This window comes from Theobroma cacao, chromosome 2 (genome assembly GCF_053813885.1).
Source record: "Theobroma cacao isolate CCN51 chromosome 2, ASM5381388v1, whole genome shotgun sequence".
Taxonomy (NCBI): Eukaryota; Viridiplantae; Streptophyta; class Magnoliopsida; order Malvales; family Malvaceae; genus Theobroma; species Theobroma cacao.
The window spans coordinates 40,116,436-40,177,383 of NC_142640.1; the positions used below are offsets into that span (position 1 = coordinate 40,116,436).

Below are 60,948 nucleotides of genomic sequence, written 5' to 3' on the forward strand. Positions count from 1 at the left end.
AACTTCGAATGCAGTTTACTCTTAAGATTTTTCAAGAATAAAAAGGAAGGAAGAAAGAATAGATTTAGTCTAATGGTTAAATTACAAAATTAAAAAAAAAGTAATTATTTGTACTATTAATTAAAAAATTTTCCAGATTTTAAAAAATAAATAAATAATTTTTCATCATTCCTTCTTTATTTCTTTTTTTTTTTATAATTGGAGGAGGGGAGATTCGAACCCTATTCTTAAAGTAGGGGGATTATACACCAACCACTAAGCTAAATGCTCGAGTGCAATCTTTATTCCTTATTTGTTCAATGAACAATACTAACAACCAAATGATGCTTTATGTGCCAGAGCTATGGAGTTCCAAGTAAGCTATGGCTATCCATTTGGTGATTTGTTAACAGTATTTGTCTAGATATATCAAATTCAGAGCTAACTCGGTAAATATTAACAACACTTCTCCTTTAGCATGTGTTTTTTAATTCAAAATAGCTTTGTGGATGTATAAAAGTGCCAAATATCAAAGACTAAAGTGTTACCTAAACTCTCACTAGATAAATAAACAAAAAAACAAAAAAGGTTGAAATCATTTTATTTGATCAAATTCAATATTTTCGTTTTCATTGAAAACTAAGATATTTTATTTATTTAAAAATTTTCAATAAATTTTTATTTTTATATTACCTTCAATAAAATCTATGCATTTTTATTTTAGATCGAATAGGTTTTTATGAGTAACTGTTGATTAATTTCTATTAATCAAAATATTACTTCTCATTTTATACTTACTAGGATAGTGACCATAGCTACGCTACAAAAAGATTACAAACAATATAGATTATGTTGGAGTAAACTTAAATTTGGTACCTTTAAAAGAGTTTGTAGGGAAAGCTATATTATATTAGTCAACTGCATAAATGTATAGTTTTTGTTGATTGAGGAAAAGATAAACGGATATTAATTGAAAATAGTTATTTGCTTTGGTTTCAATCACTAAAAGTTGCTCCTAAATATATAGTTTTGAAAATAGTACTTAAGTAAAGAAGATAATAATCCTGTTGAACATCTAGTAATTTTTTTCATTAAAAATATATTGTTCAAACAAAATGAATAACATTTATGATTTGGAGGTTTCCATTTTTGTTAGATGATATATATCAACTTTCTAGATGCAAGACTTGTACTTAGCTAAATGTTAAGGGAATATAAACTATTATATATGTCTAACTATGATGACAATTTGCTCTTTCTTTTGCCATATACATTTGTTTTCATTTCCTTTGTTTCTGTTATTGTGATATATTGTATTACTAAACTTCATGAATGTATGATTCTTATTGGTTGAGAAAAGATAAATTGTATTAATTGAAGATAGTTATTTGTTCCAATTTCAATTATCGAAAATCTGCACTTGCATATATGGTTATAAAACAGTACTTATCCAAAGAAACAATAATCCTATCAAAAATTGTTAGGTGTATAATTAAATATTAAGAAATGAAAGAGTATATAACCTATACTATTGGTAGATTAAAATAAACAGTTATAAAATATAGGACAACAGTATGATATAAAGATCCTATCAATATTAAATAGTTATTAATTTTTAGTAGTATTTATCTTTTATATATAAAATGAATGGCTAAAGTTGTCAAATTCAGTTGATTTATTTATTCAATAATGACTGTGTGTTATGTATATTGAGAAATGAGCAGACCTTCTTAACTTTTTTATTTTGTTCAATGAATTGGATAGATATTTATTTGAATTTAAACATTCATGTATAAAAGAGATGTCTAAATACTATGAATTCAAGTTCATGCAAAAAATAATATTAAATTGTAATTGATAAATATTAAATGAATCTATCCTCTAGGTATTAAAAGTTAAAAATTATTATCTTCAAATATTTTTTACTGAAATAAATAAAAGTAAAAAAAACCCTTCAACTGTAAAAAACAACACAATTTGACGTAAAGTGTAAAAAAAATTAATTCAATTGAAAATAACAGATGTCAACCAATTGACCTAACAGTTATCCTATTTAAAATTGTATTTATTTAAAGAAGATAATAATCCTATCAAAAATTGTTAGATGTATAATAAAATGTTAAGAAATGAAAGAGTATATACCTTGTACTATTAGCAGATTAAGATAAACAATTGTATAATATAAGACAACAGTATAATGTAAAGATCCTATCAATGTAAAATAGTTATTAATTTCTAATAGCGTATGTCTTATATATATAAAATGAATGGTTAAAGGTTATCAAATTTAGTTGATTTGTTTATTCAATGATGGTTGTGTGCTATGTATATTGAGAAATGAGTAGACCTTCTTAACTTTTTTATTTTGTTCAATAGATTAAATGGATATTAATTTGAATTTAAACATTCATGTATAATAGAGATGTCTAAATACTATGAATTCAGGTTCATGCAAAAAAAAAAAGATATAGACAAAAAATAGTATTAAATTATAATTGACAAATATTAAATGAATCTATCCTCTAGGCATTAAAAGTTAGTAATTATTGTTTTCAAATATTTTTATTGAAATAAATAAAAGTAAAAAACAAAAAACCCCTTCAAAAGTAAAAAATAACGCAATTTTGACATAATGTGTAAAAAAAATTAATTCAATTGAGAATGACAGGTGTCAATCAATTGACCTAACAGTTATCCTATTTAAAATTGTACTTATTCAAATAATACAATAATCCTATCAAAGATTATTAAATGTACAATAAAATATTAAGAAATGAAAGAGTATATAGCAAGTACTATTGTCAGATTAAAATAAACAGTTATAGAATATAAAACAATAGTATAATGTAAAGATCCTATCAATATAAAATAGTTACTAATTTTTAGTATTATCTGTCTTTTATATATAAAATAAATGGCTAAAGGTTACCAAATTTAGTTGATTTGTTTATTCAATGATGACTGTATATTATGTATATAGAGAAATGAGTAAACTTTTTTTACTTTTTTAATTTATGCAATGAATTGGATGGATATTTGTTAGGATTTCAACATTTATGTATAAAAGAAATGTCTAAATACTATAAATTAAAGTTCATGCAGAATAAGAGGATATAAATAAAAAATAATATTAAATTGTAATTGAAAAATATTAAATGAATCTATCCTCTAAGCATTAAAAGTTAAAAATTATTATTTTCATGTATTTTTTACAGCAATAAAAAAAAGTGAAAAAAAACCTTCAAACGTCAAAAATAACGTAATTTTGACATAAGGTGTACAAAAAAAATTAATTTATTTGAGAATGACAAATGTCAACCAATTGACTTAATTAATTATCTTACTTATATATGTATATATTATAAATATGGTACTGACATGCATTAATGTGAATATTGAAAATACCTAATGATCATGTTATAATGTCATATCATCATCCACTATTACATATTAGTATATCGCATAGTAGTATCATATGATACTATTACAAAATTTATTTCATTCAAAATAAAAATATAAAAATATAATTAAATATTATAAAAAATTAAAAATTTATTTAAACTTTTTTAAGTATTTTGCCCTTATAGTATTAACTAATGATAGCAATTATTTAAATCTCTCATTTTTATCCAAACTTTTTCTACTTTGTGCCATCAAAATCATGCTAAGACCTTTTGCCTTTGGGCGACAAGAGTATAAATAAACTAATTACTAGTACAAAATTTAAGCAATTTGGCCGATTCGTTAATCAGTGAAGAATATATAAAAGGAAGAACCTACGAAGATGGAAAGATGAAAGGACCTAAAAAGTTTAAAATCACGAGCAAAAAGAAAAAGGGAACCAATCCTTGTTCGCCATTCGTTACTCCCAAAATTATCAAGCATTTTCCCCCGATCAAGGCTTTCCATTTTGTGCAGAATTCCAAATTGGGGTAATGAAACAAAAATATTTTCTGATTGCCGCCGTCACATTAAATAATTATTAGGAAGGAAATAAAATTATACTAAATATTTAAATAAGTCTTTGATCTATATCAAAAAAGTTAATTAAGTTTTTATCTTTTTATTACGTTCAATTAAATCCCTCAACTTTTATTTTGAATCAAATAAACTACTTTTACTAACTATTGACTAACTTCTGTTAATCAATGGTACAATTGATACTTTTATATCATGTTATCTGTCACATGATAAGTTGATGTGTCATGCTGATGATGTTATTACTATGTGGCATTAAATGTTACTAATTAGAAATGGTGTGTTTATCATTTTGCCCAACCACATGTTTAAAAATAATTAACTTTAACGTTTTCAACAAAATCTAATTACTTTCCTCCTTAATCTAATAGAATAAATGTTTTGAATTTATACAAACTAATTCATCTGATTTAAGGTTTAGATCAAAACTTACTAAGTTATCTTAAAGATAAAAAGTCAAATAAATCTTTCCAACTGATTGAAGCCATTCTAATCCTTGACAAATGGAATACTTCAAGTAACGCTTAATGGTGAACGCCTTCATGTTAGGCCAATGGAATATGAAGTTACATTTTTTTTTTTTTTGAATATGAAGTTACTTAAATAGTATCTCGAGGGGAAACTTTATCTCCTTCATGTTTGGTTTTCTTTTTGCAAAGAAGAAACTAGAAAATTATTGGAAGAAAAGAAAAGAATTACGTGAGTATCTTGAATGGAGAGTTGAACCCCATTAGGCAACATGGTTTTGAAGATTTAACGTTTTTGTTGCAGGCTAGTTTCCTTGAACAAGAGAGAAAGCATCCTTTTATCAATTCTTTTATCTTCAACAATCTCTCAACTTGGTCGCCAACGCAATTTGGTGCCATTTCGATGGAAAGCGTGCAAGAGTCGCGGAGTTATTTGAAGGATTAGAACGGCTTAACGGATTTTTTGTCTTCAAGGATTTCTAGTCTCTAAGATAATTAAGTTCTGGGTTAAACCATAAATCAAACGTTTATTCTATGAAATTAGGAAAAAAATAATTATTTTTTTTATTTTTTTGTTTTAAATCCTTAAGTTAATTATTTTTGGACATATAGTTGAGCAAAAAAATAAATATAAACTTGCTAATCAACATCATTTAATGTCATATCATCTATCACATGACAGTGATATAATTATCAAAATGACATGTCATCTTACCACATAGAAAATGACGTGACATAAAAATGTCAATTATACTGTTAATTAATGAAAGTTAGTCAACAATTAGTGAAAATAGCTTATTTGATTTAAAATACAAGTTTATTAGTTAACAATTAGTGAAAATAGCTTATTTAATTTAAAATACAAGTTTAAGGAACAGTGATGTGATTATCAAAATAACACGTCCACTTGTCACGTGAAAGATGACGTGGAATAAAAGTGTCAATTGAACTATTAACTAACGAAAGTTAATCAACTGTTAATGAAAATGACTTATTTGATCTAAAATAAAAATTTAAAGAGCAATGATGTGATCATCAAAATAACACTTCAATTTATCATGTGGAAGATGACGTGGCATAAAAATGTAACTAACGAAAGTTAGTCAACAGTTAGTGAAAGAGGCTTATTTGACTCAAAATTAAAATTCAAGAATTTAATTAAATGTAAAAAAAAAAAAGGACTTAATTAACTTTTTTCGTATAATTTTTTTGAGTATTTAACCTAAAACTTATTGTTTGGGATAAAGGATATTACCCTTGCCATTTTGCTCTTTTATTTTAAATTTAATCTCTTTTTAGATTTTCATCTATCAAGAGAAAATGTTTTCAGCATCCACTATGACAAAAATGATGGATTTGTCATTGAATTCGCCAAATCGGTAGAAATACCTGTTATTATAATAGAAAATCTAATCATGCAATATTTTATTATTTGTTAATTAAATTTGGTTAAATAATGTTCAAATTTAGGATTTGTTTTTGTTTATTGAAATTTTTGTAAGAAGTGTTATTTAAATAGAGTGGATTGTAAAAGAACTGTAAAGAAAAATTTAGATAAGTTTTAACAAATTTAATCAAAATTATTGAAAGATGTAAAAAATTATTTTGATAATATTTTGATATATTTTTTTATTAATAAAAAAATTCAATTTTATGAATCAAATCATAAATTTTAAAATAAAAAATAAATAAAATATTTTTTGTTAATTTGAAATAAAAATAAATAAAATAAAGAAAAATAATGGGATCAACTGAAAAAATAAATGTGAAAAAAGCATAATTCGTCACATAATATTATGAATGATTGGAAAATAAAATGAGTATGTAAAATAATTCCATTAAATATTTTGTCATTAAAAATTAGCACTTTGTAAAGAAAATTTGATTTTTAACTTCATGTTAAATCTTAAATAAATTTATCGTATAAATTAAAACTTTTTAAATTTTAAAAGTAAAACATCTTCTTCTTTTATAATTGAAAAGCTGTTTTATAAATCAAAACAAACATCCGCTTAGTTTTTGACCTTCGGAACCCCATTTTCTCCTCATCCCAAAAAAATGAAAATCTAAATGAAAGGCATGTTAAAAGTTGAAGGATGAAACAGTTACTTAAAATCCTTCTGTATTTGCTTCCTACTAATTATTTATGATCATCATGGCAAACGGCAAATATTTTAGTTCCATTATCCCAATTCAGAAGTCCCCCGTCTTTATTTTGTGGTACTTTAATTTATTTCAAACCGCCTTTTACTTTTTTTTAGAAGAAAGAGAAAAGGATTTGATGAATTAATCGGACGTCCCCTATTCTCATCAAAAGAATCGGACGTCTAATATTGATGTAGACCATACAAGATCGATCACACTGTAATATCTCCTGAAACAGCGCCATTCTTCCTCCCAGCGACCTCCGTTTATTTTCTCCATTCCTCTTCGATACCAAAAAAGTAATCTGATTCTCTCTTTCAAAACCCTATAAATTTTTAAAAGCAGATTTCTTTTTTTTAAAACAGTCCCGTTTAAGACTACCTGTTAAGTGAAGTGCAAAATCTCCGAAAAGGGAACGGTTAATTTTTCGCCATTGAGGTGTTTTAGGGTTTTTGTTTTTAAGCGATGTTCTTTTTTCTTTTGGAAGGACGATGATAAGCTTCATTTTTGTCGGTCCTCCAAAAGTTAAAAAAGAAAGAGCCGATTAAGCCAGATTTAACGAGTCTAGGGTTTCTTCATGGCAGAAGATTCGCGGGGCCGTGTCACTATCACTCTCGGTCGTCGCGGCCAGGTATTTGTTTTACTTATTTTCCTCTTAATCATTTTTTTGTTTGTTTTTCCATAGTAATTAGTGATGTTGGTTACGTATTTGTTTCCGTTGCTGATAAAATGTAGGAAATACGTTGGAAATTAGTAGGAAATTTAAGTTCTGCTATAAATTGTATTTACTATTTAACTTCAATTTTGAACAATTTAGTTTACCATGGTTGGGTTTTATTCATTTCTTCTTTAAATTACTTGACTTTTTTTTTAAAATTCAGTCTAGTTTCTTTTTCATTTTTTATTAGTGTTTTTGGCGGCTTGTTTGTAAAGCTGAACTTTAGTCATTTTGTTGCTGTAGGTGGTGAAGAGGGCAGGACCTGCATCAGATGTTGATTTTTCTGATTCTCTGCCTGTTGCTGGAAGTAAGCGGTCTGTAAGAGATAGGTTAGGAAGCAATGTAGATGGCTCCTTGTTGCGTGGAAACCAGCTCAACAACAAAAGGTATGTTTTTAGGATTTTTATTGTTGTTTTCTCAGCATTTTGAATTCTTGCTTTGCAATGTTGGTGCTTGTGCAATGGCTACTTAGGTAAATACTCTGAATTTCCTGGTGGATGATGGTGATGATGCTGTTGTTGTATTCATGTCTCGTGGAGCTTGCAAAATGGACCCATTATTTTAGGGTATTTGTTTCATTGTAAGGGTAGTTTGCTGTTACTACTGATTGCCAGGTCTTGGGAAGTGACGTTGGATGTGTGTGTGTGTGTTTAAATTTTTTCTAAGCTTTTCCTATAGTTTGGAGGTCAGGAAGGCATGCCTGTTTCCACTTTGAGTGTTGGATATGCACTCAACAAGGATACTTTAGGGAAAATAAAGCGTTGGAGAGACATTGACCATGAGAGCTAATACTTTGCCCTAGCTTTGGTGTTTACATTCTATGTGCATAAAATATTACCCTATTAGTTTATTAATGAAGTTTACTTAGGTAAATAGTTACGGTGCTGTTTTTCCTTTTCTGCAGACAAAGAGGGGATGGTCATACACCAAGCTTGAACACTAATGGTTTGAATGGTAACAAGCATACACCTCAAGTTTGCAATATGTTTTATATTTTCTGATTTCTGGACTCATTATGAGATTACTAATATTGCTTCTTTTGAATAAATAAAGATGTTCGCATTGGTAAAGATGACCTTCGCTTGAAACTCATGCAAAAAAATGTGTTTAGACGGGCTCAGAGTGATGATAACCAGAAGGTCATGGACCTCCGTGAAAAGTTGTCAAGAATGGGACAGCCTCCACTTAACAGTTATGAGGCACGGCAGCGAATGCCTGAATCAAGGGAAACCAGTATCTTGGGCAGAATTCCTTCCACAAGAAGTGCAGATGATTTGCCTCGCATGACCTCATCAAGAAGTTCTTTTTCTCCTTGGACCTTAGATCATTTAAGACAACGATCACCAGACAGAGTAATGGGTGTTTCTAGGGGTATATCTCCCCCAACAAATGCTGAAGAGCTACAGAGAAGGCCACTGAACAGGACGTATGACAATGTGAGAGCAGTTCCATACATGGGCAAAGATGTTCTTGATGCTCCAAGGCCTGTGAGTACAGCATCTTTTGTTACAAAGTCCACAGTGCCTACCACTTCGGCAAAGCCTATGCCACCAGGTCGCCCAATTCCTCCTCCAAGCAGCATTGTACAAAAAAGTTCATACTCTGTACGTACTATTTGCTGTCTACTTTGCATTCTACTAGTGAAGGGTGCTATGAACATGTTTTGCATCTATCTTTTTAGCATTATATTTTTTTGTGAACATCAGCTGCTTATGTTCGTCAGTTGAATTTGTTCTTTTACCATATAACTCGTGACATACTTTGTATGATAATTTTATGTCATGTTTGCGGTTAAATCAATAAAAAAAACTGTGTTATGTCATTCTCCTACTACTATGCTTGGAAAGTCGAGACCTATCCTAAAAATTTTCTCTATATAGTAACTTGTCTAGATCTTTCTGTCTATTTATTTTGTTGTCAACCATTTCTAGTTGGTACAGGATAATATGCTGTTCAAAAAGTTTAAGAACCCATTATCTTTCTGTTGGTTTCCAAATTAGGTTTTGAAAACTAAATAAACATTAAACTTTAAGGTATTTGACATGCACATCCTTGACCTTATTCTATGAAGTGTCTGATATTGTGGGTAGCTAATAGTCTGGTTGCATTTGGTTCTGGACAAGTGACAGTGGAGGGCGCTTTGAAGCTGTATGTTAATGTGCCTAAGTGTGTGTTCTTACATCCATGGAATTTCAAGAAGTAGGTGCTACATGTTCTTTAAGAATCCCCCCCAACCCCACCCCTTGTCACTACCTCTCTGTGTCCCACACACACAGAATCTTCTCCTCTATGAAGGCATTATCATTTTTAACTTTTGCAAATCAACTCTGAATCCTAATAATTCCTGCACTTTCTCTTATGCCTCTGTACCATTACTTTTTTCTTTTTTTGCTAACCTTTCCACTTCTTGGTTCTAGCCATATTTTTGCAGAACTTCTTACTCTGTTTTGTATCAAGTGTTATATGCTATTTGTTTTGCAGTCTGTGGATAAATAACTAGTCATGATGTGATCCCAAAGACTTATATTTTAGAAACTTATAAAGTTATATGCATACAGTGATCCATAAGATCCAGTGTTTAAGATGCATTCTTACCTTTTTCCTTTTTGGCTGGCTGCTAAGTAGGGAGATGAACAACAAACTGTTGAAGGCTTGCTACATTCACTGGGGTTGGGAAAATATGTCATCCTTTTCAAGGCAGAGGAAGTAAGTAATAGAGTTCTTTAGTTAAATTCTCCCTGAGTAAGGATTAATTTTTTTCTGAAATAAAAAAAGTGTTCATGAGATGCAGGGGAAGAATAGTCAGTGAAGAAAGAAGATGAATTACATTAATATGTTATTCTTAATAATAGTTTGTCGCTTGCTCTTTGTTTTTTTGTGTTACTTCAGTTCGTTTAAATAGGCCCGGGCTACAAGCTGTGTGTTTCAGAAGTTTGGCACTATTGGTGCAATGCAAGATCTTAGAAATCTTTTTTCAGCTTCACCTAATGCAGATAGTTGTTGAATTTTCTGATTGGAAAAAAATATTATAGCATCAATAGTGATTTAATTAAATACATCACTTTCAGGTTAGGTTGTCTAGCTTGGTTCTGGCCCGTTTGTGGTTAATGTAAAGATATTTTTGCACATATATGTGTAAGTGGTAATAAACATACTACTTTTGCAGAAGTGAAGATTAAAATGTATGTCTGATGTCCCTAAATTGGAACCCCAGTGATTAGATCTAGAGATATTCAACATTGAATTCATATATTTGAACCTTAAAATTGGGTGGGGAGGGGGGGGTTGGAGTTTATGGGATGAAAAAGGGATACCTCATGTTTTGTATCCTTAAGCTCAATAAATTTCCTCTTGTAATAAATAATATTTTAAAAAAAAGACATGGATGTTTCATGAAGAAAGCAACACTTGGGTCTCTCCCCATGCCAAATTGGCGCCCATCTCCCTGGAATGGCAAAAAGGGATGGGGCTATTTTTTTTTTTTTTGAAAAGCAATTTTATTAGCCTTTCAACCGGCATGCCATTTGATGTTCAGTAATAGAAAGATAACGAATGTTTTTATGCAGGTATTGTGTTTGTTGTTGTAGGAAATTTTTATTCAGGATAATTAAATAGGGAATATTACCACTAATATTTTCTTGTAGCTCTAATAGTTTCCAATTGATGCTTGGCTTGTGTTACAAAGCCGCAGGCATGTCCACTATCTTTTGTGATTTTATTTAAAATAAAATATTGACTTGAAAAATGTTGGATATGGTCATTTTGCCTAAAATGACTGACATTAGCGTGTTTCAAATGGTTGCAAATACTGGTAATGTTGTTAAAAAAGTATAATTTCCTAGATGGAGGTGGTTGCTTTAGCTGTTCTATCAGACAAATCTTGAAGATTTACTTTACTCTGTATTTACGTTGTTGAAATCCCATGGATTTATATTATGATGTTCATTGGAGAATTGCTTGTTGGTTTGTTTTATCCGCACTCTCCTTGTTTGGCTGATCTGGAGATTTGATCTTTTACTCAGGTGGATATGACTGCATTGAAACAGATGGGGGAAAATGACCTGAAAGAGCTAGGAATACCTATGGTATTGTACCCTTTTTTTTGTATTTGTATTGTTTATTGTCAAAATTTTCTGTTCTAATTTTCATGATTGATGCGTCCAAACTAATAACTGCTGCTTAACTCAGATCTGATGAGTTAGATTCTCAAAGTTGAATTTTTCAAGCATGTCTATATAGTTCTCATATTTTCTTAATTAGATGTCATCAGTTCTGAAAACATTTTTGTTAAAGTAATCTTTATTCTGTGCATGTAACTGGGACTGATTTGAGTGCCTAAGTACAATATGCTTTATCTGTGTCTGTGGGCCTCTATTTCTTTTACATGGAATTTGGGTTACCTGTTGCCTAAGCCAAATTCACTCTAACTCAAGGCTCTCATGTAGTTCTGTGCCTCTGTTCATTAACTGTTCTGGATAATTGGTGGCTTGAGAATATAAAGCTTGCTATGAAGTTGATTAGATGGATTATAGTTGATAAGTTTCAGTAAGCACTATGTACTAGGAAATCATGGATTTTCCTTGCTGCTAAGTTCTAGTTAAAGTTACGGCTTACTGCTGAGTAACCTGCCAACTAATTGTTTGACTTTGGAGGGACTGCAGTATCCAGCTGCTAATCAAGGTGCGGATGACAACATTTGCAGTATGCCTCTTGCTCACATTGAATTTTATGGGATTTGAAGTAGTAAAATGGGCTGTGATCAGAGTGTTTTCTAGAATCAAATCCTGCCAATAAAAAACAAATCTATGATCATGATCATTATTCATTTGAATGTAGTTTGGTAACGGTTCACTCTCTCTCTGTCTCTGAGTGTGTGCAAAATGTTATCTTAAGGTATAGCTGTTGTAATTTACATAACATGCCAAGTTGTCCCTAATGAAGGTGGTTTGAATTGCAGGGCCCTAGGAAAAAGATTCTTCTTGCTCTTTTGCCCCGTACCAAAAGGCAACCATGATTATTTGTTCATTTCGTACGATGGGGTGCTCATGTTAGTGAATCTTGTCTAAGTAAAACCATTGTATCTCTCTTTTTGGGTTAGAAAGTGACCCATAAATCAGTTGTCACGTTTTTGAATCTAATGCTGATTAATATTCATAGATGGTGGAAAGAAATTTTGAGTTGTTTTGGATTTCATGTTACCTGCTTTTAGTTCTTTCCGGCCAGAAACAAATGGGTGTTTGATCAAATTCAACTGTCTTCACTAGATAGAATATTCTTGCAAATGATTGCAATCTGGAATCTGAAATGTTCTGATTTGCGGAAAACTCTAGTTTAGAAGCCTGTATTCTACCTAATCTAGTTTGCTTGGGGCAGCTAGCTGTCTAGAATCCTTATGCAGGAAATATCCTTGCCCTTTCCCCTACTTGTACTGTTTTAGAAGCTCCGTTTTCTTTGAAAATAGGCATGCATGTCATGTGGTGCAGGTGACTTTGCTTTATGATTTTTATACGCTTGTAATCTTTTTCGAAACCAAGGTTCTCCTTACAAGCAAAAGATCGAGGTTAAGGTACCTGTTCAAACTTGTTCCTGCTGACATGGGACCCCGTCGTCTAAGCGCCAGGCCATGGGGCTGTAAAATTGTGTAAAGGTGGCACTCGGTTTTACTTCTGGAGAAGAAAGATGGGCCCTTTAGCCCTTAAGACGTCTTCTCTAGTGGAAGCAAATGGTATCAAAAAACAATGTGATGGGTAATAACTAATAAGAGAAGAACAAGGGGAGAACATAAAAGTTGCCTCCACCTACCAACATGAATAAAGAAAACTACATGTGGTTTGTGTCAGAAATAAAACCGTATAGGCATAGCCTGACGGCTGGGACTTGGGTTGTCCAGGATTTCAGCACAATGAGGGGGTGGGTCAATCTGCAAACAGAGACGATACACCAGGCTTCTATTTTGTCATAAGCACACACTTTGAGCTCCGCAGCCACCAGGAAGCATCCTGGTTTCCTCGTAAGCTTTACTTTCTACCATCAATACCATGAATTTGGTTAGTTGAGTTTGTCAATAGATTTATTGTATTTGGTCAGTATGTGTTCTTATATTCATTATGGTGACCATTAATGATTCAGTTAGCTTGATTTTCCATTAAGGTGTACTTTCTTTATGTATATGCTGTGTCGTTGAATTGTCTTCATTGCGCAATTATTTCCTTGATTCTTTGGCTATGGACGATTGAGAATGGACTTCCCAAAAATTCAAATTTCCATAAAAAAAAATTAAATTCTCTGCTTCTCCCGAACGAATGAGAACGTTTTGCAACTTGGCATGGATTAGTTGGGAGGAAATACGACTTTACTCTTTTCGACTTTTAGATTGTGAATTTCATATCATGGAAACGGATTTTATACAGTAAGAAAAAAGAAACATTCTTGGTATTTTAGTTGTTTTCGAAAGTTTATTAGTTGCATTTTTCAAAAAATCACTGCATTCAAATATTTTGTTTATTAATTGGTACATGAACTTTCTAGTTAAATAATAAAGTTCGAATCTCTTCTCCTCAAATATAAAAAAAAAGAAAAATCCATCAAAAAGTCACTAATTCCCTGCTGATTTTAATAAAACAAAAAGAGAGAAATGAAAAACAATATAATTGGTTATGTTCATTCCCCAGCTTCTTGTCTTTGCTCGTCTACCCACTAGTATTTTCTGACTTTTAATAATGGAGTTAAGAACATGCCCGCCGCCAGTTTTACCAGATAATTACAGCAGCCAAGATTGCAGCATGCTTTGAGAATGATTATGATATGAGCTTCTTAGCAATGAAGATTGCCTCCACTAATTTTCAAAGTGTATATAAGCCTGAACTATTGGTGTTGCAACCAGGAATCACAGTACGCCATGTCTTGATCATCAATTCATCATCATCAGCTTGAGCATTTTCCTGCCTTAATTTTTCCTTCTGAATTTGAGTTGGTCAAAATTGTGCTACCTTGTCTTTGCCTTTAACAAGTGGTCTATGCTTATGTACTTTGTTTTCTAGATTTTCTTTTGTTTTTTTTTTACCCGCAATAATCCATATGTTTCTTTTCTATAAAAAATAATCAACATGTTTTGAAATTCCTGGACTAACAAAACATGATGAATCTTAAAAATCAAGCCCACCTGATTTTGTTACGTGATTGCTTGCAACTTTTTCATTAATTTATTATTCTCACTGTTGTTTTTACTTGTTATCTGATGTTTTCCCGGGTTTCAAAGTACTACTAAAGTTGCAAGATGGCTGGCATGTTACATGCTTGTTCAAGAATTCCACCAGCTGGATGAATTAATTTGCTAGTGCCTTCCACACCTGCTTCTCCACCATGACATGACTGCACATTATCAGGATTTAGTACCAATTCCCTCTTTCTTCCAACACTGGGGAGTTTTCACCACTAGATTCTTCTGGATTCGTGAATGCCCGACTAAATAGAATTTCCATTGGGTAAAAATTGGATTATTTGCAGCATCTCATAATTAGATTAGATATAAATTAGCGCATAAAATAATGAATTGAAGTTGCTATTTCTCGTTTCAGGTATGCTAAACTGGTGCAAGCCACATCAAGATTCTCTATATATAATGGTTTCCAGGATTATATTTGGACAACAGAAACTTCAAAAGAAAGAGGCCTGAGTTTGAAATGTAGCTGGAGCAGGTGGGAAAAGCCTTGCATGTATATCAGCTAAAAGAGTGCTACAACTGTCTTTCTCTCATTCACAGTGAGCTTTGCTTCAAATATTCGATTGAGTGGTAGAAACACATTAGGCCTTGAATCTAATTTGTAGCTGAAATCTTAATCAACTTATAAATCACTAATTTATTGATTCATGTTGCCTTAGTCAATCTTGGCATTCTTCATGGTTTTCTTTAAGATATTTAAAAAGCATTTGGAGTTGTCCAGAAGAGAAGCAAGATTAGATTGGATGGAAACAGGAATTTTGTGGGGTGGCTGATGGTAGGGGCCACCCTTTTGATCCTCTAGCAAAGCAGGGGATAAATGAATTGAAACGAGCTGAAATCAATCAATCAACCAACCCACCCACCTAGCCACCATAATCCAATCTCCTCCAAAATGGCCTCAGTTTATTCCACATGCTAGGATACTCAAATGCTTGATGACAGCATGCCTACTTGGAATTCTCCTCCTAAAGCAAGAAAGTAATTTGAATAAGCTGGACAAAATATATATATATATATATATAAATAAAGGAGTAGGGAATTGATTAGCATGAAAGATCTATTGGTAGACTTCTTCCCACCAATGAAATGCGAAGGTAGAGACATTGAAATAACAACACAATCTAATACAGTTTCCAACCATGTCCCCAAAGCTACAAAAAGTGGGTCCAAGCAGAACAACTGTCCAACACATATGCTTTGATTATGTATACAATAATATTAGTTGATGACTTGATTCACCTGAAAACATATGCTTTTGGTATAAAATATAGGCTTTGCCTGCTCTAAGAAGATATGCCCAGATCTCTTCGAAGACCTTGATTAGTATATATGCTTACATCATTGCCCACTTCTTATATTCCTTTGTTTAGCAACTACTCTCCCTTAATATTATTCTAATCCCATTCCCAAAACATGGTCAACATAGACCCATTACACTACCCCTATTCATTTCCTTTTTTCATATATATAAAAAATAAAACACCTTTGTGGGTGGAGGATGATAGTTGCACAGAAGCTTCATCAAGTCTCATTTCTACAGAACTCAGCATTGTTTATGCATTATTTGGAGACCTGTGGTGGATGGGACTGGGCACCCAGAGTCATCATATTCATATTATTTTTTTGATTAACTACTAGCTCACTATGGCATATTTTATGATCAGCTTGGAGAGGTAGAGCGGATTATATATTACATACATTAATCCACTGACTAATTTGTTGGTTTAATTAATTAATCTATTCTTTGGATTATGGGATTTTAAGTACAGTGGGGGGAGGATATCTTGCAAAGTTAGAAGCCCTTCCTACCAGGAGATTACGTCCCCTTCTTTCTTTGACTTTTGTTTTTAGAGTTCGTATTATAATAACTTTAATCCCCTCTTCAGGAATGGAATATTTGTTTTAAATGTGCAAGTGGTACCATAATTGATGGTCTTTACCCATTTAAAATGGCTTACAGAACACAGAATTCCTCGTTAAAAAAAGCACACTGAATCCTCTTTGATTGGGAAAGTTTGAAGTGTATCTACTACAAAATGCAGCAAGTTTATTTCTTTAACTTATAAATAATAAACAAAAGGAAAAATCAATATTGCATGAGACGGCTTCTCTGATCTGACTTTTCCAAATTTCCATTTTTTTTTTTTTTGTCTATTGACCCTCGTCTACGTTTATGCTGTTCATGATTATTATAAAACTATTCCTCTTTAAGATGCATTGCATTGTTGGAAACCATAGAATTACTATAAAAAGGAAGACAAGCCAAACAACTCTTCGTCATAGGTACATTTAACGCTAAGCCAATTTTCTTTTAGTTTCCTTATTTCAAGTGAGATGGAAATGGATGCCTCTAGTCTTATTTCTCAGACATGCGACGGTGAAAATGGTTATTCTCCAGCTGCCTCCTGTGTCGAGAAGAAGCTTAGATTGTTTGGCTTTGAGCTTAACCCGAGTAAGAACAATGACAACTCCCTGAAAAGTTCTGCTGAAGGCGATGAAAGTGTAAACTCATCATCTACCAGGGAGACTCCTACCAAGGAGAAAAGCTCAACAGGAGAGACTGATGACAAGAAGTTCGAGTGCCAATACTGCTTCAAGGAATTCGCAAACTCACAGGCGCTTGGAGGTCATCAAAATGCTCACAAGAAAGAGAGGATGAAGAAGAAAAGGTTGCAGCTTCAAGCCAAGAGAGCCAGCATCAACTGTTACCTTCAACCTTTCCAAAACAGCCTTGGTTTCAGCTACCAAGGTTCCACTCCATGGTACTATGATTCTTCCTGTTACAGTGCTCCTGAGATCACTCTTTACGAGGAATCTCAAATCAGTTTCAACCAATACGAGCACGATGCCCATCTTAATGGCTCTCAGCCATCAAAATGGTATGCTCTGCCATCTCAAATGATCCCTTTTCAGCAAGATTCATCCATGTTCACGCTAACACACGCTGACAGATCGAGGGAAAACAGGCCTGTTGGTCTCAAGCCTTCCGCTTTGCCTTCATCAAAGCAAAGCTGTAAATCCTTGGATCTCCAATTAGGCCTCAGCTTGCAATCTACAATACAGAGTTCCTCTGGAAGTGGTATATAGCGCATATACATAAATCAAGGTAAAGGTAAACAGTGCCATGTCTTTTTCAATGATCATATGAATTCTTTCAACCTCTGAACAAAGCATACCAAAATTCAATACACTCGGGCTGGAGAACTTCAGCAACAGCTACACTGAAACTCAACCTATAATTCGATCACTGAGAGAGTATACAATTACGCCGCAACTGTTATCTCAATTTCATGACGGTGAAATGTCATACATACACATGATGCTGTATTTACTCTCGACAGATGTAAGGAAGCAAAGAGCTATCTGATTGCATATAGATGCCTGATCATCCTTTTCGGGCTGTCAATATTGAGAAAGAACCTGGGAAACCAAGATTTTCATTTTGTGCTCATTGTTGTCTATTTATGCACTATTTTTTGGCTTCATACCTTTTTTTTTTTTCTTTTGAGAATTTCATAGTTAAAATTGTTCATCTTTATCTATTGACAAAACCCATCAAAGTAACGTTCAGATTGCCACTATATATGTAGGCAAAGGCAAGCAATATTATTAGATAAGGTGCGTTGCAACCCTAATACTCCATTGCGTCCAGTATGTGGAGCGGTGAGCATTTTGATTGTAAGGTGAACAGGTTGTTGATTAATCTATGATATATTACTTGAAGTAATTGTCAATATACTCAAAACTTGGCAAATAAACAATAAGGGTTGATTTTGAACATGCACGCACATGTTTTAAGAAAAAAAAAAAAAAAGAAGCGGTTGACAATATAAGATTTCCAGAAAATTACTACTCGCTGTTGGAAAAACATTAATTTTGAATAACTGGAACCAGTCGTCACTGGATTCATCAACAAACTTACTTGCAGCTGGTTTGTTTAGAAATGAGTTGGGCGTACGTTTGACTGATTAAACAAGTTATTGTTTAAGGGTTATATCTAACATTGAACCAACGACTAGCTGTACAACACCTTTTAATTGCCTACAAATTAACGATTTGTCGTTTAACCAGTAGACAAACTTATCCGTAAAGATTTGTAAGCTCAAAAGCTTGTCATTTTGTGTCTTGTTTTCCAAAAGTAGTTGTATAATTTTCAAAGTCTAATGTTTGCTCAATTTATGAATGACTTGCCTACAGGTTATAGTAGTTACCTTGCTCTCTCTTCTACAACTCAATCATCCCAAATTGTTTTCTCTTTTCGAAGCTTCTTGCCTTCAGGCTATGACCCTCTCCTAAATTTCTTGCCACTCATTACTTGGCGTCATATGTTATTGCTTCAAATTAATAACTTGTTTGATAAGTCTGACCATGCGCGCATCAACAGCTTGCGCCTCCAAATCAAAAGTTGATTATCGCAAACAATCTTTCTTGTGTTTTTCCCTTCGTCCTATTAAATTTGGTGTGGGTTTCTTGTATTGGGCTTATGATTGCAACATGTTATGACTTGACACTGGTCATTCTAGAAATCTTGACCAAATTGATCGTGTAATCTTTGTTATTTTATAGTAAAATTATTGTGTTTATTATTATTATTATTTTTTGCATAGAAGCTTTCAGTTTTGACTATATATATATATAATTCTCTCTAATTTATAAAACAAACAGATAAATCCACTCGTTAAACATGTTTAAATGGTAAAATTATAAAAAAAAATTGAAAAAATATCTTAAATTCAAGCTATAACACTCTAGGTCTCCGTTGAAACAAGTTTTATGAGATTTTTAAATTAAAAATTTTAGATTTCAATCTTTAAAACGCCTATATATTGGATATAAAATCAACTTAATTAATTTAAAATAATCATTTATATCAATTTCACACACACACACATATATATATATATTAAAATTAACTTAATAAAGAATGAACAACTTGGAAATGTTAAACTTAAGGCGTTATCAATACGTAATTGAATATAGATAAAATACTTCTTAATAATACTAGTTAATTGAGAGTTGTGATCTAATACCAAATACTTGTTTGAGAGTAACCTTCTTTTATTGAATTTAAAAAAGAAAAACACGAGTTTGAGTGATTCTATCGTTGTTGTTGTAATCATGATAACTGCTCTAACAAATAAATATCAGGTTGATTATACTCTAAATATAGGGACAAAAAATTTGTCCCATTATTGAACCCAATAAAATTCTCTTCAATCTGTCAGAGGTCACAAGCATTTTGAAAGGAGATATAAGCATATGGACAAAGTAATCTTCAAAACTAGTTAATAATTTAGATATTATTATTGGCCGGCTGGTATTCTTTAAGGGAAAAAAAAATCTTAGATTATTTAAAGAATTACGGTCCAAATCTTTTATATATATATATATATTATAACTTATTAAAGAACAAAGAAAATTGCCCCTGCCCTCCTTATTTTATATACTAAATCTGAATTAAGTTACGTAGCATGAGACTTTAGCAATAAATGGATAATGAATCTTTGAAGATACGTGCGCTAATTAACTTAGATTTGCTACATAAAATATATAACATCCTTAGTTAGCATTACAGTACATGCATCCATAATAATGAAAATTCAAAGCCTTTGATCATCATATAATAAATAAAGAAATACATTCTCCTACTCTAATGACCAAAACAGCTAATTTATTAGTAATTAAATTTGAATATCTCGTAAATAGTCAAAAGTTTATAGAAGCACGCTATTATTTATCAATATTTATATTTAATATATATATATATATATATATATATAATGTTCTATTAACATCATAGAAGCAACAAAAGTATTATTAGTTTAGTTTATTACTAGCTAATAAAATTTTTTTAATTAATTAGTCTATGTATCAAGAACTTGGAAACGTAAAGTAAAAAATATACATTAAACTTTGTTCATCTCCAAATAATCGTTTTACTGAAAAAATAGAGTTTGAATTCCTATATCCAAATAAATAAAATAAATTCTTATTTACTATACACATTAAACTTTGTCCATCTTCAAAATTGACGATCATGACATATGAGATATGACACAATTAATATTCATATCTTTAGTAAAATGGGTTTTAATATGATATTGGGAGAGGACAAAAATAAACGGTAGACGGGGAAGAGAAGTTTTTGGGCTGCATGGTGGGGCTTGCACATGGCTTGCTTGCAGTGGAAGCCTAGCCGTTAGGCCTGCAAAATGAGGTTAGGTTGTGGACTCGATCCCAAAGGCGGGCCATTAGGGCTGATTCAAAGCCCGGTCTGGATTGTCCTGTTACTCCTTTTGTCAGGCAGGACCAATTACAAATTGACGATCAACATTTTTGTTTTATTTATTTTGTGTTTCTGTCCGGCTTTTTCTCCCTCTCCTTTGAAATCACTCTACCTCTTCTCTATCAATCATTTTAGGCCAGCTTGACATCTCCTTAAAAACAATCATATAATATTATAATTTAATAAAACAGAGCCTTTATTTTAAGCTAAGAAACAGAAGAAAGGTTAAAATATCTTTGTCTCCGTAATGCTAGCGACAATGAATTCAGTTCATACACTAGTGATTGGTTAGGTGCTAAGTCACTCTTCCTTCCCCACTCTAACAAAACCCTGGAATTTCATGTTAAAAAACCCAAAAAGAATAGCTAATAATAATTGAACAAGAATTTGGAATGGAATTTAATTTGCATCACATCAATGATTCTATGCCAGCGTTCAACAAAGCAAAAGCTGCCAGCTTTGTATTTTCCCCATTTGTAACATCATAAGATAATGCCCTCAACAGTTTTGCTAACACAGCGTGTTGATAACAATGATATACGCTTTGATTTGAATATTAGGCACAGGAGGTCTTCAGTAGTTGGATAAATCCCCCTGTTCGATGCTTCCCTTCCCAGGGTGACAAGGACTTCACACTTTCTCTGAAAGATGATGCCCATCTGTATTCGATTTCATTTCACCATAGGTCAATTAGTCCAGAAAATTAGAGCTTTGTCTTGGACGGCCCTTTGCCGACAAGTCCCTTCGGGAAGTCCTAAAGTATGTGGAGAAGATAAGTTAGGTAACCACATACATCCCAAGAAATTGATACGATTGTCAAAATCTAACAAATAAAATGTAAAAAAAAAAATTAAAAAAGAAACAGCCGAAGCAGCACTCTTGGAATCCTAGATGGAACAAACGCATATCAAGCAAAATTTTATTGGACAAAACTAATTTTACTACCCAACGAACAAATTGTTAACTACTAAAGAATTGATATAATATTTAAAATATTTTTATAATTTTATTTTGAATCAAATAAATTTTTATAATTAATAATTGATTAATTACTATTACTTAAAATATCACTTGTCATTTTATATTTATTTAACGCTAATTTGATGATATCATGACATTGATATAGAGGATAAAAATGTCATCATTTCATCATGTCAAACCAACATGTTACCTCAATATATATTATGACATATCAACATACACATCAATATCATATGACATAAAATGATAAGTGATATTTTGATTAACAATAATTAGTCAATCATTAGTAATAAAAATTTATTTGACTTAAAAAAATATAAAAATTTAATTAATACAAAAAAATTAAAAATTATTTAAATTTTCCATGATGAATATTGGAAGGAAGAATTGGATAAGGACTAGTTTCATATTATAGTTGACACCTAGCGACTAGAATTTGGGGTCCAACCGTCCAAGAGGCTTAATTAGAACCTCACATTCAATGCTAGCCATATAGCCAACAAACTTGGTGGTTTGAATATACTACTGTTTTCATTCGTCTCTAGCATTCCTTCAACTTGAGAAGGATGTTTCACCCGAAAGCCATATGACACCTCTAGTAACTCAACATATTCAATAATTTCATACAATAAATATGAAATTTAAGGGGGTAAACTTTTCCTTTAAAGCATGAAACAAAAATCATAATATAGGTACCAAAATTTACTTTAAAAGGGTGATATGTGCATTATTAATTCATTAAAAAGATGCACATATTATCTAATATTAATTAATAGCCAACTCCAGAAACTATTTAAAGGAAAGTTCGTTTGTAGTTCTTTTTTGCATAAATTCCTTTCTTGTGTGCGAATTATACTTTCAAGGGACAAAAGACACTAGTAGAAAATTTGTGCTCTTTTTTCCTTTCCTACTTTATTCTATGTGTGGAATCAATTTTTAGATGCATCCGAAGCTTTTATTTATTACCCATCATTATGATCTTACCCTCACCACTAACTGAAATACAAATTTATACATTTTAATCTTCTAAATACTAATCCTTCTTAATACGGCAGCATATTACTGACAACTATTTTTACTATTTATAAAATCGACTTTATATAAAATTTTAATAGTATATATAATTTATAATCGTGATTAAATAATTATAATGCAGCAATTGCAAGTGGTCATGAAATTATATGAACAATTTTCACCTTCTAATAATAGGGTTATTAAATGACCTATTAATACATGATGATTTTATTATCAGATTCAAAATAATTGTATCTCTTTTAAAACATGAATCTTAGATTATGCATCACATTATTTATAATCATCAACAAGGAATTACTATTTTTCTATATTAAAAAAAAAGAAATTTGAGCATGGGTTATATAAGCTTGCTCCCTTTGGTACATGAATATTTGTCTACGAAGACAAACCCTAAACGAAATCAAAAGAAAAAGGGAATTTAGTAAATAAAAAAATATAATTTATTTTTACCCATTATGGCATCCTATTTTGACTTGTTTTTTTTTTCTCTTTTCAACCGATAAGGTTTAGGTAAAAATTTTAAATTTAAATTGAGGTAAAATACAAAGATTGCCTTTGAGATTTAGTTGAAAATGCACTTACTTCCCGCTAGTTAGAAAACTATCTTATTACCCGTTTTGAGATTTGGTCAAATTATTTTTTTTTTAAAAAGTAATGATTTTAATCACTAAGTTAACTCTAAATGGAAAGATAAGTATATCTCTTTGTTATTTATTTTTCAATTTCATATTTGATTTCTTTTCTTTGTCAAAACCTTTTTGTTTTAGTTACAAAATTGTGAGATTTAATTTGTTATAAATATAATTAAAAATTTAAATAAATTTTAAAATTATCTTTAATTATCATCAAATTAAATTTTAATTAGGTTAAATTATAATTCAACTATGCGTTAAATATATTAAATTTTATATATTCCAATTAGGATAAATCATTATAATCCATGAGGGTTTATTAAAATTAAACTTACCCATATTATTTTGAAAAGCACTATTTATCTCTCTTGAAAATGTGGCTACTGTTAAGTTATCATTAATCAAACTAATATTTATTTAAACTCTAAAAATTAAAAATACTCTCATTTTTGTTTTTTTATGTTTTTTTTTTGTGTTTTAATCAATTTCTTTATCACTAAACCATTTTTTAAAATTAGTGGTAATTAATTTGTTTTAATTAAAGATAATTTAATGCATTCATTTCAAAATTAATATATAATTGAATTAAAAATAATTTTTTAGTATATATATCTATTAAAATTGAATTCAATAATAATTAAAGATGATTTTAAAAGTAATTAAATCTAACTGAATAAATACCATAATAATGTAGTTAAAAGAAATCTTGTGCGAAAGAAATAATAGAAAAACCAAGAGAGAATAGAGAAATAAATAATTAACAGAAGGTATTTATGTATTGTCATTTAAATTTTTCTTTGTATAATATTTTTATTTAAAGTTAATTAATAATTAATACCATTATTTTGTTTTAAAAAAGTGGGTGTATTTATTTGCAATAGAATATGAGGAGGTAATTCTAAAGTAAAAAATTTGGAATGAAGCGAAAGGTGCAAAGCATGTCGACGTCACGATAAATGATAATCTCATCAAAATGTTAAGGGGGTCCCATTGATTGCGATTTGTCAAGTTACCTTTCTAGCTTTGATTATGCCAATGAAGCTCCGGGGGCTTCCCCCGCCATTTGAAATGCTCCCACGAACCCCTGCTTCTTTTCCAAATCCCGCCTTTGCTACTCCCTCTAATGCACCTGATGCGCAATACGCACCCCTCCCCTCATATCCATCGCACGTGCCAATGCCTCATCCAAGCGGATGCGCAATGCGCCACGGCGGGCGCTGTTTAGATAGACGCATCGAAAAGTTTTTGAAAATCTTTTAACGATAACGATAGTGTAAAAATTACAAATAAAATAACGAAAAATATTACGATTACACCTAATTTCCCCTCCTATTTCTCGACCTCTTTGTTTTGCCTCTCTCTCTTTCTCCTCCAAAGCTCCAGCTTGGAGGTACTATGGAGTCCCCTCTTTCGCCCTTCTCTTCTCAATGCTCCTGATTTTTTTTTATTGTCTTTTTAATTTTTATCTTCCTAAACTGCTAAAATGTTAAAGTTGGTTGAAATGAGCGGGAAACGTAAGGAAAATAATTTTCTTTTCTTTTTGGAATAAGGGTGAAGGTTTGGGTTTCTAGGGTTTCCGAGAGGAAACCGAAAAGAAAATTACGGTTTAGTGTTTTTTTTTTTTGGCCTTTTTGGTGGTGTTTGTGGAAAATGCCGGCACATCGATCCAAGTCGGAGAAAAACGACGGCATGGCGAAGCAGCTTCGGCGGGATCCCTATGAGGTACTTGGGGTCTCGAGGAACTCCACGGATCAGGAAATTAAGAGCGCGTACCGGAAAATGGCTCTCAAGTATGTTTAATTTTTCTTTCCCTGTGAGTTGGAATTTTGAAATGTTTTGAATTCTTGTTCTTTTTAACGTTTTTAGTGGTTATTATCGAATAGATCAGGGTTAACTATTTAGTTTAAAGCGTCTGAGATTTTCACTAATGTGCGCATTGTTATAACTATGGTTAATTATATGATAAAGTAACATGCATAAATAGAAGTGTAGTGGGAGAATAAGTATTGAGGACTTGTATTTGGAAATGGCGATCGGAGCTTTATAAGTAACTGGGATTTGGTGGTTTGGTCCCCTGCTGGTAGTCTGTATAGGAGTCATTGTATCAACAGAACGTGAGTAGCAGGAGGACTTAGCCAAACAACAGATTTGTGATGTGGGTCTTCGCAAATGAGATAGAAGATTTTTTTTTTATTCGTCCTATACTTCCATACAAGGGTATGTGGATGCAAGTATGGGGAGTGTGAAGCATGATAGCACTGGCTATGAGTAACTGGTTAGATGTCAGGAAGACTGGTCCAACAACTGGTAAAACTCTAGCCAAAGCACCATGAGGACAGAGGCACCTCCTGCACCTTGGAAGGAGCTTGTTTCCAGCACTAATCCAAAGAATGGATTATTTGCCCTGATGATACTTCTTTCCAGCAAGCAGTTATGAAAAATGAAAAATGTCATTTTGGGTATACAGCATAGGGCATTGACTACTTTTAGGATAGATGGACGCATTTATTATTTCTTGTTGTATATCTCTTGCCAGTGTGCACATAAAACTCTGGTTATACTCTTCCTTCCTTTGTTCAGGTGACTTCGCTATTATAGATGCTAATCTTGTGCTATTTCAGGTACCATCCTGATAAGAATGGAAATGATCCTGTCGCAGCTGATATGTTCAAGGAGGTCACATTTTCATATAATATCTTGTCTGATCCAGATAAAAGACGCCAGTATGACACAGCTGGTTTTGAGGTGAGATGTACTTGCGTGCACCGTTTCTCTAAAGTATTTTAAGGCTGATGGTTATCTGCAATTTTCTCACTGTTACATTTACTGTGTTGTACATGGGGGCTGTAAAGAATCCACTTGTTCCACACTTCCACTTGTTAACAATCCATTGTGCACCACCAAACATGATTTTCTTGAAGCATGAAATTTTGTTGATCATGATATTCTTTCCTTTGAAATAGGCTGTTGAATCAGATAACCAAGAATTGGAGCTTGATCTTTCAAGTTTGGGGGCTGTGAACACCATGTTTGCTGCACTTTTTAGGTAACGCCTTGTCTTTTTTGTATTTTAATGTGTTCCATTGTTTGCTGGCCTTTATCAATAAGCATTGGGTATTATTTTAACTAATTCCTGTTAATAGTAAACTTGGGGTTCCAATTAAGACCACTGTATCTGCAACTGTTTTGGAGGAGGCACTTAATGGTGTGGTCACTATTCGTCCACTTTTGCTAGAGCAACCTGTTTCTAGGAAGGTGAGATAATTATGTTCCTGTTCTTTGTTAGTACTTTTCATTGATTTTTTTGCACTGTCTGAATATGTTGCATTTTTAACAGGTTGAAAAACAATGTGCTCACTTCTACTCTGTCACAATAACAGAAGAGGAAGCAAGAGATGGGTTTGTTTGCCGAGTACAATCATCTGATAAAAGCAAGTTCAAGGTGGATAAAGAATGAGTTAGAATTTTGTGGATTCAATATTATCTGCATTTGCATCTTTATGTGTCACTGTGTGTATGTGTTCTTTATTTGTGCCTGTGTATGTGTTCCATCTTTCTTGTTGTGTTTATGCATAATCATATGAAGTTTGCCTGTTTTGATAGCTATCTGGTTTCTTTCTTTCTTTTTTTTAGGAAGAGGAGGTGGGGAGGGGAGGGGAGTAAGTTTTTGAATAGATAGCAACTGTGATTCATTTCATTTTTGGTTAAGTGTAATAACAAAATAAAATTTGAACTATATTCGTTTTGAACCTTTGGCAATATGCTTGTGTGTGTGTGTGTGTGTTAATAGTAGGTGTTTAGTAGCCATGAATTTTTTTTAGTGCTGTGTGTACATGTTCTTTATTTGTGCCTGTCTATGTGTTCCATCTTTGTTGTCATGTTTATGCATAATCACATGAAGTTTGCCTATTTTGATAACTATCTGGCTTTTTTCTTTCTTCTTTTTTTGGAAGAGGGGGGGTGGGGGGGCAGAGTAAGTTTTTGAATTGATAGCAACTGTGATTCATTTCTTTTTTGATTAAGTGTTATAACAAAACAAAATTTGAACTGTATCCCTTTTGAACCTTTAGCAATATGTGTGTGTGTTAATAGTAGTTGTTAAGTAGCCATGAATTTTTTTTTTTTTTAGTGAGAGGATATTACTTTACTTCCCATCAGAAGATTTAAGAAAGGATCCCTTCTTCCCCACCATAAAAGAAAAAGAAAGAAAGGAAGATCCTCTTGGAGTATTTTGTTGGTTAGGATGTAAGAATTGATTGGATAGAGAATCATTGAAGCACTTCCAAAAAGTCAAGAGTCCTTAGTGTATGTCACAGAGGATTGATACGGGCAGCTGGTGTTTAATCTCTTGTGTGGTCAATCAATAGTCCTTAGTTAAGTAAGTCACAAAGAATGGATACATGAAACTTGTATTCTTGAGAATATTATTGGGCATATGCTTGGTTTACATTGCTTAGAACTACCAACCTTCTTAAGATCCAATGGGTAATGGTATTGAGTTCTCATGTTCTGCTTTGAAAATATTTTGTAATACAAATATTTATACTTTACTTACTAATTGTCTGGTTTATTAGGGAAAACGAAAAAGAAAGTATAATCTTTTTTCCTTTTCTGATACGTCAATAATTACTCATTGTTTTAGTAATGGATTGGTTTTGTGCAGTTATTGTATTTTGATCAAGAAGAGAACGGTGGATTAAGCCTTGCTCTTCAGGTAATTAGCTCCCTCCTTCCCATTTCTCTTTTTAAAGTTTTTGTTGAGTTATGCATTATTTATATTGTATAGCAAGTTTCTTCGGATGAGCAATCACAATTAAGTCTTCTGATCTCCAAGATTGAAAGCTCTTCCATTCTGTTTGTGTGTAACATTTAGTTTTTGAGTATCATGGACTTGCTGTATATTGTTAATTCTCGAACAATTTTAAGTCTTCTCACCTCACAAAATTGGAGTAAAGCAACAGGATTTGTGTACAAGAATAGTTGATAGATCAATAAGACTGGTTTCCAAAGATCAGGTTGGTGCTTAACAAGCTGACACTAAAGAGAATTTTAGGCTTTTTTCCTTGTCATCTGCAAGAGAATTTCTGTAGAAGGCATCTTTATTACCTTTGTGTTTATTTACCTCTTCTGTTTTATGCGTTGCCTATCCCTTTTTAACACATAGTGGAGGCATGAGCAGAATTAGGCAAAATCAGTTTGGATTTGGTCACTGTACTAGATTGTCAAACTGTATTTATCTTCAGAAAGTTGCAATTCTGTCCTTTGTCTTATTCAATTCTCACTTCATGTGCTTATTCGTTTCCTCCTGCCTTTTGAATTCTTTCTCATCACTGTTTGATGCTTTTCATTTAGTGATAAAATGTCAATATACTTTAAGTTGGTCTAGGAAATGGCTTCAATCTTAATATGGTGATTTGTTGTGGAGCTTCTGGTAGGAAAATTTCTTAATTATTTAAAAAAAAAAAACTGAAGCCTTATTTGTATAGTTTTTAAGCTCTTTTGCATCACATCCTATCTTGCTTGTGTTTCTCTACAGCACATGTTAAAGATAATTTTGTTTTATTTTGATGTAGGAGGACAGTGCAAAAACAGGAAAGGTTACATCTGCTGGAATGTATTTTCTTGGCTTCCCTGTGTATCGCTTGGATCAAACAGTCAACTCGGTGAGTGAGTATTTTCTGAATATGTCACTTGTGTTTCACATTGAAGTTTGATTTTTTGTCATCATCTTTTATCTGGTTTTGGAAATGCCCCATTGCAGGTAGCTGCTGCAAAGGATCCGGATACAGCTTTCTTCAAAAAACTGGATGGATTTCAACCATGTGAAATAACTGAATTAAAACCAGGCACTCATGTATTTGCTGTTTACGGTTAGCTCTTTAATTGCTATGTCCGTCAGATGTCTTGTGTTTGTTGGCTATATGCATTGGTGAACCTCACTATTATTTTATAATTCTGGTACATATTTTCTAGGTGACAACTTTTTTAAAAGTGTAAGCTACACTATAGAAGCTATTTGTGCTGCCCCTTTCATAGAGGAAAAGGAGAATCTTAGAGCTGTGGAGGCTGAGATTCTGTCCAAACGTGTGGAACTGTCAAAGTTTGAAACTGAATACAGAGAGGTATGTTCTTCCAAAAATGTAATGTCTATACGTGTATTAAACCTTTTTTCTTGTTGATATTCATGAGAGTGTTGCCAGGTCCTGGCACAATTTACAGAGATGACAAGCAGATATGCGAAGGAAATGCAAGAGGTGAGATTAACTCGTGGGAATTATGTGTCTAAGCTCCATTGAGAATTGAATTCATAAGCAAATGGATAAATTTCTCAAACACATTCTATATGTTGGTTTGGCAGATCGATGAGCTTCTCAAACAAAGGAATGAGATTCATGCCTCATACACAACTGCTCCACCGATTAAGCGAAGTTCAAGTAGGAGTAGGAGTAAGGGTGCCTCCAAAGAGGTGAAAGAAGATGGTGAAGTGAGAGACAGAAAACATTCAATGAGGGATAGAACTAAGAAGAAGAAATGGTATAATATCCGCTTGAAAGTTGACAAGAGAAAGCCATGCTGAATAGGTAAGGTATTGCATATCATTTTCTAGGCAGCTTCCAGCCTTATGGACGAACAATAATGAATGCTTAAACCGTGTCAATTGTTGTATCAGGTTGTAAAGAAGTCGGCAACTTTTGGGGTCTACAAGTCATTGGTTTTTTGCACCTGTAATTTATTGCAGTGGTTCAACATTTGCGCAGGCAAGTATTAGACTGCAACAGAATATGTTGATCATTGAATGAGATGGTTAAGAAAATTTAACTATTTCTTCCGCATGCCAAGGAAGGGAAGACAGCAGCTCATTGTTATTGTAAAATTCGTTCTTTTTGTTCCCCCACCTTTTGCCTAGGTCTTGTTATTTCCCCCTTTTGTATTCCCAATGAGAATACTTGTAAATTGCATAAAATTAATTTTCAAGATCCTCCTTCCATCAACTCTTTAAATGGGTTGTATATTCGGGGTAATGAAATGGCAGTCTATAATCACCTCCTAGGCCTGATGTGTTTACTATTGCCAGAATATTGTATTAGCCGATTGATTCTGACTGATGTCTTTTAATCATGGTGGTGAAGCGATGTGCCAAAAGCAGTGATTTAGTTTTATCAAGGATTTGTTTCTGAAGAAGGCGAAACGTTAATGGATTGGGTCGAGGTGGTACAGTTGCTACTCGTCTTGCCGTCATGTGGTAATCTCGTGAACCCTGGGATTTGGGAGAGTTAGAGACTTTTGTAGTTTTGTTTTTAATTGATGTCAAGGACTGTTCAGTAAAGACAAATAAAATAATATATACTTGACGATGCTCTACAATTCCTTACAACATTTTAGGATTAAAATACAACAGTGACGGTGGCAACTATAAGCCAAGGAACAAAAAGAATCTTTTATCAGCATGATCTACCACCGCCTCTAATATCTCTCATCAAGTCTGAAGAGTGTTAAATTGATCGCACCTGCGTCTTACTTCGCCTTCCCTATTCCTCTTGATTTTATAAAGGCTCAACTTCTCCATGGACCGAGCAAACGTATCAAAAAATGCTGTCTGGTTTGCAGCAAACAGGTCCACAAATGGCCTGGTCGTGTTGTCAGTGAGCATAGCCTGATCAGACAACAACAACCCCAATCCTCTTTGCAAATTCTTGAAATACATGTTGTCAAACTTTCCTGGCGTGAACACATCATTGAAAGCTGACATTTCTGGAGATTTGGTATAATTAGCGCAGAGTTTCCTCAACCCTTGTGCGAATACAGGATTATAGGCAGGGTCATACTCAGAAGTCTTGCTGAAGTTGAATATTCGATTGGCAAACTCTTTACAGTGGGAGAAACCAATGGTATGTGCGCCTGTAAGGGCAACCATTTCTTCGGCTGAAAACCCTTTGGCAGCGAAGAGAGCAAGAATCTCACTCATTGGTGTTGTAGTTTTAGGGATGTTGCTTTCGACTATAGAGGGATCAGATTCCTTGCTGTCTTTTCTCCCCAAACGGACTTTATAGAAGGGACCGCCCACCATGACAACAAGGTCTCTAGCAGAAACCGCGAGAATGTCAGAGCACGATACGACACCGGGGCATTCAAGCTCGAGGGCGGTCTTGGCACGAACGATCAGGTCAAAGGCATCTCCAGCGAGGGACAGGTTAATATCTGCGGCTAGCTCCGATTTGTTGAAGGCATTGGAGGCAATGAGAAGGGAGGCGTCACAGCCATTGACAAAGCAGTCGTGGAAAAAGACACGGAGGATGGCAGCGGCGGTTGTGGGGGCACCCAGTTGCTTGTCAGCAATGATTCTTTGCATTACGTTATGAAACTGAGGGCAGGTTTTGTTATAATACTCGGTGGATAGACGAGATTGTGCTGAGGGTAGGAGTGAGAGGAAAGAAAAGAGGACGGCGAGAAGAAGGGAATTAGGGAAGGCCATATTGTTTTAGAGAGACTGGAAAATGATGTTTGTTCGGGGCGTGGGACAAAATGTCAAGGGAATTAAGTTGTTGGCTTGTAGAAAAATGGAGGGGTTGGGGAAAGATAGGGGAAGAGAAAAGGAATTGTGGAAGAGAGAGTTTTTTGGAGGGGAAATTGGTTGATAAGTTGGAAGGGGAAGAGAGAGAGAGGTTGTGTATTTGGGTTGCAATTGCATGCCAATGGTTGGACTAGTGCAAGACCAACGAGCGGTGACCAGGGGACTCAGGACCCGAACTTCCCTCCCCAAACCATGGAAACTAACATATTATGATGCGCAAGGGCGAGGCTGAGGCTGCCAAATTAGTATATCAAAAACACACAAGGGTGTTTGTTGCCCTTCACAAAACTAACAGATAACATAGGTTGAATGTCTATATATAAAGCAATAACATGACTCACTTAATGCTTCAATCACAAAATCGCAAGATCATTCCAACTCATTTGTTCACTGTTCATAAAGACATCATCGATGTCTGAAGGAAGGAACCGACATTTTTTCAACACATTGAACTTTGTCATCACCATTTCATTATTGTAAGACAGATCAACAATAGGGGACGAAATACACATATTGTGGCTAGAAGCTATATAGGGATCAGATGAAGCAAAAATAGGCTTGTCAAGATCATAATCAAAAACAACAAAACATTAACTCAAAGAGCTGAACCCTATTTATTGCCCCCCAAATCAGAAAAAAATCTATCTGTTCAGAAGAAAATAGTAGATGATAAAGCAACACTTTTAGAATATAAAGTGTCCCGCTTTCATGTTGCATCATTATTTCTTGAGGACTAGAAAAAGGAAGATAGAGGGAAGACATCTTCTACCTTTCTCGAACAAGTTCGATATCAATGGAAAAGTTAACAGTAGAACACACATAAATATCACAATGATGCACCAATATTATATGATGAGAAACATCATTCCCTCGCCACTTAGCATCGAGAAGTTCGGTAACTTATTAAGCACTTAAAAACCAAATTCATGAGATGGATTCAGCCACACATGACACACCTCAAACAATAACTTGAAAACACATATATATTTGAAACAGTAAAAGGTAATCCATTCAGTTCATATCATAAAATTAAAACAAGTTATACCTTAACAAATATAAAAATTTAAAATAGGAATAATAAAACCTCATAACACACATAGAAAAAAATATAGTAAGTGGCAAAAGAAAATAGAGATCATCAAAAGAAAAACAAAGAATGAAACGAAACAAATAAAAGGATAATATGAAGCTAGCATAATAGCACCATACACCTAAATGTGTAACACCTTAAATATGAAGAAACTAGGGCAAAAAAAAAAAAAAAATACATAAAAAATAAAAGAGCCTTGTTCACTGAAGAGTGAAAGAGTTCCATTGCAGCTTGCAATAGACACGATATATTAACTGTACAATGTGTGAAAACAAAAAAAAAAAGGTAAGGAATTCAGTCAGAAAAGACTGAGGAAGAAAAAACAAATATAACATAGAAAGAATCATGAAGGAGAAGGAAACACAAAATAAAGTAAGTACTTAAGTGAAAGCTGAAAAACAAAAGAAAAAAAAAAGGATAGGATAGGAAACTTCTTTCATTGGTCTCTTTCAAGATTCATTCATTGTATGCTACAAATGCTACTATTTTCTCTTTTGTCCCCGCTCTTAAGGCTCCTCTGCTCTTAGATTTTATTCATCAACTCAAGCCTAATCAACTCATCACATGTCATTTTCTTTGAAAGTGTTTTGATATTTGAAAATGTAATTATTTTCCTTTTATGTTATCTGTATGAAATTGATGCTAATATGGTTGAAGTGAAAAGGGACCCAAGGGTTTATTGAGATTTGAGAATCTGAATTTGGCTAGACAAAAGAATGTGAAAGCTAGAAATGTTGATGTAAGTTCTACATATTTCTCTGCTGCACAAAGTCTGTATTAATCATGAATTTATAACTGTATTGAGTCATTGAAATTTTATGTTCCAGATGGGGAAAACAATTAAACTCTCGAGGCATGAAAGGTTTGTCAATGCTCTTTCTATATAAAATCTGACTGATCATACTGGCTACACAACATTTGTAGTGTTTGGTAATGATGGTGAAAAAGTTGGTGGTGTACCGATTCCTAAATTTGCATTGCTCAATCAATTGAACAAATATGTCCTTGAACTAATCACAAATTTCATTGAAAAGAAAAACTATTTGACATAAGCTTGGCGATAAAATCATTGAAGACTGAAAATCTTACCTTCAAATCAATAGTTGAATACCCATTCATAAATCTCAAAAATCAGCTACAACACTTGGATAACCATCCATCTCTGAACCATCTTTACCCCTAAGTTAGCAAAAAGGTAAATTAGCAAAAAAGTAGCCTGGCAGTGCAAGAATGTCCTCTCTCCCCACCAAAAAAGCAAATACAAAAGAACCTCTTTCATGAAAAATCTCCAAACAAAAAATTGAAGATAAGGTAACACACAAAACTAAACGACATATAGAACAATCATTGAGCAATACTCTTTCTGAGGTGACACTCAAATATGATAAAGTTGTGGTAGTTTATGTTAGATAGTTTGTAATATTGAAAGTCTTATTTAGACGTTATTATTCAAGATTAAAACATCTCTTAAAATATGAGAAGTATTTTCAAACAAACACAACTATTAAAAATTATTTAGTAGACACGTTTGTTAAAACACAACAGACACATTCGTAGAAATACTACAAAAACATCTATTGAAACACAACAAATAAAACTTTTTAGTGTCTATAAAAGAACGTATTTCCAAACACTATAAAAAAATTGACCTTTTTCGATGGATTTTCTAAGAAAATTTATTTTACTTGTATCGATGGATTTTCGACGGAAATGATTCCGTTGGAAATCCGTTAGAAACAATTTTGGTGCAAAAAAAATTAATCGTGTCAAATTTTTCGATGGATTTCCGATGGAAATTTCCAACGGAATCATTTCTGTTGGAAATCCGTTGGAAATAGTTTTGGTGGAAAAAAAATTAATCCGTCAAAATTTCCAATGGAACTTTCGATAGAAATTTCTAACGGAAATTATTCTGTCAGAAAGTTTTAGGAGACGAACTTTCCAACAGAATATTCCATAGGTAAATTTCGTCAGTATTACTATTTTTTTTAATATATTAATAATTATTTTAAATTTTATTAATCCTTTATATTAAGAAAATTAAAAATATACATAGTGAGTTTGGTGGCTTTAAATATTTAAATATATTTTTCTTTGGTTATTATTTTTTATATATTTTGAAAACTTATAATAGAATTATAAGTATTATATAACAGTTCCAAATTTAGTAATATTATTTATAAAATGTTTATAAAAAGAACATAATAAACATTTTAATTTTATAAAAAGAGATTATAAAATCTAATATATAATTAAACAAAAACTAATAATACTTTAGGGTACTAATACTATAGTTAATATAAATTAAGAAGACTACTATAATAGTAAACTTATTAATGTATAATATATTTAAAATATATTAGTTTATTATAGATATACAAATTAGAATCATAGTAATATAATATATTAACATTTTATATATATATATATATACATATTAATATGTTATAATCATTAGATCTATCTATATATATATATATATAATAATAATAATAATAATATTTCATAATAGATAATATTATGTAAATATATATCATTGTATAATTATATATGTATTAGTTAATTATAATATACATATATCTAATTTATATGTAAGCATTAACACAACTTATAATAAATTTTATTTATATGATTACACTTAATAATTTTACAATAAAGTTCTTACCTCAGTTTTTATAATATATATTGTTTACAATTAGTTATTAATTATACAAACTTTGTAATTATATATAACATAATAACATCATGCTTTACATTGATCATATATTCATATTACGTAATTCTAATATTATTTTGAGTATGTCTTCCTTTGCGATTAGTTTCATATTATAATTTTAATAATTGAAATCATTGGTATTTATAAACATATAACTATATATATAAGTTATACAAAAATAATAATACTTGATGTACTAATATTAATTAATATAAATTATTAAGAAGAATGTTAGTAAACTATTTAATTAATAGTATACTTAAAATATATCAATTAGTTTGTTATATGTACATATACAAATCATAATCATAACAATTTAATATTAACTATATAAATATATTTATAAATATATATTAATATGAAATTACAGTTTATATATATATATTTTACCTGATATAACTTAATATTAATATTAATATATGATAGTAAATATTATATGTATTAATATGTTATAATTATTATAGTTATCTATACACTACCAAACATGGATGGCTGTGCTTTACTTAATCGAAAAGCCTTATAGAGAAAACAAGCACTTATCCAAATCACAAACAAAAAATTAAATACTTTAGTTTGGATAAAATAAAAATATTATATTTTAGTTTTTGTGTATAGTGTAATTGTATATTTTAAATGATATAAATGATATATTAATATTAATTAACATATGATATTAAGCATAAACTTTGGTGCAAAAAAAAAAAAAATATATATATATATATATATATAAATTCTTTATATGCAACCATGGGCCATGGTTATTTATGACTTTTATCTTAGACTAACACATGTGCAAATATATAATTAAGTAATGTACTTTCATCTTAGACTAATTAACACATATACTTATAAATAAATTTAAAATCAATATTTGTTTTATCAATTTTTGTATTAATCAATTTTCATGCATCTTAACTAAATTTAAAGCCATCAAAATTTTAATTATAAATTTACTTCAGTGGGCATTAAATATTCATTTTTTAAAAAATAATAAAAAATCCTTATCCAAAAAAAAAAAGAAATGCATCGAAAAGAACATAATAGGATTTTTTTAATCAGTGACTACAACATATCTTTTCCCTTCCCTTTTCTCTCTTTCCACCGATCTCACTTCCTTAGTCTTTTTCTACCTAATTTTTTTAGGGTTTTTTTCCTTCCAAAACTCGATCGATTCATTAAAGAAAAGAACTAGGTGACCACCTTCCTCTTTATTTTCCATCTTCTTCTAGATTCTTCTATTCTTTCCGAGGTTATTACGCCACTAGACAAATGACTCTCATCTTGTTCAGAAAATTAGAGGTTTTGGATTTCATTCCGTAACTAAGGTTCGCCATTTTGGAGGTTTTAAGGTTTTGAATTGATTGCAGTTGTCTTAAGAAGGTATATCCTTATCCATTTTGCACGTTCTATTTGCACGTGTGATGAATCAGTATCTAGTTTTATTTGGTTGGAAATTTTGCATATTGCTTTATTCAAAGCAATTAGTTTTATTACAACTGACTTCCCCCTTTCCTAATTTAATTTTTTAATATTTTGCACCATTTATGGAGTTAGTAGAGATCATGATTTTTTATTGTTAATCCCTGATGCTTGAGAGTTTCTGTTCTGTTCTGCTTCTTCTTTTTGCAATTCATCTTGGCTTCCGTCTTGTGTAATTCCCTGTTGATTCTGTTCCTTTTGTTGTTTTTCATTTGATTGGCGGTTGCTAAAACAGTTATGGTTGTGTTTGTGCGTGATTGTGGATTGTGATTGTGGATTGTGATTGTGATTGCTCTGCTCTGAGTGCTGTAATTAACTAGGAGCAGGAGCCGACTCCCCTATTTTCTGTCATGTTTGGTTTGACTCCTTGTTGGATCTCTGTCATGTCCCTATACAGAGATCTTTTTGTTCTTCCTCCCTATTAATAAATTTTTTCTAAATTTCAAAACAAAAAAATGGTCAATCTGGTAGAATATTTGCATGTGCTTGCAAACTAGTGTTGAATAAGCAGTTATTACACCAATAAGTTGATCAACAAAATTTGAGAACATATTTCTAATACTCAGTTTTCTGCCTATTTTTAATAAATCTTCTAATTGCACTTTATTAACTGGTTGAATGATAATTTAATTAAATTTGTAATTGAGCTGCTTCTCTACAATTCTAGACTATAGCAATTTTGGGTTGTTATGAGTGGAAAATTTTCCAGTCATATCTAAGCCGCACTTATTTAGGCGACTTACAATTTTATATAATTTTGAAGTCATTTTCCTGAGTGAGCTCATGCTTACTTTCATCTTGAGCCAATCATCCTATACTAACCTCTTCTTTTAGTAAAGATGACAACTTTCATTACACTGAGTTTGAAACAGTGAAATTAAACTTAATTTCATATTCCTAACAGAAAATGATAACTGTAAAGTTTTAAAACTGTTGAAGTATGGAATTTTTAACATAGTTTTGGACATAAACAAGGCATTTTGTGAATCCAATCGTTCATTCATTTGCCTAGCAAGTTAAACATTTGTACGTAACGCTACCAAGTTGTAGAAATTGGTAAGTGTTAGGCGTGAGGTCAACTTGGATGTAATTATCCTATAATCAAGGCTAGTTTGTTTGTTATGTAGAAATTGGTTTTTACATATTGATTTCCCCTTTTTCTAGTATCTGATTGCCCAAAAATAGGATCATTTGATAGTCAACGCAAAATAAATCTGAAAACATGAAAATTATCTTTCACTTTACAAAAAAAAGACACAAATCTTCAGACTAATCAAATACACAAAACAAACTTTCCCTCTAACTAGACTTGTATTTAATAAATAATTATTTTTATTTAATTTTATTTTATTTCAAGAATACATTTAGAAATATCAATATACAAATATTTTTAATATCTTGATAATAACTATTATTATATTTATATTTTCATTATAATAAAATAACCATACTCTTTTATTACTTTAATAATAAATGTTTCATATAAAATATTCCTATTTAATTAATAACATTTTAATAGTTAATAATAAATATCACTACTTACTATGGAGTATTAAATATTTGTTTGGAAAGCTATTTTGTGTACATTTCTTTTAGTAAAAATGAACATTTCCACACTCATCCATCTATTCTGTATCTTATGATTGGAATATTTGAATTTTCTACTACACCAATACCAGATAGAAAGCATATTAGATGGCCATTCCTAAATTGTCTGTTAGGTGGTTTCATATGGTGAATGTTATATGGCTATTAAATACTTTAGTTTATAGTAAAATGTAGTTGAATGGACTAAGTAGAAATAGTTCTTTTCATTCATTCTTCATTTTTTAACCTGCCTTATTTGCACTATGATTCTTTGTTTTCGTAAGCTTCATCTATAGGCCAATGTAGAAAAATTTATTTTCCTTGTATCAAAATTTATTAAGTTTAGTAATAAGAAATTTAACTTTTAGTTTTTGTATAAAAAATTATTGCTCTTGTAATAAATTAATTAAATCTTTTTGGCCAATTTCTTCTTTACTTTAAGTAGACTAGGCAATTATTATTAACTTTGAAATGATTTGCTAACACTAATAATATATTATTATCTGATACACCAATGGTAAAATTTTTATGTTGAAAGATATAGGTAGTCTTCTATATAGTCCACTATTTGAACAAAATAATGACTATACATATATATATATATATATGTTTGATTGTGCATTCAATAATCTTTGAACTGAAAATTACTACTTAAACAAAATTATGACTACACATAGATAGGTGCATGATATTTATAGTAGAGAAATATCAGTTGCATTTGTAAAGTTGGAATATGTTATTGATGTTTATGAAAGAAAATATTTGGAGGAAGTGAAGAGCAAGGAAGTAAAATCACATTCAGTTCAATTAAAAGTCTACATTTTTCATGAAAATAAGATTTGTGTTGTAATTTAAAAGTATTTTGTTAACATAAGATATTCATTTGATAATATCATTTTTATTATTACTCTATGAGTCACCCACTTTTGTGCTGTAGTTTTGAATGTTTAATTGTAATATATAATTTCTAAATTTAATTTATTCTTACTTATCTTGTTTCACCCTAAATCCCTAATAACGTCAGGGATTTAATGTTTAAGAAATTTGAGGTATATGTTTAATATTCAATTAAATTATAACTTCTTGCATTTAATTATGTATTAAATTTTTTATTTACTCTATTATTTTATAGTAGGAAAAATTTGTCTAGGCTTCAAATGAAGATCTTTTGGTTCAACGAATATGGAATAAAATTTGTTCTGATAGACTACAAGACATGCTTTCAGAAGAGAAGACACAAGTAAGGAAAGAAGCCAACACAAAAGACATCGTAGACTGCAAAGGCATGCCGAGGCAATGGATCACAAATGAAGCTTGGGATATCCTTATCAATGCGGTATGGGGTGGAGAAGAATGGAAAAACAAATTGGAACAAGGAGGAATCGTTTAACACAAAAAGCAAGAAGTATTACAAAGCACACTGGTGATTCAGTTCCATTCATTGTTCATGCAAAAAGGATGGTATGAATTAATATTTATTTGTTACACTTTACATACTATTACTTCCCATATTCTAATATGCTTTACATGTTATGTAAAATATATGCATTATGATTGAGTTTAATTGTAAATGATTGTAGGCAAATGAGATGAATCGAGATGTTAGCTTTGTGGCAGTATTCAATCGCACTCATAGACATTTAAGGGGTCATGGTGATTTCATAGACAATAAGTCTAAAACTATTAGTGCACTTAAAAATTGATTGATTTTTACTCCAAAGTTAATAAAATTATATATTAATTCTTTTCACTTTTTTTTTTTTAATTTGTAGGAAACATATATTGCTACATTATCACATAAGTACGGTGAAGATTCATCCTCACAACTAGAATTAGATTCGCATGCTTGGACTAAAGCAATTGGAGGGATGATAATTACACGCACTTATGTGTATGGGTTTGGTTCTCAGGGACCTGCTACAACTATACTAAATGATGCAGTAACATCTGAGTTAGTAGTTAACCTTTGCATTGGTTTTAACATTCGGTTAAAAGAAAAAGTGAAAAATCTATCAAATGACATGAGTCAGATGCGTGAGCAAATGACGCAACATTTTGGAGCCATGAATGAATTTATAGTAAGTATGAAAGCAATGATGATAAAGAGACGTTCAAGAAAAGGCCATGTGAGTTCTTCGAGTTTAGCTTCTGACAAGTAAGGCGACAGTTCATGATGATAGCTTATTTTTTAAATTTGACTTAGATATTTTTTTTAATATGGCATACAATAGCACAATGATTGCATTTGAATTAAATTTTTGTGTTTCTCAACGGATTTTGTGAAAAATAATATATCAAAATTTAGTTCTTTTTTGACGAATTTATGTATATTTTCAACAAAAATTTTATCAAAATTCTCTGACAGAGTTCTGATGAAAAGTATTTTCAATAACACTTTTAGAGACGGAATTTTCAACAAAAAATTTCATTGGAAATCCATTAGAAAAAAGCATTTTCAACGGAAACTTGACTATTTCCTATGAAATATTTCGTTGAAAAAAATTTGTTTTTTTTAAATGAAAATAAACTTCATTTTTCAAAAAGCATTATGTAATAAGTTTATTGGATCTTAAGTAAAGATGGCAATAGGTACTCTGTTACAAGGTATCCGTGGGTATCCGATTGATAACTCTATGATATAGAATTATTTGGGTTTAATTTTGACAGTAATTTGATTTAGTTCTTATAGTAATGCATAAAAATTAATATATATTATTTAATTATTTTAAATTAGTTAATTTAGGTGAGTCAATTTAATCTTAGTTAATTTTATATTTAATTTGATGTTAATATGGTTAAGGTAGGTTGTTCTTGATTTATTTACATTTTTGTAAGTGTTTGATGAAAGAAGAATTTTAGTGAAAGAAGGAGAGCAATTTTAAGGTGCAGACCTCCACTGCACATGTTTTGGTATTTCAATTATAACTCTCCTTACAGAGCTCCAAATGAGATGATTCTTAAACCATTAAAAAGCTAAGAAAAAACGCTATAACTTTTATGTTTATCACTTTGCCTAGTTTGGTATGGAAGGTGGTTAAAAATTTTATCGAAGTTGACACACTAAAGCAGTTCTAGAGCAATTATGATTTCTGTTCATTAATTGGGTAAGGTTGCGGCCCACATAGGTTGATGAGGAAATTTTGATTGGAATTGACTTCTTTCTTCATCAAACTTGGCCTAACTTCAAAACAACTTTTCGGAAGACTTTTAGGGGACTTTTAGGGGAGAGAATAAAATACCAGATTGACAACTGAGAGTCAAGGTATAAAGTCATTGAAGTTAAGAAAAATTTGAAGGATCCAAGGAGATTTGGAGATCAAGAATACAATTTTTTAGTTTTTCTATTTGTTTATTTTCTTATTTCTTGGTTTGATTTTTAATGTTTAAACTTTATTCAATAAGAATGTGTGATTTGATGAGGAATTAAATTGTTTATCTAAGATTATAATTGAACTCAATATATAGTCTGATTTATTTATCTTTCTTTTACTTATGTTTGATGGATTTAAGTTGTTTATTTTATTCTGTTCTTAATACTTTTAATTATCTGATCATCAATTAGATTGAATTAAAAATCTAAGTTAAACCTTGACAAAGGAAATTTAGGTAGACCTTGAATAAAATAATGTATGATCGAATGCACTTAGTTGATTAGGTAGTTTGAATTGCATATAGGGTAGACGTACACCTATAAGTCATACGTCACCAAGATTAGAGCACGAACTTAATGAATCTTTCTTCAATTTAATTTGTATAGATATATAATAAGTTAATTGAGTGAGGTATTGTTATGAGAAATTAGACAAAGGCTTGTAAATAATTAAAGACTTTAGGTTAACAACTTAATTCATTAAACTGAGTTAATAGAGAGAAACAATAATAAAAAAAATTATTGAGAGACATCATAATCTTAAGTCTGGTAGTTAAGTGAGTTTTATAAAACAAATTTACTATTTAATTTTAATTTCAGTTTATTAGTTTTAATTTTACTTTTTAATAATTTTAAATTTAATTATTTGGATAAGTTTAAGATGTTACAATTTTAGTAGTTAATAATAAAAAGTAATTTAATTCTCTATGGGATCGACACTCTGTTTATTACTATATTTTCTTTGCGATACGTATACTTGCATGGGTAAAAAATTAAACAACACCGATGTAGTTATATAGGGTTAGGATACCTTATAATCGGGTTCGGGTAGGATTTGGATAGTAATTTCACTTCTCGTATCGTGTTCGGGTATCACCCCTTGGTTACCCAATACACGAACTCAATTATGTTCTTTCTTTTAATATCATGTAATTAAACACAAACCTATATTGTTAATTAAATTAATTCATAAAACTATGATTATTAATTAACTTGTAATACCTTTTAATACATATACTCTATATATTGTGTTAATTTATAAAAAATATAATTACTATTATATATATACTTTTAGTGTATATACTTTAAGTACAAATATATTTACTTTCTATATTGTATTAATGTTACAAAATTTATAACTTATAAAATGATTAATTATACTGTATATATCTTTGCTTATATAAACTTCAAAAATATATACCTAAAGAGAAGTTGTGAAATTAGAATAGTTTTAGAATTTTTTTATTTTTTATGGGATTAAACTTGTAATGTTGTTTAAGTTGTTGTTTAGATATTTTTTTTAGTTATTTAAGTTGATATTTGAGTTATTTGTTTTGCTTATTTAAATTTAATTTTTATTATTTGTGTGCTTTTATAAATTTAATTATTATTGAATTATATGACATATGGATGAAATTATTATTGTATACGGATTCAGGTTTGAATAATTGAGTACCCATAAAGAACATTTTAATAATTTTTTTACATAATCGGGCTTTTAAGCGGGTTTGGGTAATTATCGGGTAGTGTGTATGTATTAGAGTTCGGGTAATTATTGAGTAGTGTGTATGTATTAGGGTTCAGGTTAGGGTAGTAAATTTAAAAAATATTTAGGTAATTTTAGGGTTCGGGTAATTCCTTTATTAATCAAGTTGAGTTTGGATACCTTAAAATTAGCGGATACCCTACTCGTTGACATCCTTAATCCTAGAGAGTTCTTGTCTACAAATCTTTATAGTAGGCAACAACTTTTTAAAGAAAGTGTGCTACAACACACCTCAAGCCTTTTGATTCCCTTTTTCATACTACTTTTCAAACAATTTTAAAGAGTAGTTCTAAATGGAGCCTAATCTAAATTTGAGATTTCAAATCATGAGTCAAGAATTCATCAAACTTGACTGATTTGATGGAACCAATTTCAACCACTAGAGAGATAAGATGGTGTTTTTGCTCACAGTCTTGAAGATTTATTATGTTTTGAATCTAAGTCATATTGCTCTTCCAGAAGCAATTGATGAAGATTCTAATGCACGGAAGCCAGAGAAAAAAACGTGAAGAATATGAATTGATATGCTGTGGACATATCCTAAATACTTTGACAGATCGTCTATATGACCTCTATTCCAATTTGAAGACTCCAAAGAAAATTTAGACAACCTTGGAGACAACCTACAAGAATGAAAAACGAAGTAATGACAGTTTTATCTTTAAAATATTTTGAGGTTAAGATAAGTGATAATCTACCTATCATGGATCAAGTACATGAATTACAATTTCAATTTCAAAATCAAAAGACCTCGAGGTTAAAGTTCCTGATGCGTTACAAATAAGTGCAATTCTTTTTAAACTGGTTCAATGTTGTAAAAATTATAGAAAGAAGGTTCTGCATTCTATGGATTCTTTATCATTAGAACAATTCATGACTCAGATGCAAATAGAACATGAAACACATGCATGTGATGCACTATGTAAAGCCTAACTTTATAAAATATTTGTCATGACATACATGTGATGGATAACATGTTTGCATGCTAGAAGAGTCTCGAAAAATTTACAAAAGTTAATATTGTACCTAAAGATACAACAAAGTTGATTTAAGCCTCAAACTATATCAAATAGAGGTTTTAAGGTGAAATTGAAAATTTTAAAGTCTAGGAATGATTTAAAATGGTGATTTGGAGTTCGAGGATCAATTTGGAGTCAAATCGAAAATTTTACTATTTAGGGGCAAAATGGTAATTTTGCCACTTGAGAACAAAATGAAAATTTTTTTGAAATATTTTGATCATATTTGACTTATTGGAGTATGATTTGAGGTTGAGAAGTGAAAATTTTAATCTCGGTATTTTTCGAAGTATAGAGGTAAAATGGTAATTTTGTCACTCTAGTGGCAAAATTGTAATTTTACACCACTAACACTTGTCATGCTCATAGAATTCATTCATTGACTTTTTATGTTATGGATAAGTGAGAAAATATATGTGATGGAGATAAAAAGTTTAAATTTTTAAAGTTTTAAAAATGGATCAATAAAAAAATGACAAGTGTCAAGCTTAGAATATTTTATTATTTAGCTTAAAAATCAGCATAAATCAGCCTATTATCTCTCCAAATATTCGGCCAAGTAAGGAAAAGAAGGAGACAAAGGAAGAACAAACCCTAGGTGGAGAATTTCAAGAGAAAAAGTGTAGAAAATCAAGGAAAACAAGTTAAAAAGGTAGGATTTTTCAATTTAAACTTGAAATCTATTTTCCTTAAGCATTTCTCCTTATTTTTCATGGTTAAATTATATGCTTTCATGATGAATTCATGGCTGATCAAAATGGGTATGGAGAGAGAAAGATGTAGGATTAAATTGATTTTAAGATATATTAGTGTTTTTAGTTAGTTTAACATATTTAGAAGCAAAACAACAAGAAAAGAATCCATTTTCCCTATGAATCTTCATTGGCCGAATCTTCCTTGATGTGTGTGGGTGATGGATTGTTATTATTTCAAGAGAAATGGCTTAGAAAATGATGAATAATGGTGAGAAAAATTAAGTAGGAAAAATCATGGTGTTAGTGCAATTTTTTCACGAAGAAATGGGAGGATTTTGATGCTGAAATTGATGTTATTTGAATAATGTTTGGTGAATTGAGGTATTAGAAAAGAAATAAAGTAATTTGGGATTAAATTAGACGCGTTAGTAATTAATCGGGTGATAAGACAAATTTGACCGGTATCGAAATTTAGATGGTTACTCGTGCATTTTACATTTCATATCATGCATTAGTAGTTTAAATTAGTTTAATTTCGACTTAGTACCAAGGTAGTGAGTTTTTCGATTTTGTATTGTGTCAAGGTGGTGAATTATTCGATAAAGGCAAAGAAATTGCACCCGAAGACCAGTAGTCTGAGTACTTTAGAAATCTGCACTCTAGACATTGTGAGTAAACTTACTGTCATTTTAATTATCTAGGGTGATTTTTAGATGATTTCATGAATTCTATGAAAAAAGGGATTTAAAAAGGTAAATTTTCATGTTTTATGAATAAATGTGTTTTAATAAAATTAATTTATAAATTGTTTTGAAATTAATAATGATGTTGAAAAATAGAGTACACGGAGACTGTTAATTGTTGCAATTCGATTATTTAAATTGATTGGCTTATGATAAATCGGCATGATTGGTTGGTTGGCAATTGTATTAAAATACGAATTGTTTGGTTGCCTTGAAAGGCTGCGAATTATAAAAATTGTCATATCATGTTATTGAATTTTATTATATGGTGGATTATATATTAATTAATCACTGCAGTAGGTGGTTTCTGTTGATCAACTTTTTAGAGGGGTACGGTAAGCCCCATTATATTTTTACCTCGATCGGAGAGGTGCATAGGGTATCTCCTAGGGTAAAGTTTATGGTTCACTTCACGCTAAACCACCACGTGAGGGAGAACTCAAGCAACGCCAAGGAATGACTGTGCTTTTAAATGAAAAAAAATATATGTTTTATGCGAAATGTGAATTTTTAACAGCCTTAGCGGTCTCGGTAGGATGCCTCGGTCAAGGTATCCTCGAGGATGGATTGTCAAACCCTGTTCTATAAAATAATTACGACGTCATTTACATGCTCAATAGAATGTTTGCATGTTTAGGAAGTTCGAGGAATTGTTAAAAGATGATATTGCCCCTAATGGTACCATTAAGTCGATTAAGCCTCGAACTAGTTCAAATAGGAATTTTAAGATGAAATTAAGAGTTTCACAGTTCAGGAATAACTCAAAATGGTAATTTGGAGTTCAAGGATCAATTTGGAGTTAAATCAAAATTTTCACTATCCAAGGGCAAAATGGTCATTTGTCACTTGGGGACAAAATGAGAATTTTGAGAAACGATTTTTTTGGCCCCATTTAACTTATTGGAGTATGATTTGAGTATTGAAGTATAATTTGAGGGTTTGGCAGTGAAAAAGTTTAATTTCAGTGATTTCTGGAGTATAAGGGCAAAATCGTAATTTTTCCACTCGCGGATAAAATTTGAGATTTTGAGAAAATTTAGATCACATTTGACAAATTGGAGAATGGTATGAATATAAGGGATGAAAAATATGTCTATGGGCAATTTTTCAGTTTTTGGGGTAAAAATGTAATTTTGCCACTCCGGGGGCAAAACAGTAATTTTGCACCCCCAGAGTATTTTTCCAGCACAAGTTCTTCACCCATCATCATTTTTGACCCTTGAATAATGTGTGGTGGAGAGAGAAAGCTTAATAGTTAAGAAATGACACATGGACCAATAATAAGGTGACATGTGTCAAGTTTATATTTATTAATTATTTAACTTTAAAATAAATATAAAATCAGCCAATTCTCTTTCATATGGCCGGCCAAATAAAGAAAAAGGAAGAACAAAAGGAGGAAAGGAAAAAACAAGAAACCTAGGTGGGAAAATTAAAGGAAAATTGGTGGATTTCAAGGAATCAAGCAATCAAAGGTAAAATTTTTTGATTTTGACTTGTGATCTACCTTTCCCATGCATTTCTCCTTATTTTTCATGGTTAGATTTCATGTTTTCATGGTGAATTCATGGCTGCCCAAATGGGTATGGAGAGAGAATGAAGTTAGATTAATTTGATTTTAAGTTATGTTAGTGTTTTTAGTTAGTTTAGCATATTTAGAAACAAAACAACAAGAAAAGAATTCGTTTTCCTCCATTACCATTATTGACCAAATTTTCTAGGGGAATATTGGCTGCTGATCTTAATGTTTATTTGAGAAATTATGATTAATAATGATGAATTATGAGCCTAGAAAAATAATGAGAATTTTCAGAGTAAAAATACAAATTTTTACCCACTAGGTGTATTTTCGTAATTTGTTATAGAGACTAATAATTTGCACCACACTGAGGAATATTAAGTCAATTTGGGTGCAATTGAGGTATAAAAACTGAAAAAAATTAATTTGGAGTTTAAACGAACGCGTATATCGATTTATCGGGTAAAAGATCGAAATAGGTTAACATCTCGTTTAGGCAAAATTTAGACATTTTGCACTTCATATCATGCATTAGTAGTATAAATTAGTTTATTTTGGTTTAGTACCAAAGTAGTAAACCTCTTAATTGTGCAATTTGTCAAGGTGGCGAATCCTCTGACAAGGGCAAAGAAATCGCACCCGAGGAGTAATAGTTGGAGTACCTGAATTTAGTTTTCGAAAACTGTGAGTAAACTTATTATCGTCTTAATTATCTAGAGTAGTTTTATACAATTGTGTGATTTTATGAAAAATGAGTTTAAATAGTAAATTGCTATGTTTTAAGAGAAATTGTGATTTTATAAAATGATTTTATAAATTTTCTAGAAATTCGAATACTGGTTTTGAAAATAGAGTAATTGAAGACTGCTTGCTTGTGTTGTAAATTTATGGTTTTAAATTGAATGGCTTATGACAATAAATGAGCATGAATGACTAAACTGATTTTGGTGTTAGAATTATTTGTACTGTGTATTTAGCCTTGAGAGGCTAGGTTGCGATAAATTGTCATGTTATGCAGAAAAAGATTTTATAAATTAGGTGGTAGATAAAAAATTAGCTACTGCAGTGGTGGGGGGTTTCGTGGGTCAGCCTATTAGAGGGACACAGTAAACTCTTTTATATTTTCACCTCGGTCGTAGAGACTCGTAGGGTATCTCCTAAGGTGGGCTTTTTGAGTGCACTTCATGTGGACCACCGCGTGAGAGTGAGACTCAGCTAACGCCAAGGAACGGTTATGTTTCAAAATAAAAATATGATTTATGCGAAATATGAATTTTTAACAGCCTTGGCGGACTCGGTTGGATACCCCTGGTCCAAGTGTTCCTGAGTACAGGATTTGGCATGAGCCAAGTTTTGAGTAATTCACGAGCCATATTGATTATTTGATTGAAATGAGTATTCGTGATGTGAAAAATTTGTTGAAGTTAATTATTTTTAATTGTCTCCATTTACTCGCCTTTAGATAGTTTAGATGGTGTCTGTTTACTCACTGGGATTTTATAATCTCACAACCCTTAATTCTCCATATTTCAGGTTCGGGATAGCCGGTAGATAGCCGATTGCATCAAGAACTTCAGTTAGCCTTGCATTGTCAAAATTATAAGTTCACAGACTCGCATCTTATTGGTTAGTTGGGAGCCCACATGTCATTGTAAAAGTAATTTTATACTTTAGTTATCTGATTTAAAATATGTATGAACACATTTAGCTTTTACACCATATTTTTGGCGAGTTTCGATATTATCAAAGAAAAATGACGAAAATACCCTTGTGAGTCAAAAAATAATATTTTATTGTTTTGATTTGGAAACGACTTATGATTTCTTGAAATGCAAGATTTAATAACTATCGCTCACCGGGGAGATGCGGAAGCTGATGCTAAGCCTTGCGAGGTTTCGATCGGCATTCGGGGTAATGAACGCCTATCGGAATGTCGTGGCCGTTGTCACGGGCTTGATGGGAGTTCCGAGTCGTGACATGAATTTATGGCACAAGCCTAGTTTTTATGAGATTCATAAGCCTCTTTACGTATTTTGAATGAAATGTATTCTAATGTTGTGACCCAGTTTACGATGATTTACTTTATCGTCTTCATGTACTCAACTTTAGCTGTTTATGATGATGTCTGTTTACTCACTGAGATTTTATAATCTCACTACCCTCATTTCCATCCATTTCAGGCTTAAATTAGACTGTAGATAGTTGATCTTATAGAGGACTACTTTGAGATTTGCATTCTCTAAACCGTAGGGTCATAGTTCTCTTTACTTTTGGTTATTCGGGGGCCCACTGGTTATTGTAAACTAAATTAAATACTCTGGCTTATTGTATTACGGTATGTATGAATTTATTTTGCTTTTACACTACAAAAATTATCTACGTATAATTCTAAAAATATTATTTAATAAGAAAATCGAATATTTTATTTAATATTTGTTTTGTTTTCTTATTATATCTAAATAATCATAATTTCATTTTAAATGGAGGTTTTAGACTTTTAAACTTATTTTTAATCATGAATTATGTGTTTTGTTCTTGTATTCTATATTTTAGCTAGTTTCGAAATTTTTGAAAAAAAAATGACCAAAATACCCCTGTGAAAAGAAAATTATTATTTTATTTATTTTAAGTTGGAAACAATTTAAAATTTTTTAGAACATGATATTTGGCAACGGTTGCTCATAGGGAAAATGGGAAACTGATATTAAGCCTTGCGGGATTTCGGTTGACATTTCGGGTAATGAGTGTCTATCAGGGACATCGCGGTGATTGTCACGGGCTCGAGGGGAGTACTGGGTCGTGACACACTATTTTAGCCTTCTGATTCTAATGTGAATCAAAATTTCAATAATTTTGAAAAGAATCAGAACTTTAACAATTATATGAAATCCAAGTCATTTGCATTGAAAGTTTCAAGTAGGGTTGTTAATGAGTAAGGTAGCCGTTAATTTCAAGGTATCTGAACCCTAACCCTATAAACTATCAAATACCTCAATCTTATTAACTACCCAAATAATTTTGAAAGTTACTACCTTAAACTTAACCCTAATACATTCTCATTACCCTATAATTACTCTAACTCGTTAAAAAGCTTGATTAAAATAAAAAAATATTAAAATGTTCATGGGTACCAATAATGGAGGACCAACAATGAAGCGGTAATAATGGAGGATCGGAGTGGCTAGCTAGGGGAAGAAAAGAAGAAGGAAGGAAAGAAGAAGAAGAAATAAAAGAAGAACTGCCACTTAGTAATGAGGAAGAAATCAAGACAAGAAGAAGGAAGAAGAGGTTGGCTAAGGGAAGAAAATAAGAAGGAGCAATTGGCTAGGGGAAGAAAAGAAAGAAAAAGGAGCAGTTGATTGGGGGGAAGAAGAAGGAGCGGTTGGTTAGGGGAAGAAAAGAAGAGAAGAAAGCAAGAAAAGAAATGAGTGGCTAGGATTTTTACCCTTAATATATTATTATAATTATTAAATTATAAAAATCAATATTATTTTAGTGTTTAGTAATTATTAATTTATATAATAGTAATTATATTTTTTATAAATAAACATAATATATAACAGAAAGTATATGTATTAAAAGAAATTACAAGTTATATACTATAAAGCGTATATATATATTATAATTAAAAATTTTATAAGTTACAATTTTTATAATGTTAACATGAAATAAAAAGTAAATATATTTATATTTAAAGTATATATATATATATTACAAGTATTTTAGTGTATATATAAAATAATAATTATATTTCTTATAAATGAACCCAATATATATAAAGTAAATATATTAAAAGACATTACAAGCTAATTAATAATCATAGTTTCATGAATTAATTTAATTAATTATATGGGTTTGTCCTTAATTACATCAAATTAAAAAAAATAATTAAGTTTCAAAACTATTCTAATCTCACAACTTCTCTGAAAGTTTGTATATTATAAGTTTATATAAACAAATGTGTATATATTATAATTAATAATTTTACAAGTTATAATTTTTGTAATGTTAAATTCAAATAGAAAGTAAATATATGTATATTTAAAATATATATACACTAATAGTATTAGTATATATATAATATAGTAATTATCTTTCTTATAAATGAACCCAATATATATAATGTATACATTTTAAAAAACATTACAAGTTAATTAATAATCATAGTTTTATGAATTAATTTAATTAATTATATGGATTTGTCTTTAATTACATGAAATTAAAAAAAACAGTTAGATTTCAAAACTATTTTAATCTCAAAGACTCTAAGTATATATATTATAAGTTATAAGTTTTGTAATGTTAACACAAAATAAAAAGTAAATACAATTATGTTAAAAGTATATATGCAATAGTAATTATATTCTTTTGTGATATGATATGATATTCATATTATTTAAACATAATTAATAATCTAATAATTTTTTAATTTAAATATACTAATGTCATCACATTAATAATTTAAGTAACCATACTTTTTAATATATTTGTCAACATTTAATAAAAGAAATTATTTGTCAAAATGGTAAAGGTTTTGATTGTTTTCTCTTTTTATATGGTTCAAATCTAAACACCAGCAAAAGTGAATATTTTTAATTTAATTATTTAAATAATAAAATATATATAAACAGATATTAGAATCGGGTTCGAGGTAGGTATCCGCGGAACTTGAATATTAACGTAATCAGGTTTGGGTAGAGGGTATCTAAGGGGTGGTACCCAAATCCAATACGAGTAGTGAAATCACTACCCGAACCTGTCTTAAACTCAGTTATAAGGTACCTTAACCTGATATAACCAAGTTAGGTACCCCACGAGTACCCAATAATAGGATACCTATTGCCATCCCTAGTTTCAAGATAGGCCTTTAAGAATAAAGATAAGAAAAATATAAATTGTTTCTTGTGTGAAAAGAATTTTGGTTTTAGAAATCCTAAAAAAGCAAACATAGTAGAAGAGGCGATCAAGGAATTGGTTGCTATGGTTTCTACAAATGAATATTAGAATGGTAATAGAATTGAATATGACTATTGGTTCCAATAAAGTAAAGATTGGTGGTTGGATTCTGGTGTTACAATTTATGTATACAATAACAGAAACTTGTTCAAGCCTTACATGAAAGTTAATAAGCCGGAAGATGTTTTGATAAGAAATTATGTTATAGCCAAAGTTGAAGGAAAAAATGAACTGTTGAGTTGAATTTCATTTCTGGACGGAAGCTAGTGTTACTTAATATATTTCATGTTCTTGAAATTTAAAAGAATTTAGTTTCTACTAGTTTGCTTGCAGAGAAAAGATTTAAAGTTGTAATAAAATCTGATAATATAATAATATCTAAGGGCCACCTAATTGTAGGAAAATGATACTTTTGTGATGGCATGTATAAGTTCAGCATTGATGAAATAAATACGATTTCTACTTATACTGTTGAGTCTAATTCTTTATCGTGGCATGCTAGACTAGGACATTTAAAATTTGGTTTAATGATATTTATGTCTAAAAATGGTTATATAGCTTGCAAACATGAGCAGTTAAAAAAAATGTGAAATATGCATACAAGCAAAGATGAGAAAGAAACCTTTTCATAGTGTAGAAAGAAACTCATAATTATTAGATCTTGTGTATTCTGATATATGTGAATTAAATGAAAAATTAACTAAAGGAGGACAAAGATATTTTATAACTTTCATAAATGATTATTCTAGGTTCACTTATGTCTATTTAATTAAAACAAAAGATAAAGCTTTTCAGAAATTTAAAGAACATAACTTTGTTGTGGAAAATAAAAAATGTAAGAAAATCAAAATTCTAAAAAGTGATAGAGGAAAAGAATATTTTCCTACAGAATTTGATAAATTTTGTGAAAAACATGGTTTGATATATAAGAAAAGTACTCTTTATTAAAACAACAAAATGAATTGGCTAACAGAAAAAATAAAACTTTAGTTGATATGACAAATGCTATGTTATTGAATGCATATCTATTGCATGATTTATGGGGTGAGACTTTATTAACAACATGTCATATACTGAATAGAGTTCATTCCAAGAGTATTAAGGTTTCACCTTATGAATTTTGGAATGAAAGAAAACCAAACTTGGAATATCTTAAAGTGTAGGGGTGCTTGGGCTTTTATAAAGTTCTTGAACAACAGAGAACAAAGCTTGGACTTAAAGCAATGGAAAACATTTTTGTTGGCTATGCCTAACATTTTAAAGCATATAGAATTTTAGATTTACAATCAAATGTTATTGTAGAGTCTATACATGTTGAGTTTATTGAAAATAAATTTTTGTATAAATTTAATAATAACTTTGATTGTGAATAAAATGTCTTAATTCCAAGTTGTGATCAAAGTGATATGACTTCTCATGGTTTATCTAGTATAAGAAAAATGGATGATACTCATATTGAGTCTAGAAAAAGTAAAAGAGCCAAAAAAAGAAAATACAAATATTGAATATGATACAAAAACATTTAAAGAAGCTATGTCTTCGACATATGTAGCATTTTGGAAAGAAACAATAAATGATGAAATGGATTCAATATTGTCAAATAGAAAATGGGTTTTCGTTGATCTTCCTTTTTGATCAAAACCCATAAGCTATAACTAGGTATTTAAAAGAAAATACAACACAGATGGTTCGGTGCAAATCTTTAAAGATAGACTAGTTGCCAAAGCTTTCACCCAAAAAGAAGGCATTGATTATTTTGATACTTATGCTTCGATGGCAAGAATAACATTCATAAGAACACTTTTTGCCTTGACGTCTACTTATAAATTACATGTACATCAAATGGATGTTAAAATTGCGTTCTTAAATGGAGATCTTAATGAAGAAATATATATAGAGCAACTTGAAGGTTTTTTATTTCCTCGAAATGACAAGAAGGTTTGTAAACTAATTAAATCTCTTTATGGACTAAAATAAGCTCCAAAGCAATGACATGAAAAGTTTAATAGTACTATACTTTCAAATAGATTTGTACATAATAATGCAGATAAATGCGTTTACTTTAATTTTACAAAAAATTATGGTGTAATCATATGTCTTTATGTAGATGATTTGTTGATCTCTGTACAAATATGGTTGGAATTATTGAAACCAAGAAATATTTGACTTTAGTTTTCAAAATGAAAGATATAAATGAAGTTGATACAATTTTGGGAATTAAAGTCAAAAGAGATAAAAATGTGATTTCAATTGAATCAATCACATTACATAGAGAAAATTCTTCATAAATTTAGTCCTTTGGAAATCAAAGAGTTAAATATTCTTTATGATTCTAGTATAAAATTGATTAAAAATTGTGAAATAGTTATGACACAATTAGAATATGCAAGTGTTATAAGCAACATATTGTATGTTACACATTGTACCAAACTAGATATAACCTTTCCCATTTGCAAACTTTCAAGGTTTACAAGTAAACCTAACAAAGATCATTGGAAAGCTATTACTAAAGTACTTGAATATTTGAAGAAAACCAAAAATTTGAAAATTTGTTACAGTGGTTTTCCTAGTACTTTAGAAGGATTTTTTGATGCTAGTTAGATAACTAGTATTGATGACAATAAATCCACATTAGAATGGATTTTTACCTTAGGAGTTGAAGCCATTAGTTAGGCATTTAAGAACTAGACTTGTATTACACATTCTGTCACGACCCGGTACTCCCCTCGAGCTCGTGACAACTGCCGCGGTGTCCCGGTAGATATTCATTGCCCGGAATGTTAACCTGAAACCCCGCAAGGTTTTACTATCAATTTCTCATTTCCCTTGTGAGCAACCATTGTCAAATATCGTGTTCTAAAAGATTTTAAACTGTTTCCAACTAAAAATAAATAAAATATTAATTTTTGTCTCATAGGGGTATTTTGATCATTTTTTCTCAAAATTTTTGAAACTAGCTAAAATGTAATATACAAGTACAAAACACATAATTCATGTTCAAAATGAGTTTAAAAGTCTAAAATCTTCATTTAAAACGAAATTACGGTTATTTGAATATAATAAGAAAATAAAAGAAATATTAAGTAAAATATTCTATTTTCTTATAAAATAATATTTATAGAGTTATACGTGAATAATTTTTATAGCGTAAAAGCTAAATAAATTTATACATATTGAAATACAGTAAGCCAAAATATTTAATTTAATTTACAATAACAAGAGGGCCCCCGAATAAACAAAAGTAAAGAGGACTGTGAACCTACGGTTTGAAAAATGCAGATCCAACGGTAGTCCTCGATGAGATCAGCTATCTACAGTCTATACTGAACCTGAAAAAGGTGGAAAGGAGGGTGGTGAGATTATAAAATCCCAATGAGTAAACAGACATCATCATAAATATCTAGAATTGAGTACATGGAGACAATAAAGTAAATCATCGTAAACTGGGTCATAGCATAGGAATACATTTCATTTAAAATATGTAAAAAGGCTTATGAATTTCATAAAAACTAGGCTTGTGCCATAAATCCATTCTTGGGGACACCTTGGCCGAGGCATCCTACCGAGACCGTCAAGGCTATTAAAATTCACATTTCACATAAATCATGTTTTTGTTTTGAAAACATAGCCATTCCTTGATGTTGGCTGAGTTCCCCCTTACTTGGTACTTTGGCGTGAAGTGAACCCTAAGCTTTACCCTAGGAGATACCTTACGCGCCTCTCCGTTCGAAGTAAGAATATAATGGGGTTTACCGTGCCCCTCTAAAAGGTTGGTCCACAGAAACACCCTACTACAGTGATTAATTAATATATATAATCCACCATACAATAAAACTTAATAACATGATATGACAATTTTGTAATTCACAGTCTTTCGAGGCAATCAAACAATTCGTGTTTCAATACAATTGCCAACTAGCCAATCATGCCCGATTTATCATAAGCCAATCAATTTAAACAATCAAATTGCCACAATTAACAGTCTCCGTGTACTCTATTTTTCAAAATCACTATTAATTTCAAAACAATTTATAATTTAATTTCATTGAAACACATTTATTCATAAAACATGAAAATTTACCTTTTTAAATTCCTTTTTCCATAGAATTCATGAAACCATCTAAAAACTACCCTAGATAATTAAAATGACAGTAAGTTTACTCATAATGTCTAGAATGCAAACTTTCGACGCACTCTGTCTACTGGTCCTCGGATGCAATTTCCTTACCTTTATCGGAGGACTCACCACCTTGACACAGTACAAAATCGAGAAATTCACTACATTGGTACTAAATTGAAATTAAACTAATTTCGACTATTAATGCATAATATGGAATGCAAAAATACATTGGTAACTATCTAAACTCGGTATTGGCCTAATTCATCTTATCACCCGATTAAATTACTAACGCATCCAATTTAATCCCAAATTAATTTTTTTCAGTTTCTATACCTTAATTGCACCCAAATTGACTTAATGTCCCCCAGTGTGGTGCAAATTATCAGTCTTGATAATAAATTACGAAAATACCCCTAATAGGTAAAAATTCGTATTTTTGCTCCGAAAATTCCCATTTATTTTCTAGGCTCATAATTCATCATTTCTTAACCAATTCTCCTAGAATAAAAATCAAACTCATCCTCACTCATACATGGTAAATTCGGCCATTAATGGTTGTGAGAGAAAATAAATTCTTTTCTTATTGTTTTGTTTCTAAATATGCTAAACTAACTAAAAACACTAACATAACTTAAAATCAAATTAATCTAACAACTTTCTCTCTCCTAACCCATTTTGATCAGCCAACAATTCATCATAAAAACATGTAATTTAAGCATGGAAAATAAGGAGAAATGCTTAAGGAAAATAGATTTCAAGCTTAAGTTGAAAAATCCTACCTTTTTCACTTGTTTTCCTTGATTTTCCACACTTTTTCTCTTGAAATTCCTCACCTAGGGTTTGTTCTTCCTCTCTTTCTCTCTCTTCCTTGCTTGGCTGAATATTTGGAGAGTAATGGGCTGATTTATGCTGATTTTTTAGTTAAATAATAAAATATCCTAAGCTTGACACATGGCATTTTCTTATTGGTCCATTTTTAAAATTTAAAAAATTTAAACATTTTATCTCCACCACATGATTAGTCAAGGGTCAAAGATGAAAATAAAGGAAGACCATGTGCTGGAAAAAATGTCCTGATGGTAGAAAATTACAATTTTGCCCCTGGGGTGACAAAATTACCATTTTACCCTTTTACTCTAAATTATATCGAAATTAAAATTTTCCACTTCTAAACTTGAAATCATACTCCAATAAGTCAAATTATACTCTAATAAGTCAAATGGGGTCAAAAAAATCTTTTCTAAAATTCTCATTTTGTCTCTAGGTGGCAAATGACCATTTTGCCCTTGGATAGTGAAAATTCCGATTCGACTCCAAATTGATCCTCAAACTCCGAATTACCATTTTGAGTCATCCTTGGACTATGACGATCTTAATCTCACCTTAAAATTCCTATTTGATCTAGTTCGAGGATTAAATCAACTTTGTTGTACCTCTAGGTACAATACCGACTTTTATAAATTTTTCGGGACTCTTCTAGCATACTATCATGCTATCATCACATGTACGTCATGAATAGTATTTTATAAGGTCGGGCTTTACACATTCCACAATAGAATTTGAATTTTTTGCATTAATAGATACTATAAAGGAAGCAGAATGACTGAGAAATTTGTTATTAGATACAAAGTTGTGGCCACAACTGATGCTAGTCATTTTCATATATTGTGACAATGAGGCTACAATGTGTATAGGCCACAATAAGATTTATAATGAAAAATCTAGACACATATGTCTGCTACATACCTACATTAGAGAATTAATCTCAAATGGTGTTGTAACAATAGTTTATGTTATATTTTTCTAGAATTTGGTTGATCCACTTACCAAAGTTTTGCCAAGAGAGGGTATAAAATTAACTTAAATGTGTTAGTAATGGAACTCAACTTTGAGTTAGTAAAACTAACAATAAAAGTTCAATGGGTAATAATAAGTTACTATATACTGTTATTATGCACTAAATTTTAATATTAAATAGCCTTATTTTAGAATATTTAGTGCGACTGTTACAAGGAGAGGATGAACAAAAGGCTCTTAATGGAAATGTTAAATACCTGTAAAAATAGAGGCATAATGACATATTCCACCTATATGAATATTGAAGTGATGTCGCTTCAACAAGAGTTAAAAGGGTTTACTTTTATAAATATTTGTGAAACCATGATTAGTACAAGGCCATATAAGTGTTAAAGTAGTTGGCAGAATCTTAAAGCGATTAAATAATATTATGTATGTGATATTTTTGTTTATGACATAAGGAGTTGTGGTTTAATCTTTATGATACCAATAACCTCGTCTTAACTTTAAAATTTCTACACTAATAGAAAGTTCAAATTTTCAAGATACTTTCTACTTTGCATAGTATTATTAATATTATAAACTAATGGGGCATTGTTGTATAGTTTGTAATATTGGAAGTCTTATTCAGATGTGACTATTTAAGATTAAAACATTACTCTTAAAATAAGAGAAGTGTTTTCAAACAAACATAACTATTGAAAATTGTTCAGTAGACATGTCTATTGTGTGACACGTTTGTTGAAACATAACAGACATATCTGTAAAAACTTTACGGACACATCTGTTGAAACAGAACAGACACAACTTTTCAGTGTCTAGAAAAAAAACATACTTCCAAAACATATTTCATCTTTCAAAAAGCATTCTGCAATAGGCTTGTTGTATTCTGGAGAGTCATTGTTTGTAAATCCCCATGTAGACAACAGCTCTTTAAAGAAAGTGTGTTACAACACACTTTAAGCCTTTTAACTTCCTTTCTTATATTACTTTTCTAACAGTTTACATTTTCTTTGTCACGACCCGGAACCTCCCTCAGGCCCGTGACAATCGCCGCGACGTCCTGATTGACACTCATTATCCGGAATGCCAACCGGAACCTCGCAAGGCTTACATATCAGTTTCTTCCCTTTCCTGTGAGCAATCGTTGTTAAATTTCGAGTTTTTAGAGAATATACACTATTTTAGATCAAAAACAATCAAAATAAAATTTTTGCCACACAAGGGTATTTTGGTCATTTTTTTTTCAAAAATTTTGAAACTGGCTAAAACGTAATATACAAGTACAAAACACATAATTCATATTCAAAATGAGTTTAAAAGTCTAAAATCTTCATTTAAAATGAAATTACGGTTATTTGAATATAATAAGAAAATAAAAGAAATATTAAGGGAAATATTCTATTTTCTTATAAAACAATATTTATAGAGTTATACGTGAATAATTTTTATAACGTAAAAGCTAAATAAATTTATACATACTGAAATATAGTAAGCCAAAATATTTAATTTAATTTACAATAACAAGAGGGCCCCCGAATAAACAAAAGTAAAGAGGACTGTGAACCTACGGTTTGGAAAATGCATATCCAATGGTAGTCCTCGATGAGATCAGCTATCTACAGTCTATACTGAACCTGAAATGGGTGGAAAGGAGTTGGGTGAGATTTTGCAATCCCAATGAGTAAACAGACATTATCATAAATATCTAAAGGCGAGTAAAATGGAAGCAAGTTTAAACAACAAATTTCAACCCATTTCATAATGTTTCCAATTTATTTCTTAAACTATAAAATATTTGTAATTTACCAAAACAGTTGTTAAGGCTTATGTCTTTTATTAAAACAAGGCTCAAGCCAAAACTAATCCTCGGGGATACCTTGGCCGATGCATCTAACCGAGTCCGTCAAGGGTGTCAAAATATTCACACGTGAAACACATTTTTATTTTTAAAACAAGTCGTTCTTTGGCGTTGGCCGAGTTACACATTCACGTGGGGGTTCGACGTGAAGTGAGCTCTAATACTACCCCGGGAGTTACCCTCCTCACCTCTACAACCGGAGTAACTATATAACTAGGTTTACCGTGCCCCTCTAATAGGCAGTCCACGAAAACCAGTCACTGCAGTGACTAACCCACCAATTTTAATAAAATTTCGACAGTATAACGTGACTTTTATTTATTTATTCAGCCTGCATAGTAAAAACAACTTACACAAATTTTCCAATGCACTCACAAAATATAGCCACATATACTCATTTCTCATAAGCCATTCCTAGGAAAATATATATTTTTC

The 60,948-nt window shown here is 31.0% G+C and overlaps 4 protein-coding genes and 1 pseudogene across 15 annotated transcripts; 4 read left to right on the top strand and 1 right to left on the bottom strand.

Annotated features, from left to right (window-relative positions):
- Positions 1-6,718: 6,718 nt before the first annotated feature.
- LOC18609362 (Sterile alpha motif (SAM) domain-containing protein) lies at positions 6,719-12,480 on the top strand. 4 transcript variants are annotated; one of them, XM_018115038.2, is made up of 8 exons: positions 6,719-7,200; positions 7,531-7,673; positions 8,192-8,241; positions 8,341-8,891; positions 9,913-9,993; positions 11,310-11,372; positions 11,949-11,988; positions 12,245-12,480. In XM_018115038.2, the coding sequence occupies exons 1-8, from the start codon at positions 7,147-7,149 to the stop codon at positions 12,250-12,252; spliced, it is 990 nt and encodes a 329-aa protein (XP_017970527.1). In that variant the 5' UTR covers positions 6,719-7,146; the 3' UTR covers positions 12,253-12,480. The 4 variants fall into 4 exon arrangements, with proteins under 4 accessions (XP_017970527.1, XP_088659580.1, XP_017970528.1 ...); XM_088803454.1 differs by having other exon boundaries at positions 6,720-7,200; positions 11,949-11,967; XM_018115039.2 differs by lacking the exons at positions 11,949-11,988; positions 12,245-12,480 and adding an exon at positions 11,733-11,942 and having other exon boundaries at positions 6,720-7,200.
- Positions 12,481-16,696: 4,216 nt separating this feature from the next.
- On the top strand, positions 16,697-17,994 carry ZFP5 (zinc finger protein 5). Its single transcript, XM_007044434.3, has one exon. The coding sequence runs from the start codon at positions 16,844-16,846 to the stop codon at positions 17,594-17,596; it is 753 nt and encodes a 250-aa protein (XP_007044496.1). The 5' UTR covers positions 16,697-16,843; the 3' UTR covers positions 17,597-17,994.
- A 6,803-nt stretch (positions 17,995-24,797) lies between these two features.
- On the top strand, positions 24,798-30,493 carry LOC18609364 (chaperone protein dnaJ 16). The gene is made up of 12 exons (XM_018115033.2): positions 24,798-25,233; positions 26,065-26,188; positions 26,407-26,489; positions 26,587-26,698; positions 26,781-26,885; positions 28,107-28,157; positions 29,017-29,106; positions 29,205-29,313; positions 29,417-29,565; positions 29,644-29,697; positions 29,802-30,024; positions 30,114-30,493. The coding sequence occupies exons 1-11, from the start codon at positions 25,094-25,096 to the stop codon at positions 30,018-30,020; spliced, it is 1,236 nt and encodes a 411-aa protein (XP_017970522.1). The 5' UTR covers positions 24,798-25,093; the 3' UTR covers positions 30,021-30,024; positions 30,114-30,493.
- Positions 30,494-30,766: 273 nt separating this feature from the next.
- On the bottom strand, positions 30,767-32,005 carry LOC18609365 (peroxidase 31 pseudogene; annotated as a pseudogene).
- Positions 32,006-36,889: 4,884 nt separating this feature from the next.
- On the top strand, positions 36,890-50,151 carry LOC18609366 (uncharacterized). 9 transcript variants are annotated; one of them, XR_016024843.1, is made up of 5 exons: positions 36,890-37,201; positions 40,020-40,348; positions 40,660-41,042; positions 48,383-48,463; positions 49,313-50,151. XR_016024843.1 is itself a non-coding variant. In XM_007044437.3 (4 exons), exons 2-4 carry the CDS (start codon positions 40,226-40,228, stop codon positions 49,332-49,334), a joined length of 528 nt encoding a protein of 175 aa, XP_007044499.2. In that variant the 5' UTR covers positions 36,890-37,201; positions 40,020-40,225; the 3' UTR covers positions 49,335-50,151. The 9 variants fall into 9 exon arrangements, 4 of the variants coding, with proteins under 4 accessions (XP_007044499.2, XP_017970531.1, XP_088660219.1 ...); XR_016024844.1 differs by lacking the exons at positions 40,660-41,042; positions 48,383-48,463 and adding an exon at positions 46,102-46,185; XR_001926401.2 differs by lacking the exon at positions 40,660-41,042.
- Positions 50,152-60,948: the final 10,797 nt, after the last annotated feature.

What these genes read in the sequence shown, in the direction of transcription:
- LOC18609364 (XM_018115033.2), top strand. Translation starts at nt 25,094, where the DNA reads ATGCCGGCACATCGATCCAAGTCGGAGAAAAACGACGGCATGGCGAAG. An exon ending in CTGATAAAAGCAAGTTCAAG is followed by an intron (nt 26,886 to 28,106) that starts GTGGATAAAGAA and finishes GGTTTTGTGCAG; the next exon opens with TTATTGTATTTTGATCAAGA. An exon ending in ATGCGAAGGAAATGCAAGAG is followed by an intron (nt 29,698 to 29,801) that starts GTGAGATTAACT and finishes TTGGTTTGGCAG; the next exon opens with ATCGATGAGCTTCTCAAACA.
- LOC18609362 (XM_018115037.2), top strand. Translation starts at nt 7,147, where the DNA reads ATGGCAGAAGATTCGCGGGGCCGTGTCACTATCACTCTCGGTCGTCGC. An exon ending in GAACACTAATGGTTTGAATG is followed by an intron (nt 8,242 to 8,340) that starts GTAACAAGCATA and finishes GAATAAATAAAG; the next exon opens with ATGTTCGCATTGGTAAAGAT. An exon ending in TACAAAAAAGTTCATACTCT is followed by an intron (nt 8,892 to 9,912) that starts GTACGTACTATT and finishes GCTGCTAAGTAG; the next exon opens with GGAGATGAACAACAAACTGT.
- ZFP5 (XM_007044434.3), top strand. Translation starts at nt 16,844, where the DNA reads ATGGAAATGGATGCCTCTAGTCTTATTTCTCAGACATGCGACGGTGAA.
- LOC18609366 (XM_007044437.3), top strand. Translation starts at nt 40,226, where the DNA reads ATGGGGTGGAGAAGAATGGAAAAACAAATTGGAACAAGGAGGAATCGT. An exon ending in TTGTTCATGCAAAAAGGATG is followed by an intron (nt 40,349 to 40,659) that starts GTATGAATTAAT and finishes TTTAATTTGTAG; the next exon opens with GAAACATATATTGCTACATT. An exon ending in TCGAGTTTAGCTTCTGACAA is followed by an intron (nt 41,043 to 49,312) that starts GTAAGGCGACAG and finishes TCCATATTTCAG; the next exon opens with GTTCGGGATAGCCGGTAGAT.